At 43.0% G+C, this 72,089-nt stretch overlaps 1 long non-coding RNA gene across 1 annotated transcript; it reads right to left on the bottom strand.

The window, feature by feature from the left end:
- Nucleotides 1-12,105: 12,105 nt before the first annotated feature.
- On the bottom strand, nucleotides 12,106-60,426 carry LOC129547640 (uncharacterized). Its single transcript, XR_008684112.2, has 3 exons — nucleotides 60,362-60,426; nucleotides 14,000-14,069; nucleotides 12,106-12,214 (listed from the first exon to the last, which is right to left on the bottom strand). It is a non-coding gene; the product is annotated as an uncharacterized LOC129547640 (long non-coding RNA).
- Between the last annotated feature and the right edge of the window lie 11,663 nt (nucleotides 60,427-72,089).

The raw sequence follows: 72,089 nt of genomic DNA, 5'->3' as shown, positions 1-72,089 counted from the left end.
AAAAATTTCTTGTAATGTTGAAAAAATAATGAAGAGATGATTCCAAAATGAATTTAACAGTGCAGCTGTGTGCTGTTCTGTGTGCATCTAAGGGGTGCTCTGACTCAGCTGTTGTTTGACATGCTCTTCTTCCAAACACCGTGGCAAGCCCCTGGTAACCATGTCTCCATCAAGGAGGGTGTGTGCACTGTGACAGAAGCTGAATCAGAAGTACTGGGTGACAATTTGCAACGTGTTTACAGCTTTTTCTAGAGACACAGATCCCTGGGATTGCTTCACATTACTTGAAAAGTCAATATTGAAAAGCTGTCCTTAAAAATGACTTGTACCTGTCATTCTTCTATGAAGGAGAGGGTAGGATGTATGGAGAGAGTAACATGGAAACATTGATTCCATATGTAAAGTAGATACCAATGAGAATTCACTGTAGGACTCAAGTAACTCAATCCAGGGCTCGGTAGCAAACTAGACAGAGGGGATGGAGAGGGAGGTGGGAGGGAAGTTCAAGAGGAGGGGACGTATGTATACCTGTGACTGATTCATGTTGATGTTTGGCAGAAACCAACACAATACTATAAAGCAATTACCCTTCAATTAAAAACACATAAATTTTTAAAAATGACTTGTACCTGTCATTCTTCCATTATCTAACTCTTGTATTAATATCCCACCTTATAAAGAAAGAGAAGATAATAACAGGGAATGCTGAACTTTATCGAGCATATTGTTGTTAAGTCGCTGAGTCATGTCTGACGCTTTGCAACCCCATGGACTCCACGGACCAACTATGATCCATCTACTTTGCTCAGTGTTTTCTGTCCGCTGAACTCTCCCAATAGTCCAATAAGACGAGTGTTACTGTCTCCCTGCTTTACAGATGAGGAAACTGAGGAGTAAAGCAGTGAAGCAGTTAGCTCAAGGATTCACGGCTAGAAGTGGGAAAGCCAGAACTCAAACCCAGGAAAATCTGACTTCAGAGCTGAAGCTTTCAAAGCACTCTGCCGTTTTTTTTTGTTTGTTTGTTTGTTTTTAAAGCTGTTTCAAAAGCACATAAATAGGAGCTTCCCTAGTGGTCCAGTGTTTAAGGCTTCACCTTCCAGTGCAGGGGGATTGGGTTCAATCCCTCGTTCATGACCTAAGATCCCACATACCTGGTGGCCAAAAACAAAACAAAAAACAGAAATAATATTATAACACATTCAATGAAGACTTTTTTAAAGTGCATAAATAAAATACTCCTTTCCAAAAACATCTAAATGATGATCATGATCACTCTTAACGAGTTTAAATAAATGGACAGGGTGTTTAAATCTGTAGATCAAGATGAAATTTCCGCTTGGGATACATGCATAGCAATCCAGGTAGTTCAGTTCAGTTCAGTTCAGTCGCTCAGTCGTGTCCGACTCTCTGCGACCCCATGAATCACAGCACGACAGGCTTCCCTGTCCATCACCAACTCCCGGAGCTCACTCAAACCCATGTCCACAGAGTCGGTGATGCCATCCAGCCATCTCATTCTCGGTCGTCCCCTTCTTCTCCCGCCCCCAACCTTTCCCAGCATCAGAGTCTTTTCCAGTGAGTCAACTCGTCGCATGAGGTGGCCAAAGTATTGCAGTTTCAGCTTCAGCATCAGTCCCTCCAATGAACACCAAGGATCGATCTCCCTTAGAATGGACTGGTTGGATCTCCTTGCGGTACAAGGGACTCTCAAGAGTCTTCTCCAACACCACAGTTCAAAAGCATCAATTCTTCGGCGATCAGCTTTCTTCACAGTCCAACTCTCACATCCATACATGACCACGGGAAAAACCATAGCCTTGACTAGACAGACCTTTGTTGGCAAAGTAATGTCTCTGCTTTTTAATATATTATCAAGGTTGGTCACAACTTTCCTTCCAAGGAGTAAGCGTCTTTTAATTTCATGGCTGCAATCAGCATCTGCAGTGATTTTGGAGCCCAAAAAAATAAAGTCTGACACTGTTTCCACTGTTTCCCCATCTATTTCCCATGAAGTGATGGGACCAGATGCCATGATCTTTGTTTTCTGAATGTTGAGCTTCAAGCCAACCTTTTCACTCTCCTCTTTCACGTTCATCAAGAGGCTTTTGAGTTCCTCTTCACTTTCTGCCATAAGGGTAGTGTCATCTGCATATCTGAGATTATTGATATTTCTCCCAGCAATCTTGATTCCAGCTTGTGCTTCTTCCAGCCCAGCGTTCCTCATGATGTACTCTGCATATAAGTTAAATAAGCAAGGTGACAATATATAACCTTGACGCACTCCTTTTCCTATTTGGAACCAGTGTGTTGTTCCATGTACAGTTCTGACTGTTGCTTCCTGACCTGCATACAGGTTTCTCAAGAGGAAGGTCAGGTGGTCTGGTATTCCCATCTCTTTCAGAATGTCCCACAGTTTATTGTGATCCACACAGTCAAAGGCTTTGGCATAGTCAATGAAACAGAAATAGATGCTCTTCTGGAACTCTTTTGCTTTCTCCATGACCCAGCGGATGTTGATAATTTGATCTCTGGTGCCTCTGTCTTTTCTAAAACCTGCTTGAACATCTGGGAGTTCACGGTTCACATATTGCTGAAGCCTGGCTTGGAGAATTTTGAGCATGACTTTACTAGCATGTGAGATGAGTGCAATTGTGCGGTAGTTTGAGCATTCTTTGGCATTCCCTTTCTTTGGGATTGGAATGAAGACTGACCTCTTCCAGCCCTGTGGCCACTGCTGAGTTTTCCAAATTTGCTGGCATATTGAGTGCAGCACTTTCACAGCATCATCTTTCAAGATTTGAAATAGCTCAACTGGAATTCCATCACCTCCACTAGCTTTGTTCCTAGTGATGCTTTCTAAGGCCCACTTGACTTCACATTCCAAGATGTCTGGCTCTAGGTCAGTGATCACGTTATCGTGACTATCTTGGTCGTGAAGGTCTTTTTTGTACAGTTCTTCTGTGTATTCTTGCCACCTCTTCTTAATATCTTCTGCTTCTGTTAGGGCCATACCACTTCTGTCCTTTATCGCGCCCATCTTTGCATGAAATGTTCCCTTGGAATCTCTAACTTTCTTGAAGACTAGATCGCTAGTCTTTCCCTTCTACTGCTTTCCTCTATTTCTCTGCACTGTTCACTTAAGGCTTTCTTATCTCTCCTTGCTTTTCTTTGGAACTCTGCATTCAGATGCTTATATCTTTCCTTTTCTCCTTTGCTTTTCGCTTCTCTTCTTTTTACAGCTATTTGTAAGGCCTCCTCAGACAGCCATTTTGCTTTTTTGCATTTCTTTTCCATGGGGATGGTCTTGGTCCCTGTCTCCTGTACAATGTCCCGAACCTCCGTCCAGAGTTCATCAGGCACTCTATCTATCAGATCTAGTCCCTTAAATCTATTCCTCACTTCCACTGTATAATCATAAGGGATTTGATTTAGGTCATATCTGAATGGTCTAGTGGTTTTCCCTACTTTCTTCAATTTAAGTCTGAATTTGGCTGTATATGAAAAATGGACTGTCCCTAAATAGTAAGAATTTGAAAAATAGATTCCAAGGAAAATATTGAGATGTACTAGAGAATCTGCAGACTCACACTTGTTACAAGTTGCTGTTGATAGAGAAATGTGAGTGTGTGTTGAGATGAAGAGGGGTGGTGAAAGGAGACAAAGGAAAAACTGGAAAGGCTGAAAGAAAATTCTCTAGTCCTGTGTTACTAGCATTTCCATGTCCCTCCTCCATTCCAATTGACAGCATGAAGGAATTCTTTTCATAGAAAGTTGGCATTATAAGAGGGTAGCAGCAACTAAAGCAGAAGCAGAAGAAAAGAAACTTGTAAATGTGGAAAGTGAGTCCATGGATCAGAAAGCATGAACTCAGCACAGACCTTTTCTATTTCTAGGAAACGTGACGTTCCCCATGTAGTGACATTTCACTTGGCACTCTTGAAAAATCCAGCCACATTTCATAGTCTTTAATGTGGACTTTCCTGAGTTTTACACATTCATAAGTGAATGGTCTGTATCTCGTGCCTTTGTTGGTTTTCTGTGAGCTGTAGTCTCTGGGAAATGAGCAGCTCTCATTCCTGTAACTCTTGTAACCCAGTCATTCGTGTGTCTCCTTCATGAGGATCCAGTGCGGCTGTGGTGCTGTTATCCCTCTGATAGGAACTCTAACTCAGTGGAAAGCCCCAAAGATCTGTTACTTATTTTTACTTTATATTGTACTATATTTTATTTACAGTGTTGTGTTTGTTTCAGGTGTACAGCAAAGTGATACAGTAATATATATATATATATATATATATATATATATATATATGAATTAGCAAAAGCAGTTCCCGTCTTTTGATGGGGAGCACGTGGTTTATAATATAAATGGCATTATTTTGAAATAAAAAAAAATTACTTTTCTTAGCTAAGAGATTCCCATTAACCGGTAAGAATGTCCCAAACTGAAATTTTCTCCCATTTGTTGATGATGAATTCTGGTCTCGTGTTCTGTAACTATTAAAGAAAAATTCACTTCTTTAAAAAAAAAAAAGAATACCGAGAGTGTAGTGTTCTTTAAACTTAAATGGATTTTTTTAAATCACAGCCTTAAAACAGAGGAGAATTGCATTGCCCTGCGTGCTGTGCTTCGTCACTCGGTTGTGTCCAACTGTTTGAGACCCCGTGGATGGTAGCCTGCCAGGCTCCTCTGTCCATGGGGATTCTCCAGGCAAGGATACTGGAGTGGACTGCTATGCCTTCCTCCAAACTGCCCTATAAATAAAGGGCAAAATAGAATCCAATTCTCTAGCTAAGAAATTTATTCCAAGTAAAATTTCAGATCTTATTCTTATCCTGAAAACGTCCCAAGAAGTCCTTTCTGTGAGCAAACATTTTTTTCCTAAGACTCCTCACTGATGCTTATTTATCCCCACTCCTCAGCTGTCTTGTTATTGGAAGTCACGGAGTCTAGTTGAAGTTGTGGTCTCTCGGGTAAGATACACGATTCTGTTCTCCGATAGATCCCTCACCTCTGATCCTCAGTTTCCACACCTATCAAGTCAGGTCATAATACTTACTTCTGAAGGTGGCAACGAGTTGAATAAGGAAGCATACGTAAAAGTTCAGCTTAATATTTTCCCTCTTCGTTCCTGATGTCCTTCTTTAGTTGGCAATATTTTCTCTAGTGTTTTTTTCCAATTTTATAGTTCTATGGAAGTTAATTACCTCTGTAAGAAATTTTTTTTTTGTACTCAGTTGACTTTCCTGTAAAATTTTAACTGGTAATCAGAGAGTGGAAGCAAACAGGAGAAATGGCATGGAGGAAATTTTGTGGCGTGGTTTCATGTGTACAGCTTGCACTGCTGCTTGTGGTCTGAATTAAGGAGAGTCACCCAATCGCCACTGGAACAGAAACTTGTAAAGTCTCTCAGCAAGGTCTGGCTGAACAGACACTGCTCCAGAACACCAGCTGGTGATGATTATAGAAGGCCCTGAGGGATACAGAAAAAAAAAGAAAAGCACAGCATTATAAAGAAGGAAAAAAAGATCATTGATTTAATGATTCTTTTTATTGGCAGGCACTTTACCAATATGCATTTCGTTGTGTGATCTTAGTAAAAACACAGTACAGAAACTTTTTAACCCCATTTGCAGATGAGAAAACATTCTCAGAGGCTAAGTTAATGTCCCTAAGTTCAATCAGGTAATAAGCACTTAGGTCAGAATTCTAACCCAGTCTAGGGGCTCCAAAGGCTGTCCGTGTTACCTGCTGATTCCCAATGATACGTGAGCCAGGATGTGTAATTGAAATTAGTTTAAGCAAAAATGTGCTGTGCTCAGTCGTGTCCAACTCTTTGTGGCCCCATTGGCTGCAGCCCGCCGGTCTCCTCTGTCCGTGGGATTTCCCAGGCAAGAATAATGGAGTGGGTTGCCATGCCCTCCTCCAGGGGATCTGCCCAACTCAGGGATCAGTCTTGGGTTTCCTGCATTGGCGGGCGGATTATTTACCACTAGTTCCACCTGGGAAGCAAGGGAATGTATTAATTCCCATAAGCAAGTCATAGGAAAGAGTAGGAAGAACTAGTCCCAGAAACAGCTAGTTCCAAGGAGACACACACACACACACAAATATATGGGTTGCCCATACTTCTTTTTTACCTCCGTGCTCCTAATATTTTATTTATTTATTTATTTGGCTGTGTCTGGTCTTAGTTACGGCACCAGGGCTCTTTCGTTGTGGGACATGGGCTCAGTTGCTCTGAGGCATGTGGGGTCTTATCTCCCCAGTCATGGATCGTACCCACGTACCGTGCATTAGAAGGAGGCTTCTTATCCACTGGACCACAAGGGAAGTCCCCATCCTCCTAATATTAATATAACTTTGATCTGTACCATTTTCCTTATTAAGGCTTATGATTTTAGAACTCACACCCCCTCCTCCAATACACACACACACACAGACTGGCCACTTTCCCCAGGCACTGTTTTCAAATGGATTATATGCGCCTGGAAAGGAGAAACAGTATTTTCTGCATCTTTCATGGTCTCAGGGCACCTAGCAAAGGGCTGGGCATTGCCCTGCATCAACGGTACTTATTTAAAAAGTATTTGTTAAAGAAAAATACATCAAAAGTACTTGTTAACATATATCATTGAAAGATTTACAGACTATTCACATTTGGAGTCCATATTCAGATTTGGCACTGCTTATGCAAGTGTTCTAAGTCCTGGGCAAATATGTATTTCTGAGAATAGGTATTCAGAATGCTAATATTCACTTTTATTTCAAATGTGCAAATGGTGACATTTTCTCCGTTTTTCAGTCTAAAGTTGCAAGGTTATATTAAATCATTTTCATATTTAATGATATTGTTGCCTTGAGAATGAGGGATATAATGGATGTTAAGCCCTTGAAACTTGTCCTGCATGGTGAGCTCCCATTATTTAATCCTATTCTTCTCATGATCATGTCTCATATATTTCCATGTATTAATTATGTTCACAGTGTTGTTTGAAATAACCTCAGCTGAGTTCATTATATATTTTGATGGAAAAGCACTTCAATCTAAATGCCAGCTTCCATTTCTCTTTCTAAAGTAGATTTGTAACGACTGTTGGAGATTTTTCCCTAAATAGAGTCTGATTTTGAAATTCTAATTGAATTTTATATTTTGTCCCACAAAAAAATAAACACATCATTATTCTGGCTGAAATTACTGGGCGTCTCACCCAATAACGCATGGCTTAATTCATGAGTAAGTATTTCTTGTCCTTTTGTTGGTGGCTTGAGAACTATCTTCTAGGAACGCCATGAATTGTGGGTGACTACTGAGGACAAGTAGGTGATTTAAGGCTACCCAGAAGGTCAAGGGCTGGTTGTGCTCAAACAGTCGTTGGGATGTCAGCATTTCTTTTGTGTGAAATGGGAGGTATGAATCTCCCGTCATGCATTGTGAGTCAGGCTCCAATTAGCTGGAGTCTCTTTTCTTCTGATTACTTTCAGTAAAGTTTTTCTAGGGCTTCTGGTTACTCTAGACTACAATTTAAACTGCTTCAGGTTGCCCTCAAGGACTTGCAGGTTCTAGCCCGTGCCTAACCCCAGGGACGCATCTGCACCCCTAGCCCCCACCCCTGCCATGCTGCAGCCACGCTGTCCTTCAGTTTCTCTAATGAAAGCACCCTGCTCCCCACTGCTCAGCACACCGTATGTTCCAGTCACTATCCTGCCTGTCTGGAATGCTTTCTCCTCTCCTCCTTCCCCTGGCTGACACCCCCCAGATCGTAAGTTTCTGCTGAAGTAACATTTCATCCTGACCTCCCAGACCACATGCATATTTTCAAAGGACCAGGTACTATATAGTTTCAATCTGAAAATCTAGTTAAGGTTTATGATTGTTCCCTGAGCCATGGGCAGTTCTGGGCCCAAGCTCATGGGAACCAAGAATAAAGAGCAGAAGAGCAGGAACATCTGGATTTAGATGACTTTTGTGTCCTTTTCCCAATTCTGGGTCCCCAGAGAACGAAGCTGAACAAAGGAGAACTGAAAGTGACAGAGCCTCCGAGGATGGAGTCAGTCACAGACGAGCCGGCAGATCGAACGATGTTCCTGGGCTGGTCTTGGGACTAAGATGAGGAAGGTGCTCTTCGTGAACCGCAGCAGGGAAGTGGGCCTCCTGCATCCAGGCATCACAGCTGGCCTCAGGGTCTCGCTGCTCGCCTCGGGGCCCTGGGTTCCTCCTGGGAGCAGTGACACCCTGGGTGCTTATGCTCAGCATTGTGAGCCAATGTCCTCCTGTCATTTCTTCAGTTTACAGAACTGATGAGTGTGTGTGCGTGTGTGTGTCTTCTCATGACTACAAACATACCGCAGCTTTCTAATTTTCATGCACAAGAATCCATACTCACAAATGACATTTTCATAGTTTCTGAAATCTAATGGGCAATACTCCAAACACCTGTGAGGAAGTCACACCTCAGCCTACAGTTTCCTGCCCATCACACATCTGGTACTTTCCTTAGTTGCAGCATCACCATCATTGATTATTTAGTTTTCTATTTATTTGTTCAAGGTCATTTTCTCCCAGTAGTCTGTATATTTCGTGCGGTTTGATTCTGTTTTGTATAAATGTGTGTGTGTATGTATATATGTATGCATATTCCTTTTCAGATTTTTTTCTTTTATAGGTTGTTACAAAATATTGAATAGTGCTCCCTGCGCTGTATGGTAGGTCTCTTAGTTACCTATCTATACAAGGTAGTGTGTATATGCTAATCCCAAACTCCTATTACCCCTCCCCTGCTTTCTGCTTTGGTAACCCTAGGCTTGTTTTCTACGTCTGTAAGTCTGCTTCTGTTGTGTAAACACGCTGCTTTGTTTCATTTCTTTAGATCCCACATGCAAGTGGTATCATATGATAGTCGTCTGCCTGGTTTACTTCACTTAGTACGACCATCTCTAGGTGCATCCATGTGGCCGCCAATGGCGTTATTTCATTCTTTTTATGGCTGGATATTATTCCGCTGTGTACAGGTACCACCTCTTCTTTATCTGTTCTTCTGTCCAGGGACATTCAGGTTGCTTCCATCTCTTGGCTGTTGTAAACAGCTCTGCAACGAACATTGGGGCGCATGTATCTTTTCGAGTTATGGTTTTGTCTGGATATAAGCCCAGGAGTGGGATCGTAGGACCACGTGGTAGTTCTATTTTTAGTTTTTTGAGGGAACCTCTGTACTGTTCTCTGTGGTGGCTGCACCGATTTGCATTCCCACCCACAGTGTAGGAGGGTTAAGTGTGTGTTAGTGTTAGTCGCTCAGTCGTGCCCGACTCTTTGCAACCCCATGTACTACAGCCCACCAGGCTCCTCTGTCCATGAGATTTTCCAGGCAAAGATACTGGAGTGGGTTGCCATTTCCTTCTTCAGGGGATCTTCCCAACCCAGATATCAAACCCCGGTCTTCTGCACTGCAGGCAGATTCTTTACGACTGAGCTACAAGGGAAGCAGGAGGGTTAACTAGGAGGCTTTTTAAAAGGAAGGATGATTACCTAGATCTGACTTAAAACCACACAGATCAAGCCATGCTGCACACAACTCTAATGTGGTGGCAATACATCAACTTTTCAAAAAATTAGGTTAAAACACTTTCTTGAATACTTAATTATGAACAAATAATTGTGACAATTCAATGAATGGCAGCTGTGTGCTGACCTTGGACAATACCAAAAGATATAACAAACCGTCCCTATTCATGAAGTGACCTGGACATCAACTGGTCATAAAAATTGCAAAATACACTCTACCTAGAAGGCAATATAGACCGTGCACACAGAAACGCCCACCTAACTTTTTACACTTCCACATATTATTACAACCGCTTTTATTTAAATTATATTTCATCATATATTCATCTTTTCCCATATATTTTCCATGTATTCATATCCAAAACATGAACACATGAAGAAGTTTGTTTCACACACACATACACAAATACACACACACACACACACACTGCTTGTGTGAAGTTATCAGAACACACAAAATACAAAGCTGGCAGGGTGTGTGGGGCTGGGATCTGATAGTTCAGCCCTAGTTTCACAAGACGTTATTTTGCAAATGGGTTTCAAAAAAATAATTACATTAATCAAAACTCTGTCTATTCTCCCACACTGGTACTGATTTCACCCACATTTATCAAACTCACGTTCTGCCTCTTGCCTGCCTCTTGCTGCCTCTCCCTTTGTTGGGCAAAGAGAACACACCTGACCGCATACTCAGGGCTCTGCTTTGAAATGAGAGGTCAGTGAGACGGAAACACGAAATACCAGGGGTCAGGCGCACGCTTTCCTGTACCTGTTCCTCATTAGACCTGCTCCTGGAATTCTGGGGTCTACCCCAGTTTTTAACTGATCTTCACTATATAAGCAAATAATGATTGCATTATATTTAGTTCTCTGAACATGGATAAATTACGCCATGAAAATTAAATAGTAACTACGATTTTTAGAAGCAACTTAAAAAGAAAATATTGATGTGCCCTAAGATATCAGTGAGTCTATAATTCAAGGAAACAGAGAAAATAAGTAACAAATGTGAAAAAGACTAACACTTGAGGAATCCCGAGTAAACAGTAATTCTTTGTATGATTATTGAAGTTTTGCTGTTGTTAGTCTGAAATGATTTTAAAATTAAAAAAGCCAGGTAAGAGTTTAAATGACAATGACTCCAGGCTATTTAAGATGGTGAATATGTGGTTTTTTGAGGAACAGGGTGATTAATGAGACCCTCGATTAATGAGACCTCCCACTAGACAACACCTCAGACCAAAATTCCGCCATCTTTAAAATGCATTCATATCTGCAGTAATCCTGCTTAAGATCCAGACAACTCCAAAATCCAATACCCGTCTTCCAAGTCACCACTGCTAAAAGAAAATAAAATAGGAAGACTTGCACGTGAATTTTGCTTTGAACACAGTTCCATACAATATCAAGTGTCCTTGCTTACCATTCAGTTCAGTTCAGTTCAGTCACTCAGTCGTGTCCAACTCTTTGCGACCCCATGAATCACAGCACGCCAGGCCTCCCTGTCCATCACCAACTCCCGGAGTTCAATCAAACTCATGTCCATCGAGTCGGTGATGCCATCCAGCCATCTCATTCCCTGTCGTCCCCTTCCCCTCCCGCCCCCAATCCTTCCCAGCATCAGAATCTTTTCCAGTGAGTCAACTTGTCGCATGAGGTGGCCAAAATATTGGAGTTTCAGCGTTACCATTACCAAAGACCATGTCAAAGAAAAGCAACCCAATACGCAAGCCACACATTGGCAGTCTCATCCATGTCATTACTTGTGATCAATGCTTTTTCCCTATATACTATGCATTTTCATCAGCTCATTTGTCTCTGGGGAAGCCATCAGGTACCAACCAACCGCCCACAGGACAACTGTCCACTCACAACTCTCCCTGGTCACCAGGGCCATTTGCAACTGTCAACACAACATCAGAAATTCCCTGGCGGTCCAGTGGGTTAGGACCCCCTGCTCTCACTGCTGAGGGCCCAGGTTCAATTTCTGGTCTGGGAACTAAGATCCCATGAACTATGCAAAGACACAGTGCCACACAGGGACGATGGGGCAATGAGTGTTCCCTCGACCACGTCTCTTGGCTCTTTACGTGTTTCCACATCGTGGCATTTTATGACTTCCCTGGAGAGAAGAGTCCAGTTAATCTCACAGTTTATCTAGGTTTCTGGAAAAGTCTGTTTGCAAGTTGCCCTCCTCCCCCACATCCCCCAGCAATGTGTTTACTGAGGAATACATTTTACCTTTACATTTTTATTTCTGAGGAGACTACTCACCAAACATTTGTTTTCCATGTAGTTCCCTGAGAGAGACGCACACAAACAGGAAGACTGTAAAATAGCAGAGGATAAATTGGGATCCTGAACCTATTTTTAAGAGCTCAGGAAAGAACAAATTCTGTTTCTCCTCCTAAGTAATTCCATGGGAATTCTCTTGGTGCAATGATAATGCTGAGCACAGAGCAGCTCTTTCTATTCCTGGAAGGGAAGTTCGGCTCTTTAAATTTCCAAAAGCAAAGATTAAAGTTGTTCTTTACCTCTCAAAAAATATTCTCTTCTGTTAGCTTAATATTGGCAGCAGCTGTCATACCTTGGACTGGAATACTATTGGTAGAATCGCTGTATTTCCAAGATTCCTTAATTTTCTGAAAGTTCTGAAAATAAAAAAGACAAGGTATATGACCTTTAAAACTCTCTCCTTTGTCTGATTGTATAGAAGGGACACCTTTTGAAGAGGCAAAGCAGGAATCATTTGGAATACAATGTTGATGTCATGAAAAGAATGGAATGCAGTTTATTCCTAAGAATGCATTTACCCAAAAGCCTATCAACTGCAGCCAATTCCAAATGATCCATGAACATCAGGGAGAGAGAGGACCCACCACAATGAGATCCCAAGGTTAATCTGAATCCTCCTTTTACGTCTTTCTTTCTTCTTGCTCCCCACATTCCTTTATGCCACAGGACCTTTGCATATGCTGTTCTCTGTTGCACACAATAATGCTTTATTCATCTTTTCCCCTTATTTCTTTCCTTGTACCTGTATTTAAGTCTTACCAATAACTCAAATACTTGAATCTACAGAAAGGGTATTTATTATTCAACAAGTCTTTATGTGTCCAATACCGAGCAGTATTTTGGTGGCATTTGGAAGATAGGAATTAGCAGGATACTGGCTTTGCAGGTAGCAAAGGAGATAGCCGCAGACCTGCACTGCATTCCAGCAGGGCCGGTGCTCTGGTGGAGGCAAGTTGCGGAATGGGAAGTTATAAGCAGTGTGTTCTGGAGCCACACTGCCTGGGTTTGGTCCTACTCTACCACTTACCAGCTGTGTGACCTTGGGCAAGTGACTTACCCTCTCTGGGCCTCAATTTCCTCATCTGGAAAATGAGGATGATGATTATATGATATCCACCTCAAAGGACGGCTTTGATGATTAAATGGGGTCATGCGTGTAAGGTGCTTAGAAGAGCATCTGCATCGAGTCAGGCTTGTTCTTACTATCAGTGCTCCACGAGTCAACAGGAGTACCAGACAAATTCTACTGGAGAATTCTCAGAAGACCGCGCACTAGGATTGCATGTTTTGAGGGCACAGCAGCACAGAAAACGTGGACTTCTCTTTCAGACGTCTTGACAACACCTGAAGATGTTTCCAGATTTCAAATTCCTACCTTATGGCAACTACACGGGTTCTAAGCTTCACCCCAATACTCTGCCCCAAGTTCCTCTTTTTCCTTACTCTTCTTTTTTTTGGCCACACCATGATGTGGTGTGTAGGATCTTAGTTCCTGGACCAGGAATTAATAAACCTGCACGCCCTGTAATGGAAGCATGGCATCTTAAGCACTGGACCACCAGGGAAGCTCCTTTCCTCTTACTCATTTCAGAAAGTATTTATTTCTTTGGCTGTGCTGGGTCTCGTTTGCAGCATGTGGGATCCTGAGTTGTGCATGTGGGATCCAGTTCCCTGACCAAGGGTCACACCCAGGCCCCCTGCTTTGGGAGCGCAGAGGCCTAGCCCCTGGGCCACCAGGCAAGTCCCTTTCCTCTTACTCTTTAAGGAAATCACTATTTCCTATTTTAAACAGATGCCATGGAAAACCACCTCAGAATTTCCTTAGGAAAAAGTCTAGTTTTGGAGAACATGTTCTCCAGCAACATGTTTGTTATTTCAGTGTAGAAACATCCAAACTGTATGTCCTGGACTCCACTGGGCTTCAGAATGCATGAAGGTGGGGCTCCAAGTGTGCCTGGAACACTCTGAGACACACCGCACCCTCACACTGGCTGAGGCGCTTGCTCAGAGTTAAGTGTTGGTTTCAGCTGGATTTATTTGCCCTGATTTATCACTCTCTGTTTACACAAGGATTTCAGATCATGAACAAATTACCATGAGTGATGTCTGGTCATCTCCAACCGACAAAACTTGTCCCTTACCTATCAAGAGGAAGGCAAATCTCAAGTTTGGTGAGTTCTCTTTTCCTGGACATTCCATGCTCTATGACACCTGAAAGAGAAAAAAAAGAGAGAAAGAGAGATTGTAGGACTTCTCTGATGGTCCAGTAGTTAAGATTCTGAGCTCCCAATGTAGGGTGCGAGGGTTTGATACTTGGTCTGGAAACTAAGATTCCCACATGCCCTGTGGCCAAAAAAAAAGAGAGATTGTACCGAAGACTGAAGCTACCTTATATTTCTGTAAATTGTAAACATAACAATAAAAAATGGGAATCCCACATATTTGAAACCTTAAAAATAAATAAATTAAATTAAAAAAAAAAAAAAAACCTTAAGTTTACGTTAGAATTTAAAGAAATTTTAACTACCTGCTATGGTAGGGGAGAAGGCAATGGCAAGCCACTCCAGTACTCTTGCCTGGAAAATCCCATGGATGGAGGAGCCTGGTAGGCTACAGTCCATGGGGTCGCTACGAGTCAGACATGACTGAGCAACTTCACTCTCACTTTTCACTTTCACACATTGGAGAAGGAAATGGCAACCCACTCCAGTGTTCTTGCCTGGAGAATCCCAGGGACGGGGGAGCCTGGTGGGCTGCCGTCTATGGGGTCACACAGAGTTGGACACGACTGAAGTGACTTAGCAGCAGCAGCAGCAGCAGCTATGGTAGGGCCTAAAAGGAAGACTTGTTAAGAGGAAATGGTATAAAGTGACCAGGTGGGGCAAATAGGATGAGCATGGATACAATATATTTCCCCGTAGAAATGTTGAAAATTGAAGCAGTACAATAACCTTTTATTTTTTAATAAGCTGATAGCCTTTAAAATTATTTCTAGACATTTATGAAGTCTGAAACATCACGTAAAATATTTTTTTTAATTAAAATGTGGCTTGGGGAGAAGAAGGCACAAGAGATGTGCATTCATTGTTTCATGATGAAGAAAAGGGAGTCTGAGTTTGTGTCCTGTGGACGAAGAGCTTGACCAGGGAGGGAGTGGTCATCCCAGGAGATCTAGTCATGATTTTTTTTCTCTCAATGAGAACACTTATTCAGGGCTCACTCTGTGGTAGGGCTTTATATACAAGGTGGATTTATTTCCATCCTCAGGGAGTGCGTCAGGAAACAGATGGCTAAATATTTGGAAATGACACAGAGCGGGAAACGCTGAGATGGAAATGGGTCTCAGGTGCTGGCGGACCTTAGAGAGCACTAACTCAGCTCACGAGGGGAGAAAAAGTGGTCAGGAAATCAGCCCTGGCTAAAGCAGTGCTAAGCTACGGCTCCTCTAGAAGGGAAATAGGACCAGCAGGTGGAGGGTGCTGGGAAGGTTTCCACTGATAAGGAGAGGTAGGATCCCAGCCCCAGAGCCGTGAATCCAGGATGCACTCAGGGAAGGAACACACCCCTGCTGGAAGCGCAGCTGTTGTTCAGTCGCTCAGTCATGACCATCTCTTTGCAACCCCATAGGCTGAAGCACTCCAGGTTTCCCTGTCCTTCACCATCTTCCAGAGTCTGATGCCATCCAGCCATCTCATCCTCCGTCATCCCTTTCTCCTCCTGCCCTCAAGCTTTCCCAGCATCAGGGTCTTTTCCAATGAGTCGGCTCTTCGCATCAGGTGGCTGAAGGATTGGAGCTTCAGCTTCAGCATCAGCCCTTCCTATGAACATTCAGGGTTGATTTCCTTTAGGATTGACAGATTTGATCTCCTTGCAGTCCAAGGGACTCTCAAGAGTCTCCTCCAGCACCACAGTTAGAAAGCATCAATTCTTCAGTGCTCAGTCTTCTTTATGGTCCAACTCTCACATTTGTACGTGACAACTGGAAAAACCGTAGCTTTGACTAGATGGCCCTTTGTCAGCAAAATGATGTCTCTGCTTTTGAATACGCAGTCTAGGTTTGTCATAGCTTTCCTTCCAAGGACCAAGCAGCAGTTTAGGGTTGTATTACGTATGTTGCTTGCTTGCAGGGTTCATTTCATGTTCATTGCAGGGTATAAGAAGATTCAAATGTCCAAGTATCCTGTCTATAATCTTCATTTTAAATTACCATCGTAAGCAATTAAATATACAAAACACACCTGAAGAATTCAGAAGGAAGGATGAAACAACTGTCTCCAGTATTTTGCTGACTCAACAGAAGGGCCATCTTAGCAGCAGATTTTATCATGTAATTAAAGAGGGATCCTTGATTAATTAAATTGAGAAGCAAATTTATTTAAACTGCTGATGTTAGAAAGAGATTGCAAGATTTTGCCTGAGCCAAAATAAAGCAAAATGGACAAACTCTCTCCACAAGTTGACTTTTTTGCTGACAAATTTTCAGTACTTAATGGGTTTTTTTTTCAGATCTATTAAAGGCCTTAAAGCAACCAGGAATTGGAATGAGTATTTGAACAGAGAGCTGGATGTTTCCCATGCTGAGCGAACCATTGGAATCAGAGCTGGGGCATCAACTGTGTTGACGTGGCTTCCCTTCGTCCAGGGGCCACTCAGTTAACACTTGACCATAGGACCCAGCCGTGGTAAACCCTTCATTGAGTGAGCTCTGTTTTCATTTCAAAGAGTTGCTTCCCATCCTGAAATGTAACAGGAGAAATGTTCATGAGACAAACAAATCAAATCTTTGTCCTAATAATCCGAGTTGTAACACCATCTTTGCTACTTCTGTGTAACCAGTCAACCTGGCATGGCAGGTGGAGGGGTTAAGTCATGTAGATAGACTCTTGGTTTCAGCAGCCTTTCTACTAAGGGTCTCCAGAGAAGGGACTAAACCCTTTCCCTTCCCACAGCCAGGCCCCTTTCCTGCTCCTAACAAGCTGAAAGGTTTAGATGTGCTGCCCCTGGAGGGACAGGACCTAGAAGCTGCCCCCTTCTCTGGACAGAGCCAGCTCCACCCGGAATCACACTCCTCCCAGCATTCTGTTTCTAGATGTGGCCAACAATTTTTAACCTAAACTTTCATAACATCCTAAATGTCATTTCCTAAACTTCATAGATGGCCATTGAGATCTGTCTACCGTTTGCATTGCCTGTGCTTTGAGTTTCCAGTCCCAAGTCTTTTACTTGCCCTTGAAAAGGGACCCTTCTCTGCCTTGTTATATACAACCTAGGGGACTTCCCCAGAGAAGGCAATGGCAGCCCACTCCAGTACTCTTGCCTGGAAAATCCCGTGGATGGAAAAGCCTGGTATGCTGCAGTCCATGGGGTCGCGAAGAGTCGGACACGACTGAGCAACTTCACTTTCACTTTTCACTTTCATGCATTGGAGAAGGAAATGGCAACCCACTCCAGTGTTCTTGCCTGGAGACTCCCAGGGACGGGGGAGCCTGGTGGGCTGCCGTCTATGGGGTCGCACAGAGTCGGACACGACTGAAGTGAGTTAGTAGCAGCAGCAGCTGCAGCAGGGGACTTCCCTGGTGGTCCAGTGGTTAAGACTTTGCCTTTCAATGCAGGAGTTGCTGATTTGACCCCTGGTTAGGGAGCTAAGATCCTGCATGCTTCATGGCCAAAAAACCAGAACATAAACAACAAATGCAATATTGTAACAAATTCAATAAAGACTTTAAAAATGGTCAACATTAAAAAAAAATGTCCTACAGTACAATTGTGGGCAAGAAAATAAAGGTCTATAAAATAAGTCTTCAAGAGAGATGATGGAGAGAGGAAGGGACTGTTTGGCATTACAAGAAAAACCTGGGCATGTCCCTTCCGTATGTGTGACAAGAGGTTAGAGATAAGCGTGCTTTGGGCCTGGCTGGTGGAGGGTTGCAGTATTTCTCTTCATTTATAAGGACTGACATGTTTGTAATGAATTTTCCTAGCCCATATTTTGGTCCCTGTTTCCCGTTTCCTGAAATAACTCTTCCATTTTTTTCAGTTCCACTCCAGGGCCCTCTGGCCTTTTCGGTAGCTCCCACTGGTAGCTTATGAGGTGTTTAAAACCAAATTACCCTCCTTACATGTAGTAGTGCTGCTCTCTTTTTCTCTGCAATTTTTCCAACTTGCTATCAATCTTCATGTAAGGTTTCCAACCAAAGCGTGTAGATAAAAAATATCCCCTTTCTAAGTGGCTTTTTCTATTAACCTGGCTCATCTCACCTTGTCAAAACACTTAGTAACACCCTTAAAGTCCTGGCTCACATTTCAATTTACCAGTGACCTTGTGTGGATGAATCACTTTGGCACTGTGACAAAAAAGGCCCCTCAGGGAATATGGGGATATTCATTCTCTTTTCAGCTACAGAGTGAGAATTTGAGGATTTCTTAGTATTTGAACAGTGCCCTGTAGTTGAACAGAATGATCCAGTCTCTTCGGTGACCTTGATCAGTTAGAGACACAGGGAAGGCTAGTATCCAGTACCCCATCAGAGCTCAGAGCAGCCTCCAAAAGATCAGGACTCCATCATGGTTCCTCAACTGCCTCCTTGTTCCAAAGTCAGCAGCCCACCCGCTGTGGAAACATGTTTTTATGGTAATGACTTGTTTATTCAAATGACACCGTTGCCTGCTATAAAAATTTCCCAGGGTCCCTTCCTAATGAGCTAAAATTACTCTTGACCAGTGAGATATGTCTATTCCCATGTAGAATAACTAACTGGACAGGTCAATGCATACATGATCATCAGGGGTAGCTTTGTAAGGATGGAAGGATGAAGGCTGGCTGGATGCTGCTATCATTTCAGGGAGGTGATGGCATCAGGCCCACCATCTTCCTTGGTTACAACTTCACTCTTTCTCCAAGAAGTAGTCCTTCCCTGGAGCAGAAAGATAGAGTGATTTTTCTTTATTCTTATGTGATACATGTAAGAAATGCTTCCATGCTCAATAAACGAGTTGCTTTTCTTCTTCAGTAGATTCTGATCAATAAACCATGCTCTTGTCAAGCTGTCACCTGTTGTTAATTTGTTTTTTTTTATTTGCCAAGTTCAGTATTGAGGCTTTCTTTATTTCAAGCAGTTTTTGTTTTAATCATGCCATAGTTGCTATTCCATCTTGTTTGAGAAGTTTGTAAAAATGCAGACAAGAAGTTTCAACATTTCTAGTGTGTCATGGAGTTTTCTATGAAAATGAGGTTGTTCTAAAGAAAATGGGGAAAAATAGTGACTATCTTTCTTCTCACAGCCAATAAATCTGCTATATTTCCCATTGCTATAATTACTTTCCAAACAACACAGCTGAGGGTATGAAAAAATTGAAAACTTGTGATTCCCGAATCACTCAGAGCCCTCCTATTTTTCCGTTGACAATGACAATTGCCTACATTTTTTCTGATTTTCCATTCTATACTAAGTTGGGAAAGCTGACATTCTTCTTTTGACTCATATTCACAAAATGTGAAGAATTCCTTAATGGAGCTTTTTCCTGACAGATTTGTGGCTTCAGTGCAATTAAATAAGTGAAAATTAAGCATAAAAGCAATCTTGTTTTATGCTGGGAATACTAGTATGCCAAATAATCGTATAAGGATTAGAAGTGTGATATAATTTAAGCTCTATTTTTCTGCCTTGTATTATGATTTAACTTTTGTAAATATATGTTGATACAAGAATATTCTATGTTATTTCATGAACATATTCTCTCACAGTATTTTCCATCAATCACTTTCCCTTCATTTAATTATTTAAAGGTTCTTAACAATATTTGTTATATCATATTAACAGTTTCAAAATCATTATTAATTATTGTAGTATACACTTGAAATAATAAATATTCATTTGGATTCACAGGACTTTTATCTCAGTTTCCTTATCTATAGAAAGAGGAAATAATGTCTACTTCTCAGGGTTCTTGATAGAGCTCCATGTGATCATGATGGCAAAAGTCCATTGTCATGCTGTAATTCACTGCCATCATTTAAAATAATCATCACGACTACATGTATGTGTGCGTGTGTGTGTGTGTGTGTGTGTGTGTATGTGCGCGCGTACGCATGGAGAATCTTGTGCACTGGAAACCAGCATGCTGTGTCCTGCTGCCAGCTCTCCTCCTTGTAAGCAACTTGTAGTGGACACAAGTCCTTTTCCACCTGTGGATCTCAATTTCCTCATCTGTAATACAATATGTTTGGATAAGCCTAATATATAGTTCCTTCATGGCCTAAAAACCTTTTCTAAAGTTTTTTAGAAATTCAAGTGTTGATTTCTTCCCTGCTCTACCCTTCATCTCAAAATAAACAATGACATGTACACCTGAGTAAAATCTCTGCATCCTGGTTCTGTGGTCAAATACCATTAAAAAAATTTTATATATATATATATGTACGTACTTATATATACTTCCTCCTAAATGACCAGAAACAATCCAGAGTGAGTTACTCCAAAGTCTTAAGGTCTCGGCATGTTGCTAAGGTAGCAGACACTATATAAAGACTTTAAAGCAACTCAGTAGAGACAGATTTAACTAAGAAACACCATTGTCACTGGAGACATCTCATTACCAATTCAAGGAAGGGTCTCACCTAGACATAAACATATTCAGCATTAGCTGTAGCCGTATACTATTACGAATTTTAGGTCAGAAGATGTGCACTTATATGTGTATGCCCAAGGAAAGAAATAATTCATGGAATGCTAGACAGATGTTTATCATACATTTTTATTTCCTTTATTGTTTATGCTCTATTTTAAGTTCCTTGAGGGCCAGTGCCATGTTTGTCATATCTATTAAAAAGACCAAATTTATTTACTTCCTGCTAAGGATTTATATATATAGTAACGTACTTTATCTGTACGACACAAAGAAAAACACAAAGAAGGCAGTTAGGCTTGAGTGAAAGCTCTGCAGCAGCCAGGAATCTGGGATCATGATGTCTTTCTTCTTTACCATACCAGTTTGTGACTTCCATCAGATCACCTCATGGTTCTGGATGGTTCCTGGGGCTGAAGCTACCATGTTTATACTTGAGGCTGAAGGAGAATGGAAGAAAAGAAAGGGATACAACTCTAGACTGGGTCTGAAACTTCAATGATCCTTTCCAGAAGTTAGAGGGAACACTTAGGCTAACCTCTCATTGGTAAGAACTTAGTCACAAGAAGACTGAGAATCACAAATATTTATGGAAACAGTGTCCTCACCCAAAAATCGGGAGTCTGTTCTTTCTTTAAAGAACACTTAACATACAGCTGATACAGCTGTCATCTCCATGTTACAGAAGCAGACATTAAGGCTCACTGTGGTCAAATGATTGTGCACAATCAGAAAATATTATAGCCAGTCACCTGCCTCATCCCAAAGCATGGACTCTCCATGGTGTAGCTCTGCCAGCAGTGCTACCCTGCAGATGGCTGCCGTGTAACAGGCATCAATCCAGGGTCCTGCAGGCAGGCAGAGAACGGGCACCCTGGAGCAGCAGCAGTAAAATGGTGAAGAACGTGCTTCTCCAATTTTAACATGCTCGTGACTCCTCTGTGCATCGAGTTAAAGTGAAGATTCTGACTCAGTAGAAATGGGGTGGATCTGAGAACCTAAATTTCTAATAAGCTTGCAAGGAACAGCTACGCTGCTGGTCCATGGACCACTCTTTGTGAAGCGCGCCTTCCAATAAAATAGCCACTTCATCTGTGTAGCTACTGGGTAGCTTAAAATGTAGCTTTCTTGAACGGAGATGTGGTGTGCAGTAAGTATAAAACACATAGTGAATTTCAAAGATTTAATAAGAAGAAAAATAAAAAAGATCTCATTCATATAGCAACCCACTCCAGTATTCTTGCCTGGAAAATCCCATGGATGGAGGAGGCTACTGTGCACGGGGTCGCAAAGAGTCGGACACGACTGAGCTACTTCACTTCACTTTCATGTTGAAATTACAGTGTGTTTTGGTTATACTGGATTAAGTAAGATGTACTATGGTAAATTAAATTAATTTCACCTATTTATTTCTAATTTTAAAATAGAAAATGCAAGATTGCATATATGGCTCACTTTATATTCTTATTGAACAACGCTGGCCTAGATGCTTCATGTTCCTGCTAAGTTGCTTCAGGCCTGTCTGACTCTTTGCAGGACTATGGACTGTAACCCGCCAGGCTCTTCTGTCCATGGGATTCTCCAGGTAAGAATACTGGAGTGGCCACTTGCTGTGGCCTCCTCCAGGCTATCTTCCTGACACAGGGATTGAAGCTGTTTCTCTTAAATCTAGCTGCATTGGCAGGTGGGTTCTTTACCACTAGTTTACCTGGGAAGCCCTAGTTCAAGCCCTGAATCCTCACTTAGTAGCAGAAAGACTACAGGTAAATTAACTTGACTAAGTTCAGTTTCCCCTTGTAAAGTGAGGGTAATAAAAGTGTTCACTTCCTAGGGTTGCTGCGATGATTAAATAAGAGAAAGAAAATGAAGTGCTTAACACACGGCAACTCTGAAGCCAAGCTATGGTGTTGGGATTTCAACAGGGACCACTAGACAGAAACCATTTGATGTCTCATATTTTAAAAATATGCCAGGCATACTCATCAGGCACTTCAATAATTTTGTTGCCTACTGATTTAAAAGGGATGTTGGCCTTATGCGTCACATAAACCAGGTCCTTCTCATAATTTTCTAAATTCAATAAAACTGATTAAGTTCCCAGTGAACCCAAACACAGGAAGTCACATTCAGTCATTGGTGTAAGATAGAGTTACTGAACCTACACTTGCAGGTCGGCTGATTCATGTCAGCTCTGCTTGCACAGAACTACATTTTACTGCAGGTCCCCAAACAATTTATATACCAAAAAAAATCTCTCCTGAGCTCCATGCTTTCACTGGTCCACCTCTTCCCAGAACACGCCAGGTCAGGTAAGTTCTCCAGAAGTCCATTCATTCAGTGGGCAATTTGCCTAAAGCCAATTAGTGAAAAGGCCAATTCACCAAAAAACTGATTCATCACATTTGCTTATACCATTCAACTATTTCGTTGGGGTTCATGGGTTTGATCGTGTCCTCATTACAGTGTTCTAAGGAATATTTAATTTGTTCCTGCCACAGTCCCCACTCTCCAACAGAAGCCAAAGGACAAGAGAGGAAGAGGCTGAAGAAAGCAGAGAAAGGAAACTTGAAAGGGGGAAGCTGGCGGGGGGAGCAGCGGTGTGGAGGTGAGAGACTCCACAGAGGTGAGAAGTATGTGATGACAGAAGTATTTCATGATCTCAGATAGGGAGCAGTCTTATCAATGTATTTTTCAAGATAATTATCAGTCACACAAGTATCAATGGTAATAGTTCCTGATACTCAAGAAAGTGGGCTTCCCAGGTGGTTCTAGTGGTAAAGAACCTGCCTGTCAATGCAAGAAACATAAGAGATGCAGGTTTGATCCCTGGGTTGGGAAGATCCCCTGGAGGAGGGCATGGCAACCCACTCCAGTATTCTTACCTGGAGGGTCCCATGGACAGAGGAGCCTGGCGGGCTACAGTCCATAGCATCACAAAGAGTCAGACACAACTGAAATGACAGCCCTCACACGCTCATTCAAGAAGGTACTCCAGAACGTATATTTATTGACTATGTAAATGATGGACAGGGAGGCCTGGCGTGCTGTGATTCATGGGGTCGCAAAGAGTCAGACACAACTGAGCGACTGAACTGAACTGAACTGAAGGAATCCTTAACAGTAAAATCTCCTAACGCACAATAATGATCCTTTTTTAAAAAGAGTATAGTTGGTTTTCAATGTTGTGTTAGTTTCAGGGATATGTACACATAAATCCCCTCGTTTTTGGATTTCCTTCCCATGTAGGGCTCCACAGAGCACAGCAGAGGTCCCTGTGCTGAGCAGTGGGTTCTCTTTAGTTAGCTATTTGACGAGGTGAAAGTGAAAGTGTGAGTCACTCAGCCGTGTCCAGCTCTTTGCAACCCCATGGACTGTAGACCACCAGGCTCCTCTGTCCGCGGAATTCTCCAGGCAAGAATATGGGAGTGGGTCATCATTCCCTTCTCCAGGGATACTTCCTGACCCAGGGACCCAATAGTATCCATAGTGTACAGATGTCTATTCCGATCTCCCAGTTCACCCCACTCTTCTTTCCCCCTTGGTGTTCATACATTTGTTCTCTACATCTGTGTCTCTATTCCTGCGCTGCAAATAGGTTCATCTGTACCATTTTTCTACATTCCATATATATGTGTTAATATACGATATTTGTTTTCCTCTTTCTGACTTACTTCACTCTGTATGAGTCTCCAGGTTCATCCATGTGTCTGCAAATGACACAATTTTGTTCCTTTTTAAGGTAATAATACATTCTTATACTCAATTACTTATACTCACTTGCCTTTGGAAAAATGGTCATTCAGTAAATCAGCTTCTAGAATATATTTATTCTAGAAGTTATATATATATACAATTGAATCATTGTGCTATAGAACTGAAACTTACACAATATCGTAAATCAACTATATAATGTCATTAAAAACATTTTTAAAGAACTAATCTAAAAAAATCAATTAATTCATCAATCAGCTTCTAGGATCTGGCCTGCTTGTAGATATACAAAGAAAGCTGATGATGGTTGAGTTAAGAGGGAGGTGCAAAAAAGTGGAGAGGCTGCGTATTATGGTTTTCTAAGAAAAAGATTTAGACAAACAATGACCAAATTTATATACAACCTTTTACTTTACGAGCCCTGGCTATTGTGCAGGCTCTAAAGCAGTGTCAACAAATATCTGTGCCCAAGCCCTGGGCCCTCCTCACCTACCCCCACTTCTCAGCCATTTTGCTCCTCCCTGCTTAATATGTGAGTAGAGCCAGCTGAGACATTCTGAGGTCAGTGCACTTTTTGGTGTGTGAATAACAGGAAATCTAATTGCCAACCTGAGTCTCCCAACTGTATTATCACATATGAGTGAACACAGCTGTTCTTCCCCAAAAATAAATTGTAAAAGAAATATACCACCATCTCAATGAGAGGGCGTGATGCAAAGACCGGGAAGACATGCCTAGACACAGACTGAAGGTCTCAGACTAATTAAATACTGTGTCAGGGATGAAGGTTGCTGAGCGAGCGGAAAGGAATTATGACGCTCTCCTGAGATCGTGGGTGCCTTTCTCCCCTGACCCACCTGTGTGGTCCTGGAGTCAGCTACGTTCATCTCATGAGACAGGAACCTCAGATTGCCGTAACCTGACTCATTTAAGATTTCCATCCTACATTTGACCATTCTCCTTGTTATCTTGTGTGCACAACATAGTTTCTAAATATAATTTGACATGGAACAATGGCCTGGTTACAAATTGGGAAAGGAACTATATCAAGGCTGTATATTGTCACCCTGCTTATTTAACTTATATGCACAGTACATCATGTGAAATGCCAGGCTGGATGAAGCACAAGCTGGAATCAAGATTGTTGGGAGAAATATCAATAACCTCAGACACGCTGAAGACACAACCCTTCTGGAAGAAAGTGAAGAGGAACTGAAGAGCCTCTTGATGAAAGGGAAAAAGGAGAGTGAAAAAGCTGGCTTAAAATTCAGCATTCAAAAAACTAAAATCATGGCATCTGGTCCCATCATGTCATAGCAAATAGATGGGGAAACAATGGAAACAGTGACTATTTTCTTGGGCTCCAAAATCACTGCAGATGGTGGCTGCAGCCATGAAATTAAAACACACTCACTCCTTGGAAGAAAGGCTATGACAAACCTAGACAGCATATTGAAAAGCAGAAACATTACTTTGCTAACTAAAGGTCCATCTAGTCAAAGCTAAGTTTTTCCCAGCAATCATGTATGGATGTGAGAGTTGGACCACAAAAAAAAGCTGAGCACTGAAGAACTGATGCTTTTGAACTGTGGTGTTGGAAAAGACTCTTGAGAGTCCCTTGGACTCCAAGGAGATCAAACCAGTAAATCCTAAAGGAAATAAGTTCTGAATATTCACTGGAAGGACTGATGCTGAAGCTGAAGCTCCAATCATTTGGCCACCTGATGTGAAGAACTGACTCAATGGAAAAGACCCTGATGCTGGAGGGTTGAACGCTAAAAGAGTGAAGGCAGGAGGAGAAGGGGACGACAGAGGGTGAGATGGTTGGATGGCATCACTGACTCAATGGACACGAGTTTGAGCAAGCTCTGGGAGTTGGTGATGGAAGGGAAGCCTTGTGTGCTCCAGTCCATGGGGTCGCAAAGAGTCAGACACAACTGAGCAACTGAACTGATAATTTGACTTCTGTGCATTATGAGTATCTGAGTCTCTTGACATCTCTTTCTATAAGTTCTGCTTTGCAATCATTCTTAGGATAATCAGTTATCATTTCGCTCCATCTTGCCTGCTGTGTATGTATATATGCATACATCACACCCTTAGATCTTTACAATGATGTTATGAGCAAGATATTTGGATTCTCATTTCTAGAGGAAATAGTAAAAGTGTTAGTCTCTCACTCATGTCCGACTCTTTGAGATCTCATGGGCTGTAGCCTGCCAGGCTCCTCTGTCCATGGAATTCTCCAGGCATGAATACTGGAGTGGGTAACCATTCCCTTCTCCAGGGGACCTTCCCGAACCAGAGATCGAACCTGGGTTTCCTGCATTGCAGGCAGACTCTTTACCATCTGAGCCACCAGGGAAGCCCATAGAGGGAATGACCAGATCCCAAATATACGAGGAATATGCTCACCTCAGGAGACCTCGGTTGGACAAAACCTAAGAGTATCTTTGACTCCAGAATCTGTGGTGCTCAACCCTTGCGTGCTAGCATTTTCTGAGTTGAAGAGTCATGTCACTCTTGGGAAGTGATAAGACCAGGTGTCTGAACCAGATTCTGAATTATGGAAAATCCACACTCTTTCAGGCAGTCTTTCCTGGGCGTGATGGAATAATGTTCATATCTGCATCAGCTGTTTGCAACTTCCTATTTTTCTTATGATTTGAAAGTCAAATTATTGGGTAATAATAATACTACATGTGTGCATAATATTTTTCTCATATATATATGTGTGTATATATATTTAGATTACTGTAGTTGAAAAAGGGCATTGTTTTTTGTTCAAAGAATAGTAACATCTCACAGAGTAAGAACACTTTTATTTAAACACATGAGATATGCAAATAAAGTGACCTAGACTCAGGCTCCCCTGAGATGAATTCTTTGGGTTAGGAGCAGCTTTTGACTACGACAAGGCAGTACGCCCCGCTCACCACCAAAAATATAATAATGGCAGTGAGGCCAACCAAAACCTGGCTAACGTTGGAGTCTAGCCAGTAATAAAAACCAGACATTCTAGAGCTGCGGGACATCAAGATGAAAGTCAAAGGCAAAAACAAAACAATACTAAGGTCAATGCAGAAATAGTCCTGTGATGAACACACTGGAACAACTTGAAAAATTCTCATTCGTAAAAGCTTCCTTCTTTTCCTCTCTAATATAAATCTCCATCTCTCACAATCTGTGAAACATCAAGCCAATACTTGGATTCCTTGGATGAGAACAGTTTAGACAGTAGTGAGGGCAGATGAAGGGCTTTCCGCTTTCTCAGTGGAGAGAGAGTAGGAGGCTTGATGGCGGGAACCTTGATAGGTACATATGATAATTCTCAGAATATTGAGTTTATCAGAACATCCTGTTCTTTGGTAAAATAAGGCCTTCCTGACACTATTATTTCTGACCTTGGGAAAATATTTATGAGTGTGTGTACAAAAGGATGTGTTTTTGTGTTTGCATCTGTGAAACGAGAGCAGTGAATGATGCTCGGAAAGGGCTGGAACACAATTCACTGGTTGGGATGCTTCCAGGATTTTAAAAGGCTCAAGTCGGCATTCGAAGAGAACATGAGAATTTACCTTCACACCACTTAAGTCTTAACAAAAGAAGAATGACAATTAATATAGGGAAAAGGAGTTTTTTTCAGAACACAGGAAACTGCGTCAGAGAAAAATCCAGGCCTTGGATTCCAAGTTCCAATTTTGGCCTGAATGAGCTCAACAGGCAATAAGAATCTATGAGCAGCAAACCTTCATGAAGGGAAGGGAAGGATGGGATGAGCCAGAGCAGCACTGTGTAATTCAACCCACAACACCCCTGGTTCTTAAAGATTCAAAAAAAATGACATAGTAAAAATAGGAAAGCAAAATATCCACCAAGGTGGCGGTGTTAGTCGCTCAGCCATGTCCAACACTTTGCAACCCCACGGACTGTAGCCCACCAGGCTCATGGGATTCTCCAGGCAAGAATACTGGAGTGGGTTGCCATTCCCTTCTCCAGAGGATCTTCCCAACTCAGGGATAGAACCTGTGTCTCCTGCATTGTGGGCAGATTCTTTAAACCGTATGAGATACAGGGAAGTCCATATCCACCAAACAAACGAACACAAAACAAAACCCTGTAAGGGCACGGTTCTAAACACAGCAGGATCAAACGGCCTTCAAAACTGTTTTCAGGCAGGAAATGAAGACACAAGTCCACGAAGAGACCTACAAGTTCAGATCGGTAAGAGCATCAGTGAGATGTGATCCTCACTGGATTTACACTGTGACTCTAATGGGATTCCTTGGAATTGGAATGGGGAAGCTGAATTTTAGTGTACATCCAGTAGCATAAACCACAGACACCAGTTAAAAATAAAGACTCTCACCTCACGCCATTTGAAGATGCTCAAGTCAGTGGAAAAGTGGCACTGCTTTATCATTCTTCTTCACAGTTAAATTTCCTGAAATAGACTGTGTTTTGTGCTAAGTCAGCTGTGTCATTTATGACCATCCTACCCATTTGGTAAGTAGAGTAACTCCCATTTGTTGGTGGTTGTGAGGGTTTCTGGCTTCTCTTCCCTACTGTCATGACTAGGTTGCAATGAAAACCAGTCTACAACCAAGTGTTTTGGCACAAGCAAACATTTATTACCAAGCAGGTACGACAACTGTTTGTAAACTAGCCAGTCAACTCAAGAAGGGCCAGCTCTCAATGCTCTAACAGTAACTCCAGGAAAGGTCCACACAGGTCCACAAAGTCAAGAGGTTGTACTGGCAGCAATGAGGCTGCAAAGAACCCTAGGAATCTGTACCTGTACATGGACCATTGTATTTCCTGTTTGCTTTCTATTTACCTTTACCTATATAACAGCTGTCTATATGTATAAATAGAGATAGATGATAGACACGTGTGTGTGTGTGTGTGTGTGTGTGTGTGTATTTGCTATGATCTGAATATTTGTGTCCCTGCAAAACTCAGAACCCCCAAAGGTGGGTTTAGGTCACTTTAACAAAATAGAAAGTTATGACCAACCTTGATAGTATATTAAAAAGCAGAGACATTACTTTGCCAACCAAGGTCCGTCTAGTCAAGGCAATGGTTTTTCCTGTGGTCATGTATGGATGTGAGAGTTGGACTGTGAAGAAAGCTGATCGCCGAAGAATCGATGCTTTTGAACTGTAGTGTTGGAGAAGACTCTTGAGAGTCCCTTATACTGCAAGGAGATCCAACCAGGCCATTCTAAAGGAGATCAATCCTGGATGTTCATTGGAGGGACTGATGCTGAAGCTGAAACTGCAATACTTTGGCCACCTCATGCGACGAGTTGACTCACTGGAAAAGACTCTGATGCTGGGAAAGGTTGGGGGCGGGAGGAGAAGGGGACGACGGAGAATGAGATGGCTGGATGGCATCACCGACTCTGTGGACATGAGTTTGAGTTACTCCGGGAGTTGGTGATGGATAGGGAGGCCTGGCGTGCTGTGATTCATGGGGTCGCAGAGAGTCGGACACGACTGAGCGACTGAACTGAACTGAACTGACTGAGGCCGCTTATAAACAACAGAAATTTATTGTTCACAGTCCTGGAGGCCAGGAGTCTGAGAGCAGGGGGCCAGCTTGGTCAGGTGAGGGCCCTTTATCCAGGTCACAGACTGTCTGAATCCTCGATGGTGGGAAAGGTTAGGGTACCCTGTGAGGTCTCTTGAGCATTAATCCCATTCATAAAGGCTTCATCCTCATGACTTAATCATCTCTCAAAGGTCTCACCTACTGATACCATCACCTTTGGGAGGCAGGAATTTTGTGGGGACACAAATATTCAGATCATAGCAAATATATACATACACATCCACATAATGGGCTTCCCTGTGCCTCAGAAGGTAAGGAATCCACCTGTAATGCAGGAGACGTGGATTCAATCCCTGGGTTGGGAGGATCCTCTAGAGAAGGGAATGGCAACCCACTCCACTATTCTTGCCTGGAGAATCCCACGGACAGAGGAGCCTGGTGGGCTACAGTCCATGAGGTCGCAAAGAGTCAGACACGACTGAGTGACTAACACACACACACACGATATATCATACAATCAGAATGAAGACTTGAAGCTTTTAACTGTATATAATTACAACTGGATGAAAATTACAAACAACATAACATATCTAGTAAAGCCTCTGGAGAACTTAGAAGTTACCATTTTATTAAGGAAGAAAATGTACATTTGGTATCTTGAAAGTAATAGAGTAATTCCTCTCCGTTAATAAGCAGTTCCAAAGTGCCAGGCACTACGCTAGGGATTTGCTTTATTTTATGTAATCATTCAGTAATTCTCTCAACAACTTTTTGAAGCTGGAATGGTCATCATTCCCATTTTATCAGTGGTGAGACTGGTGCCAGAAGGGTGCACATTCTGCCCAATGTCAGCCTGGCTGCAATTTCTTAGATCTTTGGGCCATTATCAGAGTTCTGCATGACAACTGTCTTACCAAAAGCAAGAGGAGGGAACTGTTAGCTGAGGGAAGGTTATTAAAAAGTCAACCAAGAGAAGAAGAAAAGGGTGAAGACAGAAAAGAACGGTATTGATTTCCTTAGCAGGAGCCTTATAAAATGCTTTCTCCTCCACGAGAAAGAATTTAATTGCTGTCAAACCAAGCTAAAATTATGAAACAGACCTTTTTTTTTCTTGCATTCTAATAACTTCTCATGCCAATTTCAGATTGCTAGAGCATTTTTTAGAATTATTATTTACAAGGAAGTAAATTCTGATAGGAGATGAATTTCTATTCTTAAGTTTGTAGGTCACTTGTAATGTCTTCAGCTAATTAGGTCACCATTATTTCACTCTGCTCATTTAAAATTCAAGTTTTACTCTTTCCCAAGATGTTTTAACAACAACAACAAAAATCTAAAATCCCTAGTTAGTCTTATAATTCACTTCATAAAATTAAAATCAAGGGAGTTTCACATTTTTTTTCTCACAAAGTGGGACAATTTTTTTAAAGATAGAACACAGGAAGATATCCAAATAAAGGAAGAATCTCACCATTTTTTAAGACTCGTTTCATAATTACTAAACTGGCTTCATTTTGAATGACACAAGAAACTAAGCACTGTTTAGACCAGGCTTGGCATGTTCAGTGTTGTGTAAGCCGGTGGCGATACTAGCTATATAGCTTGGTCCCAGACTACTCCAGGAAGAAATTATAACTAGGATACTGTGTACGTGTGCTCAGTCTCTCAGTCACGTCCAATTATTTGTTACGGCACGGACTGTAACCCACCATCTCCTCTGTCTATGGGATTTTCCAGGCAAGAATACTGGAGTGGGTTGCCATGCCCTCATCCAAGGGATCTTCCTGACCCAGGAGTCGAACCCACGTCTCCGGCATTGGCAGGTGGATTCTTTATCACTGAGCCATCTGGGAAGCCCAGCTAGGATATTACAGTGGTGCACACATTTGCCATGGCTTTAAAGAGACATTTTCACAGGTTCTGAATGTTCCAGCAAGGCTGCAGTAAGGATGAGTGTCCTTCTCTGCCTTTCTCTGCCTCCCCAGCCCCGGTCGTGTACATACAAATCAAGTTTTCACACATCCCCCTAAACATAGGAACCGAACTGCATGTCCACAGGGACAGCTGAACAGTATAAGAAGCTCTGCCGGCCCCCTTTGTGCACTGTGCTGAACAGACAATATTCCTGCAGGTGGCTGCTTGTAAATGCAATTAGGCCCTGCTCTCCCTGGGAAGGATCAAGTACACCACATGAGCTGGTCCAAGATGGTATTAATACTAGTAATTTTCCACCTGCAAAAAAGCAGAAAGCTTATGCCAAAAGAAGTGAGATGTATGGCCAGGTGCCTAGGCCAAGCGGCTGATGCTATTTTGTGCAGAAAAATATTCAGGCCTCAGTCCATGATGTTTCGATGGAGGTGGATCATCCTGGGCCCGTTAACAAAGCTTTTTCTCAACAGCCAGAAAAACCCCTGTTCCTCCTTGCATGGTCCTGCCAAAGAAACGTGTTTGCAGTTTAGTGGAAGGAACGTGAGTTTCAGAGTAAGAGACCTGCACTCTCATCATAGCTGGCAGGCATCAGCCCACCAATGAGTAGCAAGTCAGGATGCAACATGGATTGCTTGAAGCCAGTCCCATCCGTTCTTTCTTTAAAGAAAAAAAAAAAAAAAAATATATATATATATATATATATATCCATATATATATATATATATATCCTTTTTGTCTTTCCTCCATTCTTTCAACTTTCTTGTTCCAGAATTTCTCTTAGGCATATTTTGGATCTTCCCAGTCCCCCCACCTTGTCTTCTTTAAATTTTTTTGGCTGTGCCGGGTCTTCATTGCGGTGCACAGGCTTTTCTAGTTGTGGCACGTGAGCTCAGTTGCCCCCATGGCATGGATGATCTTAGTTCCCCGACCAGGGTTTGAACCTGAGTCCCCTGCCTTGGAAGGTGGGTTCTAACCACTGAACTGCCAGGGAGGTCCCCATGCTTTCTATTTGAATGTTAACTCAGGATCCAGGACCCACAATGAGATGAGTGAACATCATATCCCAGGAAACTAATAATTGAGGCCTTGGCCAATTGCAATTAACCTTTTAGAAAATACAGGCTTAAAAAAGGCATGTTATGTTATTTTGAACTAACATCTTAGAAGACCTTTCTGGGATTAGGATGTACCCTGAGACTTCATTCTCAGGTGTCACATTATTCTCAGCTACCTAGAGACTTGTGACTTGTGAAAGCTCATGCTTTCACAAGACACAATTGGAAAATCAAAACTGGACTAAAAACCATTGAAAGATTAATCACAGATGATTCCTAATGTGAATCAACAAATAAAAAATCAGGTGGCTTTGAGCTATAACAGCTTATAGCATCATAGCCGGAGGGGAGGAAGGGGTGATGATGAGGAGCCCCAAAGGAGAACAGACAATAAAGGGAGTCACTTGAGTCCTCACCCAAGAAACACGACTGTCCTTGAAGACAAATGAGAAGTCTACAGATTGGCCAGAGCAAATTTCAGATATACCTACAGTAGAATAGGAGGCATCACATGCTTTGTTAAGGCAGGAAAGGAGCATATTTAAGAGTTCAGTCTCCTACAGTGATGCTATTTACAGTAGCCAAGGCATGGAAGCCACCTACTAAACAGATGAATGAGTAAAGACGATGCGGTCCACATGTGCAATGAAATAGTACTCAGCCATAAAAAGGATGAGATCTTATGTTTGCAGGACCATGGGTGGAATTGGAGGGCATTATGCTAAGTGAGACAAGTCAGAGAAAGACAAATACTGTATGATATCATTTATAGGTAGGATCTAAAAACTACAAGGAACTAGTACATATAACAGAGAAGAAGCAGACTCACAGATTCAGAGAACAAACCAGTGGTTACTAGTGGGGAGAAGGAAGAGGGTGAGGAGCAAGATAGGAGCAGGCTCTGGGAGGCGCAAACACTTGGCTATAAGACAGACTTAAGGATGTATTTTACAACAAGGGAAATGTAGCCAACATTTTGTCATAACTGCAAATGGAAAGCAACCTTAAGAATTGTATAAAAATATTTTTTTAGAAAAGAGTTCAGTCTCCAGAATTAGCCAGCATTTTAATCTTTATTGCATCACCTACTGACCATGAGTTTTGCAAATTATCTGATCCCTTAAAGCTTCAAATGGACATATTAAAGGTATCTCCTTTGCAGGTTGGTTGTGAAGGTTAAATGGGAAAATCTATGCAAAGCAGCTGGAAGATAGCAGGTGCTCACTTAGTTAGCTCTGCAGATTAGATCTGGGGCATCACTATCATCCATGCTCTGATCTGTATAACCTGGCGTATAAATACAGCCCCAAAGCAGTGTTCTAACCTGTTCCAATACAAGAAAAAGATGATGAAACATCTATAAAAAGGGAAACGAGAGCTCTTAGCCCAGGCAATGCCAGTACGTGCTTCTCTAAACAAGTTTATTCATCTCTTATCTTCTTTCTACTTATCCTCAAGGTTGATCTCAACTCCACTTGACCTCAATAAAGTTCCAATTCCCCAAATCAGAGAATTAATTCCTCCTTGTTTTAAATTCCCAAAATTCATTGTATGACTCACTGCTGCCATTTAGTTCTTTCTGTTTGGTACCCTGGTTAATTGCATGACCCTCTCACCAGCTAACTTAGCAAACTCTTGAGGACTCATTGCTGATTCCAAACAGAGCTTCTTGCTTTCAGCTTAGCAAACAATTGTATTACTGCCTATTTAATTAACATTGAGAGCAGAAAATATTTTCATGGACAATAAGACACTGAACACACAAACTAATTGTGGTTCACCAATTTTGTCTCAAAAGTAAAAATGTACACATAGGGACTTCCCTGGCAGTCCACTGGTTAAGATTTTGCCTTTTAATGCAGGGGGCGCAGGTTTGGTTCCTGGTCAGAGAGCTAAGATACCACATGCCTCGCAGCCAGAAAACCAAAACATAAAACAGAAGGAATATGGTAACAAATTCAATGAAGACTTTAAAAATGGTCCCCTTAAAAAGAAATCTTTTAAAAAAATGTACACATAGCCTCACTATACAGTGGAATTTTTGGAAAGAAACAATACATGATTCTAATCAGTGAAAGACCCAGAGCCACCCCCACCCTCTCCACCATTTGGCAGCCTTCATGAGCCTCACAGAAAAGATCAAGGAAGGAAGAGAGACCAACAGTCCTGCATATACAGCTGTATTATTGAGAGGAAACACCTACAACTCTTTGTTATAATGAAAGGGAAAATGGGAAGCCACCTAAAAGCCCGAGAAAGATGGCTGAAACAGAGTTCAAGACAAATTTCCTTACTATATATATATAACTTCTTTCTCATAAATGTCATTGCCACAAACCAGTGGACTTGAGCCTAGAATACCTTCATACAAGTAATTCCTGCGCAGAGATAATTTTTAATTAAACTGCATTTAACTGCCCATTAAAGTTTATCATCAAAACCCTGCACACCTCAACCAATACCAACACATTCCCAGGCTATTTAAAACAATTGGTCTCTAGTATTGCAGGCAGATTCTTTACCATTTGAGCCACCTGGGAAGCCCCCAATGAAGAGGAAGTTCTTGGAAAGTTGTTCAAATTCTGTCTCTCTCTTTCACTCACTCACACACACACACACACGCATACACACATATATACACTATTTTGAGTGCACAGAGTGATTAAAAATGTACCACCCATTTTGAATGAAAATAGCCCTTTTTCCTGCTATGTAAGAGGAATTTAGACATTTTTTAAAGTCAGGGTTTGGGTCCAGAAAGGCTTTCCTTTTTAGTCTCAAGAAACACAATAATCCATTCCTATAAGAGAGAAAAAGTGTTTTCCCCAAATAGGTTGCACAGAAAAGATAAGACGACTTCTCCCCAGAGGGATGGGAAGAACAAACAGTGCTGTCAGCACGGGAAGGGCTGCTGCAGAGGTGGCCACATCCCCACCTCTGATTAGAGAAAGCCAGGAAGCAGGCTGTTTACTTGGGAGCCACCATGAGAACCACCACGCTGTAGTCCTAACCCGAGGGGGCGGGGGAGAAACGACCTCATCTGGCATCTGGGATTCCAGCACGGCATGCTTCTCCATCTCCTGAAGCATGGCCTGCTCTTGAGTCTGAGCCTGCAATGCCAAGGTATCAGCCATCACGTCTGTCCTGGCCAGGACACAATGGCGACGTGGGCCAGAGGTAACTGACAAGGATCTAGGACAGGAAGGAAAATCACAGAACCCTTAATTCAGATGGATGCTGCTGTTCAGTGGATAAGTTGTATATGACTCTTTGTGACCCCGTGGACTGCCCCACACCAGGCTTCCCTGTCCTTCACCATCTCCCAGAGCTTGGTCAAACTCATGTCCATTGAATCAGTGATGCCTTCCAACCATCTCATCCTCTGTTGCTTCCTTCCCCTCCTGCCCTCAAACTTTCCCAGCATCAGGGTCTTTTCCAATGAGTTAGCTCTTCACATCAGGGGGCCAAAGGATTGGAGCTCCAGCACCAGTCCTTCCAGTGACTATTTCGGGTTGATGTCCTTTAGGATTGACTCGTTTGATCTCCTTGCAGTCCAAGGGAGTGTCAGACTGTATCTCAGGAAAACGATGTTGAATTGATTATCTGTGTGGCAGGTTGGAGCCATGTCAATTTAGCTGAGCAGGAACTGTGTTTATCAGGATTCCCTCCATTGAATAATTCCAGCTTAGCCTGGGTCACAAGAAACATAAACAGTGGGATATGGAAGTCAGGCATAAATCATATTCTTCTCAAACACTGAAGGTCAGTGTGGGCACCCGGGCAGGCACCACACCCCATCGTTGCTCACCTGTGATGGCTGCTCTGGCCTCACCTGGAGGATGTGGGTGGAGCCAGGTACTCTGCTCCTTCTCTCCCCTAGGTGCCTCCCTTCAGGTCCCAGCTCCCAGGCCAGGTGCAGGCTCAGTGACCCCATGAAGCAGCGCTTTCTCCTGCAGACCACTCACATCGCTGAAGCAGAAAGCTTCCAGCCCCTGATCTGCTTGTCTCTTTTCTCTCCCACCTCACACTTATCTTTCTTTGATTGCCTGCCCTGCTGCTGACTTCAGATTCAGTACCAGAGTTAGAAACAACATTCATACGTAAACTTCTTAACCGCCTCCCTTCGTTGTGAATGGTCAAATTTCAGTGAAAAAAAAGCAATATATTCTATACCACTCTTGGACTTTCCTGGTGGCTCAGCGGTAAAGAATCAGCCTCGAATACAGGAGATGTGGGTACGGTCCCTGGATTGGGAAGATCCCCTGGAGAAGGGAATGGCAACCCACTCTGGTATTCTTGCCTGGAGAATCCCTTGGACAGAGGTACCTGATGCACTAATACAGTCCATGGGGTTGCAAAAGAGTCGGACTTGACTTAGCAACTAAAAAAACAATAAATACCACTCCTAGTGGTTCTGTTTCATTGGTCAAACCTCGCCTGATCCCATCTAAATTCCAGAAGACAGTCTGTCCATGTCTTTGGTGCTGGGTTGACCTGGTTATTAACCAGATGATTTGATACAGGCAAGTCAGGGCTCTTGAGATTTCTGATAAAAGTAAGTCATGAAAATATAACTGAAGAATTGAAAAATGAGACAGAACAGATGGCAATGAACAATACCCATTCTAAAGCAATGAAAATGACAGATAAGAATTCTGAATTAGAGGCCATTTCAAGGAATGTATGCTCATTTTATATGTGCAGAGCCATATATAAATATATATACATATATAAGTGTGCATATACATACAGATAAATATAAAAGTATAAATATATACATACAGAGAGAGAGAGTTAAGACAAACAACATATTACCCAGCAGACATCTCCATGGGACTCATTTCTGTAAGCAACTATGAATCAATAAGCTGCCAAAGGAATGTGAATCCTTAATCCAGGCTGGTTTGGAGAAAATAACATTGCCTTGTAAGTCTGAGAAATAAAAATGATTGGTTATGGAGTCTTCTGTATTACTTCTTCGTACTCTATCTCATTTCCAAAAGTATTTGATACAGCTTCTGATACATGTACACCAAAAAAATAAGTTGATGAAAATGGAGCAAAGGAAAACTATAAATATAAAACAGAGCAGGTTTGAAATGAATTCAGAAACATATACAAGTTCAAAAGAATGCATACAACTAATTCCTGTGCAGCTGAGTGTAGGATGTATCCACAGCGTGGCCCAGAGTCCTGAAAAGCTAAGGCAGTATTGGACTAAATGAATCAAGATTTAATATCCTGTGTATGGAAACTGATAATTTAATTTTGCTTTATACTAATCAGGTCTTTCCTACAAGGTTTATTCAATTTATGGGTCCAGGGCCTAAAAGATTTAGAGAACAGGCTCAGTTAAGACTAAGAAATAGGGGGGTAGGGGGGAATCTTGGAAATAATGCCTTGGGAAGAACAGTTAAAGGAGCTGAATGGTTTTAACCTAAAAGAAAGAAGACTTTATGAGACAGAATAATTATGCTCAGTGTAGAGGACTCCTCAGTGGAATAGGGCAAAGCTGAATGTATTACCTGGGGATAAACATCAGGTCAGAGAAAGGCTAAAGAAGATAAATGTAAGCTGAATGCAGGATTCACATTGACACAAACACAAACATGAGATCAAAGTCCTTAAGCAAGTAAGATTCTTCCTTGCTGGGATGCCAGAGGAGAGGCAAACCCCAAGTGTGAGCCTGAAAAAAGATATCAGCTGTCGCTTCCGGTCTGAATCCACATTGTAAATGCCACTCCAGCACTGGGGTACACGCTTTTTCCAGAAGCCATGGGCCAAGTGCTTGTGGTCTGAGAGACAGAGCAGAGCCCGGGTGGGCTTCCCTGCTGGTTCAGGGGCTGAGACTCTGCGCTCCCACTGCAGGCGGACTGGGTTCAACTCCTGGTCAGGGAATGAGATCCCACGTGCCACAACTAAGAGCCTGTGTGCTGCAAGGAAGCCCCGCATGCCACAGCTAACAGCCGGCACAGCCACATACATAAGTAAACATAAATATTTTTTAAAAAGCATTGGCCATAGTTTGAGTGGCCTTCTCAAACTTAAAAAAAAAAAAACACCAAAAACGGAACCCTAATTGTGAACAGCTGAGAGCTTTGTTCTTTTTCCTGGGGCACTGGCAAGAGAAAAATGGCTACACCTGAGATATACCTGTTAGTGACACCCTCCCCAGTTCTCCTTGGTCATTTCTCACACATTTTCGAATGCTTCCAATGCGTGCTCCCTATGGCAGACGACAGGCCAGGGGTTGGATGGCCCGTGGTTCCAGCACACAGGCTCAACCCTATGTGACATTTAAAGTTTTAAAATTAGTTCCCAACATGTAAGATGAAGGAAAACTCATACGGAATTTGAGATTGGCATTCAGGAGTCTAGAAATGTTGCAGAACACGGCTGTGATTTATCAACAGGGTGAATCTGTCTTGTGAAGCACTGTTGTTACAATACTGCTCCAAGTATTTAGGTGTGCTCGTGTTCATTGTAGCACTGTTTACAACAGACAAGGCATGGAAGCAACTCAAACGTCCACCAACAGAGGAGTGGATAAAGAAGATGAGGTACATGTGTACAGTGAAATACTGCTCAGCCATTAAAAAGAATGAAATAATGCCATTTGCAGCAACACGGATGGACCTAAAGATTTTCATAGTGAAGTAAGTCAGACAGAGAGAAATATCATGTCATATCCCTTATATTCAGAATCTAACAAGAAATGATACAAATAAACTTATTTACAAACAGACTCACAGACTTCGAGAGACAACTTATGGTTGCCAGGGGATGGGGTGAAGAACACGGGGAAGGGATAGTTAGGGAGTTTTGGATGGACGTGTACATGCTGCTACATTTAAAATGGATAACCTCCAAGGACCTACTGAATAGCACAGAGAACTCTGCTGGATGTTATGTGGCAGCCTGGATGGGAGGGGAGTTTAGGAGAGAATGGATACATGTATATGGATGGCTGAGTCCCTTCGCTGTGCATCTGAAACTATCTCAACATTGCTAATCGGCTATACTTCAATATAAAATTTAAAAAAAAATTTTTTTAAAGAATAGAAAGATCTGGGACTCCTGAGCCCACTTTCCTGCTTGGCACTGTCAGTCCTGAAGCTGGATTCAATCTCCCTTCTTTAGATGCAGCTTGGCCCCAGTTGGCACCTTTCCTCTCTGGTTCTTGTATTTATGTGGCCTGACTGGCCCCAGTTGAATATAGAATCGCTGCCATGTATTTTGAGCACACCGAATCGCAGACTTATTTACTTTTATTTTGTTGGACTGGTAAATTTTTAGTGTTTGTGTATCTTCTTAAGAATGTCTTAGCAGGGTTCGCAGAGAATTAAGTGCTTTGTTTGGGAAGTCCAAACCTAGCGCAAGAAGAGTATAGAAAAAAGGAAAGTGAGACAGGAAATCATAGGAAGCAACTCTTGGGAGCTGGATAACATTTCTGGGCATTGCAAACCACTTAACAGGTGCAAACACTCAGCCAGGTGGGATGCAGCAGATGAGTTTGTACCTGAAACTGTTACCATGGTAACTGTGCTACCTCCCTTCTACCTTTCCCCATTGGTCCAAGTCTGCATCATTGGAAACTGAGCTCTCTACGCTTCTGGACTGCATGACTTTTTCTTGGCGGCCTTTATAAAGCCAGACTCCTGCTCCAAGGTATGATGTGAAGTGAAAGTCACTCGGTCATAGCCAACTCTTTGTGACCCCCTGGACTGTAGCTTGCCAGACTCCTCTGTCCATGGAGTTCTCCAGGCCAGAATACTGGAGTGGGTAGCCATTCCCTTCTCCAGGGGATCTTCACAACCCAGGGATTGAACCTAGGTCTCCTGCATTGAAGACAGATTTTTTTACCAGCTGAGCTATAGTTCTATCCAATTCTAAAAACTAGAGGAGGAGACAGAAACTTCAGGTGTGTGACTGCTGGGGCAGGCTGTGTGGTGGCAGCCAAGGGCAGAGGGAGAGGTGCTTGGCCCCAGGTGGTGGGACCCTGGTCTGAATGGAATTCCAGCCATTGACAAAATGCAAGTGAATGAGGACTTCCCTGGTGGTCCTGTGGTTAAAAATCTGCCATGAAATGCAGGGGACACGGGTTCAATCCCTGGTTAGGAACTATATCCCATATGCCACTGGGCAACAGGGCCTGCACACCACAATTAAAGTCTATGAGCCTCAAGGAAAGACCTTACAGGCTGCAACAAAGATCCTGTGTGCTGCGACTGAGGCCCTATGCAGCCAAATTAATTAATTAAAATGTTAAAAGCAAGTGAATGTTATTAGTATGAGGTTGAGAAGGGTCTCGTACCACCTGCTTTTTATAGAGCTATAAGCTATAAATGATTTTACATTTTTAAATGGTTGAAAAAAATCAAAGGAAGACTCACTTCATGATGCATACAAATTATCTGAAATTCCCATATCAGGTCCATAAATAAAGTTTTATGGGGACACAGCCATGCTCCTTCATTTACATATCACAGCCATGTAGACAGCAGACACCACACGGCCTGCAAAGCATAAAATACCTACCATCAGGCCCTTCACAGAGAATGTTGGTCAACCTCTGGTCTAAGAGGTGTCTTTGAGTCAAGAAGCAGAATCAAACATTCTCACCAAAATGCACTGGGACTATAATGACTCAAAACTGATGCTAAATGTGACTACAACTGACACAGCCCGCTTCTGCCCTCATCATTGTAAATATAACTGTGCTCTGCGAGCAGTCGAAAGAGGCTTCATGCTTAATGCCCTGTGCTCTACTTATGGAATTACCTACAAAATGACAAAATACCTATTATGGCTTTACCCCCAATAGCAATATAGTAATTCTTTTCTCAGATGAAAATGATCCCAGAGCATTATCCTTATACACGCAACAGGGCCAGAAAGAGAACTGATATTATTTATCTATTATGTTTCTAATTCAAGCCACATTGGTTTTGAATTTTAAAATGCTACATGGAAAAAAATTTTAAAAACGTGTGTGCACAGAGAAACCCCAGCCCTGAGCAACCTTCTGCGTGCCCCTGTGATATGTTTACCGTGGGTATCATTTGACCAGAGTTGAAGGCTCTCAAAATGGGCTTCCCAGGTGGCGCTAGTGGTAAAGAATCTGCCTGCCAACGCAGAAGAAGTAAGAGACATGGCTTCTATCCCTGAGTTAGAAAGATCCCCTGAAGGAGGGCATAACAACCCGTTCTAGTATTCTTGCCTGGAGAATCCCATGGACAGAGGAGCCTGGCAGGCTATGGTCCATAGGGTTGCAAAGAGTTGGACACGACTAAAGAGACAGCATGCACCTTCTCCACATAAACGCTTGCAGCGGGCCAGGTAAAACCGTACACGCTCACACTAACAATAGGCCTGATTTTGCTGACAGCTGGAGCCGAGAAGCAATCTGTGGGACTGCCTATATTAAGAACTCTGTACAAAGAAAGATTCTGAGCATTTCGAGGAGATCTTTTATTTGGACATGAAGTTCTGTTTATTCACTTGCTCAGAAGGCATTCTCTGAGAGTCTAACAGTACTAGGTGCAAGGTGAGATACGCAGGACACAGGTCCTGCCCTGATAGTCGGGATCCCATCAGCCGACACCCCAGCCCCTGTGGCCTGGCTGCTTTCCACTCTGCATTCCCTCCCAGAATAGCCTTCTCTGGAGACCTGGGCTCCCAGGGGAACAGCATCCAACTGTTCTTGGCTCCACTTCCCAGGGCCAGCCTGGCTTTTCACGGCAGCTAGAGAGCATGCCAGCCTCTCCCGGCATGCGTGCCTCTGAGCCAAGCGTGGGCAGTGCCTGCTTTTCCAGGAGAGGACCCAGCTCGGGGCCAGGACAGCAGGACCCCACCCTGCACAGCGATGGTGGTGCCTCTCTGCTTCTCCGCTGCTGATCTGCTCTGTGAGAACCAAGCACTCCCCTGATCCGTCTCAAAGTGGATCTTCCTTTTTTGTCTTACAAGACCTCAGGATCCGAAGCTGGAATTTGAGTCCTTTCTGATATGACCGTCTAGGCATGGGAAGGGGTCTCTGAAACATCCAAGTGATAACACTCTGTGTATATGATAAATGGTCTCAACAGTGCCTCCTAAGAACTGTGTGTTAGCTGCTCAGTTGTGTCCAATTCTTTGCAAGCCCATGGACTGTAGCCCTCCAGGCTCCTCTGTCCATGAGATTCTCCAAGCAAAAATATTGGTGTGGGTAGCCATTCCCTTCTCCAGGGGATCTTTCCAACCTAGAGTTCAAACCCAGGTCTCCTGCATTGCTGGCAGATTCTTTACCAATAGTGCTTTTTTTTTTTTAATTTAAAAATATTTTTTAAGTGGTTTTCTATGGGCCAGCACACTGCAGTAGAACTCATAAAATTGTTCTTAGATTACTTCCCATCTTGTGGCCATTAAACCTGAATCCTTATTGTCACAGCTCTGCTCCAAAGAGACAGGAAAGCTGTATTCCTGGGCGATCTGGGGTAAGAATTCTGTCACTTGAATATCACTCAAAATTCTGAATTCTTACCTTCTTTTAAGAATTTAGAAAAGGATATGGTCATAACATTTTAGAATGCTATGGAGACAATAAAAAGATCAGTGGTTGCCAGGGGTTAGGGAGGAGGGAAGGATGCAGAGGTAGAGCACAGAGGCGTTTTAGGGCAGGGAAGAAGTCTGCACGATACCATCACGGTAGAGGTGTCATCTACATTTGTTCAGAAACACAGACTGTTAAGCCCCAAGAGGGGATGTGACAGGGCAGGGACCCTGAGAGGGGACAGAACCTTCGCTGTACCAAGAGCAGAGGAGAGGAGGTCTCAGGCAGGAGCCAGTCAGTGATGGGACCTAGGCTCCGGCTTCAAGGCAGCACAGGGTGCCCTCCAGAAGGCCTGGAACTGCCCACTAGAAGCTGTGACGCCAAGACCGGGTGAAATAGGAGGGCTCCTGACCCCACAGGACAGACGGGCAGGCTGCTGTGGGCCCGGAGAGCATCCTTAAGTGAATTAGCACCAGGCACCCCCTTGGCAGACAGCCCTGCATCAGGGGCCGCGACTTGGCACCAGCTGGTGGATTGGATTTCTGCCCCGCCCGCTCTGCCAGCCCGGCACCTTTGTATAGGACTCAAATTCTAAGCTCACACATGACCCCGAGGATGAGAGCTGCACCCGAGGGAGAGTGATGGCCAAGGTCTGCCTTAATCCTCCCACCCTGTGAAACTGAGTTGGCCCTGGGAGCGGGGGCCGTCTCAGCAGGTGGGGTCTGCAGAACTTGGAGGCAGGCAGCCAGGGCTCTCATTACGTGTGCTGGGCTCTAGAACAATCCTTTAATCCCACCAACAATCCCTGCAAAGAGAAACACTGATTCTCCTTTTATTTAATTAGAGGACTGTTGTCTCAGGAGCAGGCTGCCTGATTTATGAATACCTATTGTTCAAAATGTAATTGCATATTCAGCCCTGTTCAATGGGAATGGGACCATGTGGGCTTGTAGTGCTTGCTTTACATTTTTAAAATCCTTTGCTTAAGTGTATAGAATTCATTTCATTCTGATGCATACAATCAAGGCATTCCAGGAGGCACTGTGTGATTATGTGTTATTTTGGATCGTCATTAAGACTCACGGAGAAGACTGTGCCAAGCCAGCCAGGACGCGGCCAGGCTAACTGTAAAGCCTTGGCATTTGGAATAATAACCAGGTTAAGACTGAATCGCAGAGGTGCCCATAACCCCAGTGAAAAGAGATCCATTTTAAATGAATGAAAGACCGAATCATACTGTCAAGCATGTAGGACCACACAACAGCAATCAGATATTTTTTCCCCAGGATACCGTGATGTTCTCTAGATACTCAGAAACATTTTGGAGAAAATTTTGCAGGTTTGGGGAAAACTATACAGACATTGCCATGGGGCTAGATCATTTCATGGGCCTTCACTGGGGCCTCAGGGGGTGCAGCTATGAAAGGCAGGCCTGGGAAGCGGAGATGGAAGCCAGAGTCATGGTTGATGTTCCATGCCGCCCATCACTCTCCCCCCAACTCTGATTTCTACCCTCCTTCATCATTAACCCCACTCCCCCACCCTTCAGCACCTTACTCACTCTTCTCCGCACGTTCCCAGGCTGTCCCACTTCCTCGCCTTTGCCCGTATTAATTTTTTCTGCCTCATCTCAGTTCCCAAGGAAACTAAGAGTAACAAAAATACCAAATAGCGTGAAACTTATTTACAAGTGTAACGCTGCATTTAATAGACAGGAAGTAAGAATGCTGGCCACATCCTGATAAGATCATCTTCTCAGAGAACCAAGCATTTCTCCCTGACAGTCATCAGCAGATACCTACACAGCATCTGTTAAGTAGCAGGCATTGTTCTAAGCACTTGAGACAGGGCAGTAAACCAAAACTAAAACTCTTTCATTTAAGAAGGATCTTGGACAGGGAGGCCTGGCGTGCTGTGATTCAAGGGGTCGCAAAGAGTCGGACACGACTGAGCGACTGAACTGAACTGAAACACATTTACTGATTTATTCTGAGAAATTAATTCGGTTTCCATCATAACACTAAAAATATATGAAATTACACAATTGCACAATTAACCTGAAATCACTCAATTAGTAGGTGGAAACCATTAGCAGTTGGCATTCTGTCTTTTTTTTCTTTTTTTAGAGAAGAGTTTGTAGGACATTCCTCACAGTTCTAGTGGAAGGGGTAACTTTGTTTCCCATTGTCTCTAGGATCAGTTCAGTTCAGCCGCTCAGTCGTGTCCGACTCTTTGGGACCCCATGAACTACAGCATGCCAGGCTTCGCTGTCCATCACCAACTCCTGGAGCCTGCTACTTTTAATTTAAAAAACTGAGTTTTAGAATATTTTTGACCACTCAGTTTTTAAAAGTTTCCTTGTTAGTCTTTCAACAAAGCACACACACAGAAAAGTACACAAAACATAGCTGTACATTTCAATGAATGGCACAGTGAATTCCTCAAAGCAAACATTTGTGTTACTGAAATCCCAGGGCTGGGAGGTGTTGGGGTTGGGGCAGTGACCTGTGGGTTCCTGGGATCGGAACCTTTTTTTTTTTTTCCTGTTTCTTGTAGGGAAGATTTCAGTCTCAGTGACCTTCCTTGAGTTCCAAAGGGCAGATTCAAACAACTGCTCATCAAGGGAGGAGCAACCAAGAAACCACCTGAGGCAAGACTCAGTTCAGTCGCTCAGTCGTGTCCGACTCTTTGTGAGCCCATGAATCGCAGCACGCCAGGCCTCCCTGTCCATCACCAACTCCCGGAGTTCACTCAAACTCATGTCCACAGAGTCAGTGATGCCATCCAGCCATCTCATTCTCTGTCGTCCCCTTCTCCTCCCACCCCCAATCCCTCCCAGCATCAAAGTCTTTTCCAGTGAGTCAACTCTTCGCATGAGGTGGCCAAAGTATTGGAGTTTCAGCTTTAGCATCAGCCCTTCCAATGAACACCCAGGACTGATCTCCTTTAGAATGGACTGACTGGATCTCCTTGCAGTCCAAGGGACTCTCAAGAGTCTTCTCCAACACTACAGTTCAAAAGCATCAATTCTTCGGCACTCAGCTTTCTTCACAGTCCAACTCTCACATCCATACATGACTACTGGGAAAACCATAGCCTTGACTAGACAGACCTTTGTTGGCAAAAGTAATGTCTCTGTTTTTTAATATGCTACCTAGGTTTGTCATATCTTTCCTTCGAGGAGTAAGCGTCATTTAATTTCGTGGCTGCAATCACCATCTGCAGTGATTTTGGAGCGCCCAAAAATAAAGTCTGACACTGTTTCCACTGTTTCCCCATCTATTTCCCATGAAGTGATGGGACCAGATGCCATGATCTTAGTTTTCTGAATGTTGAGCTTTAAGCCAACTTTTTCACTCTCCTCTTTCATCAAGAGGTTTTTTAGTTCCTCTTCACTTTCTGCCAGAAGGGTGGTGTCATCTGCATATCTGAGGTTATTGATAGTTCTCCCGGCAATCTTGATTCCAGCTTGTGCTTCTTCCAGCCCAGCATTTCTCATGATGTACTCTGCACATAAGTTAAATAAGCAGGGTGACAATATACAGCCTTGACGTACTCCTTTTCCTATTTGGAACCAGTCTGTTGTTCCATGTCCAGTTCTAACTGTTGCTTCCTGACCTGCATATAGGTTTCTCAAGAGGCAGATCAAGTGGTCTGGTATTCCCATCTCTTTCAGAATTTTCCACAGTTGGACTGTGTGACCCACACAAAGACTTTTTCATAGTCAATAAATCAGAAATAGATGTTTTTCTGGAACTCTCTTGCTTTTACCATGATCCAACGGATGTTGCCAATTTGATCTCTGGTTCCTCTGCCTTTTCTAAAACCAGCTTGAACACATATAGACAAAGCCTAGTTTGGAGAATTTTGAGCATTACTTTACTAGTGTGTGACATGAGTGCAATTGTGCGGTAGTTTGAGCATTCTTAGGCATTGGCTTCCCCTGTAGCTCAGTCGGTAAAGGGACAGAGAAGCTGATAAATGTTAGGAGAGACCGCCTGAGACACGACACACCCTCATCTCGTCAGCAACCTCACCCCTGAAAGGCTGCTATAAAACTCCTCAGCAGGTCCAGCTGGGTTGGGATACACAGTTGTTGGAGGTAGGAGCTGCTTGCCTGGCAAAACAGTAAAGCTATCCTTTTCTATTTCACCCAAAATTCTGTTTCTGAGATTCGATCTGGCACCGGTACAGAGAAGCTAAGTTTTCAGTAACATTAACAGCAGCCAGATCTAGAAAGACACTATGACACCCCCCTTCAATGCACTGCTCATGCATTCATCAGCCAACACGCCTGCCCTTCTCCCCGCAGATAGCCATGATCCTAACTTCCAGTACCCTCGTTCAGCTCTACTTACTCTTTGAACTTCATATAAATGGAATTAAAAAATCTGTATTCTTTCATATCTGGCTTTCTTTCACCAAACTTGGTATTTGAGATATTCATACATGGCTGTACAGTATGAATATACTGCAACTGACTTACCTCTTTTACACTTAGTAAAGTCTTCATCGTCACCTCAACACTGATCATACAGAATTAATTCCTCCAAACTCACTATCTACTTGAAGACAAAGTTTCATTATTTTCCCCATATTCTGGTCTCCTGATTATATCAATCAAAGAGGGAGCCTCTGGACTCTACAGCATGTCAATTACGTCTCTGTGCTTAGTCTGAATTCATGAAAGTGTGGTCTGTTTGTGTGTCCGTGGTTTGCTTTTTTAAGATTTTTTTTTAATGTGGACCATTTTTAAAGTCTTTATTGAATTTGTTACAATACTACTTCTGTTTTATGTTTTGGATTTTTGACTGAGAGGCCTGTGGGGTCTCAGCTTCCCTACCAGGGCCTGTGCCCACAAACCCTACGTTGGAAGGTGAAGTCTTCACCACTGAGCCACTGGGGAAGTTCCTGGGTGTCTGTGTTTTAACTGTCCCATATGAGAAACTTACCAATTCATTTCCCTATAAAAGTAAACTCCCTTCACCACCTCACCCCACACTTCTCAACAGCCGCTTCCTGTGCCACAGGGAATAGTTCAGGTTGATCTGAAATATGCTTCCAGCAGAAAAGGTGTCTCCTTTGTGGTTTGCAAATTGCACTCCCTCTCTGCCCACGTTGAGTGGCTGATCACTACAGCGGGCTCCATCGTGAAATGACAGCACAAAAGAGGAAAGGAGACGCCGTATGCTTTGTCAATCTCACCACGGTCTTCTGAGTTTAAAAGATGTTCATTGTTTCCTAAATTTATCACAATCTTTCAAGTTTTTAAATTCAAATTTTCCCTTTTGGGGGAATGACTTGAATAACTTAGGAAAGAGATGACTGAGAATCATTTTCCCTAGAAACATTTTAATGCTTCTGCCTATCATTCCATATTACTGTCTGATACAGAAAGATCTCCAAGACACTCTATTTAAAAAGAAAAAACTAGGATCCTATATATTAGCTGCCTTGAATAAACATAAAGGATCTCTAGAAAGATATACAAGTAATAGTGGTTACTTCATTGGAGGGTGGTAAATGGGGATAAATAGCCAACACATAAGGGAAAGATTTCACTGAATTCCTTTTAAAATGTATTGGATTTTGACACAGATTAACATGTCACAGGGCTTCCCTTGTGGCTCAGCTAGTAAGGAATCTGCGTGCAATGCGGGAGACCTGGGTTTGATCCCTGGGTTGGGAAGATCCCATGAATAAGGGAACAGCTACCCCTCCAGTATTCTGGTCTAGAAAATTCCATGGACTGTATAGTCCATGGGGTCGCAAAAAGTGGGACACAACTGAGCGACTTTCACTTTCACAACATGCTACAAATTCCAAAACTTAAATAAACAAGCAAAACAATCACATGTGAAATAGTCCTCAAGGGACTTCCCCGGCAGTACAGTGGTTAAGATGTTAAACTTTCACTGCAGGAGGCACTTCAATTCCTGGTCCAGGAACTAAGATCCCACATTGTCATGTGGCAGGGCAAAAAAAAAAAAATCCTCAGAATGAAAGAACCTTTACTCCAATAAAGCAAAAACAATTACCATAAAATGGTGAATTTTTACATAGTCACTCTAATGAGAGTTGAGAAATAAACCAGGTACCATTATGTCAACATGCCAAAAATCTAAAAATAGATTATTTTTAATAATATGTTAAGTAGATTAGTATAAAAAACAATCTAATAAATTATTTTACTATGATCTTCAAAATGAAGGGACAAAATTTTTCTGTTGACCATGATGGAGTAAGTGGGGTTAGACTTGTCTGCTTACCATAAACACTAGGAAACTGAAAAATATACATGATTCATCTTTCAAACCCTGGACAACGAAAAAGAACAGGTCATGATTTTTGAGATAAGGGAACTAATGAAGGAGGCCCAAAAATCACTCCACTCTCTGCCTGAAAGCACACTCCAGACTGCAGGGCAGAGAGGGAAATACAAGCGTTTCACGGCACGGAGGCTGAGCTAAGGAATCAGAGTTCAGAGTTCAAGGAGCCAAGGCAGCTGAAATTTGGGAGCAGAATTCTAGAAAGGAGGAGGCTATGCAGAGAAATCGCTCCAGAGTGATATCAGGGTCAGGAGTCTGTTGGAAATTCTAAGCCATATATGTGTAGCCTGAAATCCACGAGGCCAGGCAGAAATGGTTGGAGGTCTACCAGCTGACCCATTTCCAAAGATTTCACAGAGCTGGGACAGTTCTGGGAGAGAGTCTAAGTGAGTGCAGGGCATCCAGTAGATTCACAAGGGTGAGGGTAAGGGTGTAGTAAGGGTCCTAATCTAGTCCTAGAGGAGAGGCTACTTTAGTCAGCCGTGTCCAACAGAACTCGTTGCATTATGGAAATGCCTGGCATATGCATTGTGCAAAGGAGTAGCCACAAGAAACATCAGGTTTGTGAATTCTTAGAGTATGGCCAGTGTGCCAGAAGATGTTAATGTTCATTGAACTTAATGTTAACAAACTTAAATTGATATGGCCACATGTTAACTTCAGACTCATCAGAGCAGCTTTAAAAAACCTGAAAACAGGGCTTTCCTGGTGGTCCAGTGGTTAAGAACCTGCCTGCCAAAGCAGGGGACATGGATTCAATCCCTGTTCTGGAAAGATCCCACATGCCATGGGGCAAATAAACCAGTGGACCTCAACTACTGAGCCCACTGGCCCTAGAGCCTGGGCTCCGGGACAAGAGCAGCCAGCAAAATGAGGAGCCTGTGCACCGCAATGAGGGAGGAGCCCTGCTCCTGCAACCAGAGAAAGCCTGAGCAGCAACAAAGACACAGCACGGCCAAAAAAAATGAATGCTTTCAGTTCAGTTCAGTTCAGTCGCTCAGCCATGTTCGAATCCTCGCAACCCCATGGACCACAGCACGCCAGGCCTCCCTGTCCATCACCAACTCCCGGAGTTCACTCAGACTCATGTGCATCGAGTCGGTGATGCCATCCAGCCATCTCATTCTCTGTCGTCCCTGTCTTCACCCACCCCCAATCCCCTCCCAGCATCAGAGTCTTTTCCAGTGAGTCAACTCGTCGCATCAGGTGGCCAAAGTATTGGAGTTTCAGCTTCAGCATCAGTCCTTCCAATGAACACCTAGGATTGATCTCCTTTAGAATGGACTGGTTGGATCTCCTTGCAGTCCAAGGGACTCTCAAGAGTCTTCTCCAACACCACAGATCAAACGCATCAATTCTTCGGAGATCAGCTTTCTTCACAGTCCAACTCTCACATCCATGACCACTGGAAAAACCATAGCTTTGACTAGATAGACCTTTGTTGGCAAACTAATGTCTTTGCCTTTTAATATGCTGTCTAGGTTGGTCATAACTTTAGTTCCAAAGAGCAAGCGTTTTTTAATTTCATGGCTGCAGTCACCACCTGCAGTGATCTTGGAGCCCAAAAATATAAAGTCAGCCACTGTTTCCCCTTTTTCCCCATCTATTTGCCATGAAGTCATGGGACCAGATGCCATGATTTTAGTTTTCTGAATGTTGAGCTTTAAGCCAACTTTTTCACTCTCCTCTTTCACTTTCATCAAGAGGCTCTTTAGTTCCTCTTCACTTTCTGCCATAAGGGTGGTGTCATCTGCATATCTGAGGTTTCTCCTGGCAATCTTGATTCCAGCTTGTGCTTCTTCCAGCCCAGCGTTCCTCATGATGTACTCTGCATATAAGTTAAATAAGCAGGATGACAATATGCAGCCTTGACATACTCCTTTTCCTATTTGGAACCAGTCTGTTGTTCCATGTCCTATTCTAGCTGTTGCTCCCTGACCTGCATAGAGATTTCTCAAGAGGCAGGTCAGGTGGTCTGGTATTCCCATCTCTTTCAGAATTTTCCACAGTTCATTGTGATCCACACAGTCAAAGACATTTTCATAGTCAATAAAGCAGAAACAGATGGTTTTCTGGAACTCTCTTGCTTTCTCCATGATCCAGCGGATGTTGGAAATTTGATCTCTGGTTCCTCTGCCTTTTCTAAAACCAGCTTGACCCTCTGAAAGTTCATGGTTCACGTATTGCTGAAGCCTGGCTTGGAGAATTTTGAGCATTACTAGCGTGTGAGATGAGTGCAATTGTGCGGTAGTTTGAGCATTCTTTGGCATTGCCTTTCTTTGGGATTGGTATGAAAACTGACCTTTTCCTGTCCTGTGGCCACTGCTGAGTTTTCCAAATTTCTTGGCATATTGAGTGCAGCACTTTCACAGCATCATCTTTCAGGATTTGAAATAGCTCAACTGGAATTCCATTACCTCCACTGGCTTGGTTCGTAGTGATGCTTCCTAAGGCCCACTTGACTTCATATTCCAGGATGTCTGGCTCTAGGTGAATGATCATACCATCATCATTATCTGGGTTGTGAAGATCTTTTTTGTCAGTTCTTCTATGTATTCTTGCCACCTCTTCTTAATAACTTCTGCCTCTGTTAGGGCCATACCATTTCTGTCCTTTATTGTGGCCATCTTTCCATGAAATGTTCCCTTGGTATCTCTTACTTTTCTTGAGGAGATCTCTAGTCTTTCCCATTCTATTGTTTTCCTCTATTTCTTTGCATTGATACTGAGGAAGGCTTTCTTATCTTTCCTTGCTATTCTTTGAAACTGCACTCAAATGGGTATATCTTTCCTTTGCTCCTTTGCTTTTCTCTTCCCTTCTTTTCACATCTATTTGTGAAGCCTCCTCAGACAGCCATTTTGCTTTTTTGCATTTCTTCTTCTTAAGGATGGTCTTGGTCCCTGTCTCCTGTACAATGTCATGAACCTCCATCCATAGTTCCTAAGACACTCTGTCTATCAGATCTAGTCCCTTAAATCTATTTCTCACTTCCACTGTATAATCATAAAGGATTTGATTTATGTCATAACTGAATGGTCTAGTGGTTTCCCCTACTTTCTTCCATTTAAGTCTGAATTTAGCAATAAGGAGTTCATGATCTGAGCCACAGTCAGCTTCCAGTCTTGTTTTTGCCAACTGTATAGAGCTTCTCCATCTTTGGCTTCAAAGAATATAATCAATCTGATTTCGGTGTTGACCATCTGGTGATGTCCATGTGTAGAGTCTTCTCTTGTGTTGTTGGAAGAGGGTGTTTGCTATGACCAGTGCATTCTCTTGGCAAAACTCTACTAGCCTTTGCCCTGCTTCATTCTGTACTGAAGGCCAAATTTGCCTGTTACTCCAGGTGTTTCTTGACTTCCTACTTTTGCATTCCAGTCCCCTATAATGAAAAGGACATCTTTTTTGGGTGTTAGTTCTAGAAGGTCTTGTAGGTCTTCATAGAACCGTTCAGATTCAGTGTCTTATACTTTACAAAACTTGAAAACGAACTTCAAAAGGCTCAAGCTGATTCTAAACTAACTCAACTACCTTGAGAATTAAAAGTCTAATACCCCTTAAAGAGGGTTTCCCAGGTGGTGCAGTGGTAACGAATCTGCCTGCCAATGCAGGAGATCCAAGAGTCTCAGGTCCGATCCTTGGGTCAGGAAGTAGGAGTATTACTCCTACCCTGGAGTAGGAAATGGCAACCCACTCCAGTATTCTTGCCTGGATAATCCCGTAGACAGAGGAGCCTGGTGGGCTACAGACCATGGGGTGGCAAAGAGTTAGACATGACGAAGCGACTAAGCATACACACTCATTAAAAAAAGACAACAAACTACGGAATTGAAGTTTCCGTGTCTGACTGACAGCAGACTGTGCCTGTGAGTGTCTGACCTGTATGACTGGACCAAAAAGGCACTGGAGCTGCCACCTTAGTCCCTCAACCTTCTCTGCAGGCATGCTCAGTCACTTCAGCAGTGTCCAACTCTTTGTGACCCCAGTCTCCTCTGTCCATAGGATTCTCCAGGCAAGAATACTAGAGTGCATTGCCATGCCCTCCTCCAGAGGATCTTTCCCAATCCAGGGATCAAACTCGGGTCTCCTGCATTGCAGGTGGATTCTTTACCACTGTGTTACCAGGGAAGCCCCAAACTTCTATAAAAGAGGGGTCAAATGCAAGACTGGGGAAACTCTCAAGTGGCCCTGAAAAGAGGCTGAGCTGGGAAGTAATTGAGGCCTCCCACCAGACACCGCCATGAAATTAAAAGAAGCTTACTCCTTGGAAGGAAAGTTATGACCAACCTAGATAGCATATTAAAAAGCAGAGACATTACTTTGCCAACCAAGGTCTGTCTAGTCAAGGCTAACAGTTTTTCTAGTGGTCATGTATGGATGTGAGAGTTGGACTATGAAGAAAGCTGAAGAATTGATGCTTTTGAACTGTGGTGCTGGAGAAGACTCTTGAGAGTCCCTTGGACTGCAAGGAGATCCAACCAGTCCATTCTAAAGGAGATCAATCCTGGGTGTTCATTGGAAGGACTGATGCTAAAGCTGAAACTCCAATACTTCGACCACCTCATGCAACGAGTTGACTCACTGGAAAAGACTCTGATGCTGGGAGGGATTGGGGGCAGGAGGAGAAGGGGATGACAGAGAATGAGATGGCTGGATGGCATCACTGACTCGATGGACATGAGTTTGAGTGAACTCTGAAAGTTGGTAATGGACAGGGAGGCCTGGCATGCTGTGATTCAGGGGGTCGCAAAGAGTCGGACACGACTGAGCGACTGAACTGAATTGAACCAGACACCAGTCCCACCCAGTGAGCCCTGAGGGTGAGCTTCTTGGAAACAAACCCTCTAACTGACCCCCCGCCCGCATGCTGCCATGTGACTGCAGCACCAGACACATAAACCACAATTTGGTAAAGCCCGGAGCCAGAACCAGTCACACCACTTCTTAGAATTCCTGGACCACAGAACCCAGGAGAAGTGTAAATGAAACATATTGCTGTTTTTAAGCCACTGTTTTGTGGTAATATTTAAAGACAGTGTTGTTGGTCACTCAGTTGCGTCCACCTCTTTGGGACCCCATGGACCATAGCCCACCAGGCTCCTCTGTCCATGGGATTCTCAAGGCAAGAATACTGGATTGGGCTGCCATTCCCTTCTCCAGGGGATCTTCCCGACCCAGGGATTGGACTCAGGTCTCCTGCATTGCAGGCAGATTCTTTACCATCTAAGCCACCGGGTAAGCCCTATTCAATAACTAATACAATTAGGAATTATTTTATGACAAAGAATTTGACAACCTAAATCTAAAAATAGAAATTCCATTAAAAATACAAACAACCACATCTGATGTAAGAAAGTTTGGATACCTAACAACCTGCAATTTATTAAAGACATTAAATGTGTATTAAAATGTTCTCACAAAGAAACTTCAGACTCTGATGACTTTACACTGATGAAGTCTTTCAAAGTTTTACAAATGATACCCATTCCACACATACTCTTTCAGAAAAAGAGGAGGAAAAAACACTTTGAGACTCACTTGACACGGACAGTATAACTCAGATACCATATCCAGGAAAGACAGTAAAAGAAAAGTAAGTCATAGACTAATATCCCTCATGAATGGAAATTAAAATATTATTAAGAAAACATTAATATATTGAATCAGGTTATAAATATAATAATGAGTCATACAAATGGAATTTTTCTCAGGAATGCAAAGTTGAATTAACGTTCCAAAATTGATTAATAGAAAATGTTCTGGAATTAGATTTTGCACCATGAAATGAATAGACTAAAAACTACTGAATAGTATACCTGAAAATGTTGAACTTTAATGGTATGTAAATTATTTCTCAGTAATGCTACTATAAAAAGTTCAATAGTGTAAACACCAAATTAGCTGAAAAGGGAAAGAAAATTCATGTGATTATCATAAAAGATGAATAAAAATTATTATTCAGTAAAAGTAATCTCATGAAAAAAATCTCAGAAAACTACAATTAGAAGTTCAACTTGATAAAGAAAATCTATGAAAAGAAACTACAGGTAACATTGTTCAGTTCAGTTCAGTTCAGTCGCTCAGTCGTGTCTGACTCTTTGTGACCCCATGAATCACAGCACACCAGGCCTCCCTGTCCATCACCAACTCCCGGAGTTCACTCAAACTCATGTCCACAGAGTCGGTGATGCCATCCAGCCGTCTCATTCTCTGTCGTCCCCTTCTCCTCCCGCCCCCAACCTTGATGGTAAATGCGTAACGCTTTTTTTCTAAGAGCAAGAACAAGGCAAGAGTATCTACTCTCATCATATCTATTCATCATTGGACTAGAGACCATAGATAAGACAAGAAAAGTGAAAAAAAAAAAAAAGGAAGAAGGAACATTGTCTTTATTCAGAGTCAACATACGGTCAGTAGAGAAAGCCCCTAAAAATCTACCCAAAAAAATCTACTACAATCAATGAGTTCAGCAATTTTTCAAAATAAAATGTTAATTCACAAATTAATATATTTTATATATTTATGTACTTATGTATATTAGAAAAAAACACTGGGAATTGACATTGAAGTACAAGAGAAACACATTTCTAATAGCAGAGGCATTCATTTTCAGCCAAGATGGAATAACAGGAACCAGATTTGACCTTCTGCCTGAAAATTTTTTTTTAAAGGACAAAATATGAAACAAAAGTTTTCAAGATGTTAGACATCAGATAAAGAAGGACGAGTATTCCTGAGAGATGGAACAAAGGAGACGACAGTACAGTGGCTCCGTCCTACTACCAAGAGAGACTCTGCAGACTGTGGGGAGGAAGAGGGAGAATACAGAGATAGATGCAGAGCCAGTGACTCCCTGAGTTACGAGTATCGAGAAAAGCATCTGGGAAAAGCAAGGCAGCCAGACTCTGCAGGGCTGTGTGCTGGAGAGGAGGAGATCGCAGACTGAGCATGGGATTTCTGCAGAGGGCTTCCCTGGACACACAGTAGACTCGTGGGCAGTGCATGCATGTGAGGAAACCACCAGAACCCAGGAGAGAACCACAGGAAGGATTAGAGGCAGCAGTTCCCCGCCCTCACCCAGGCCTAGGAGGTGCCAGTCCCTGCCCAGCAGAGTGGAGAACCTCATGATTCCCTGAGCTTTGTGTAGATGCCCTGGGTCCTGGACACAGCTACACCTTTAGTCTCCCTGTCCAACAAACTTGAAGTCAAGACTCCAACGGATCAAACTGTTTCCAAGTCATTTAATTGCCTCTCACTACAAAGTTTAAGAATGTTTCAGTTCAGTCGGTTCAGTCACTCAGTCGTGTCCGACTCTTTGAGACCCCGTGAATCACAGCACGCCAGGTCTCCCTGTCCATCACCAACTCCCGGAGTTCACTCAAACTCATGTCCACAGAGTCGGCGATGCCATCCAGCCATCTCATCCTCTGTCGTCCCCTTCTCCTCCTGCCCCCATTTCCAATGTTTAGAGAGATGCAAAAATATCCATGTAAATTTCACAGCACTTAAAAGTTAAAAAAAAATTACCAGGCAGGCTGTAATGGACTACTATGGGGCTGTGACAAAGACGTAAGGTGAGGAAGATCTCATTGAGATAGTGTGGGATGATTTCCAGGATATACTCAAGGGTAAAATGCAAAGCCTGAAAAAATTGTCTCTCGTGTGTTAACATTTTATAGAAGAAAGGAGAAGAACACAATATACTGGTATCTGATCATTTGTCTAATAATGACTCTCTGTTTTGCTTTGTTCCTAAAGAAGGCATTCAGGAGAGAGAAACTAGAAACTAAAGAGGTTGGTTACCTCCAGGGGTCTTAGGGAAAGGATTGGGAAAAAAGGCATGAGGGAATAAGGCAGCAGGCATGAAAAGTTGGGGTGGGGGTGGGGTGGGCACGCACTTCCTTGAATGTAACTTTCCATGCAACTGACTCTTAGAACCACACTACTATCCATATATCTTTCCCAAACCCTCAAGTTTAAATTCTTTATTTAAAGCACACAGAACATGAGGGTAACTCAAAATGGAATACAAGCACTAGCAAAGGAACCTAACAGGATGACAAATAAATAATGACCACACTAAAAGGTATGGAGGGAGAAGAGCCATCCAAGGAGCCCTGGAAAACTGTACCTTCCTTGACTGGATATTGTAAGACTAAGGACAAAAAGAACTGTAAAAATTGTGAAAATTTCACCCAGTTAGTGAAAGTTTTTGGTTTTGTCTTTCAGTTCAGTTCAGTTCAGTCGCTCAGTCGTGTCCGACTCTCCACGACCCCATGAATCACAGCACGCCAGGCCTCCCTGTCCATCACCAACTCCCGGAGTTCACTCAAACTCATGTCCACAGAGTCGGTGATGCCATCCAGCCATCTCATTCTCTGTCGTCCCCTTCTCCTCCCGCCCCCAACCTTTCCCAGCATCAGAGTCTTTTCCAGTGAGTCAACTTGTCGCATGAGGTGGCCAAAGTATTGCAGTTTCAGCTTTAGCATCAGTCCTTCTAATGAACATCCAGGATTGATCTCCTTTAGAATGGACTGGTTGGATCTCCTTGCAGTATAAGGGACTCTCAAGAGTCTTCTCCAACACCACAGTTCAAAAGCATCGATTCTTCGGCGATCAGCTTTCTTCACAGTCCAACTCTCACATCCATACATGACCACGGGAAAAACCATTGCCTTGACTAGACGGACCTTGGTTGGCAAAGTAATGTCTCTGCTTTTTAATATACTATCAAGGTTGGTCATAACTTTCCTTCCAAGGAGCAAGCGTCTTTTGATTTCATGACTGCAATCAGTATCTGCAGTGATTTTGGAGCCCAAAAAAATAAAGTCTGACACTGTTTCCACTGCTTTTCCATCTATTTCCCATGAAGTGATGGGACCAGATGCCATGATCTTTGTTTTCTGAATGTTGAGCTTCAAGCCAACCTTTTCACTCTCCTCTTTCACTTTCATCAAGAGGCTTTTGAGTTCCTCTTCACTTTCTGCCATAAGGGTAGTGTCATCTGCATATCTGAGGTTATTGATATTTCTCCCAGCAATCTTTATTCCAGCTTGTGTTTCTTCCAGCCCAGCGTTCCTCATGATGTACTCTGCATATAAGTTAAATAAGCAAGGTGACAATATACAACCTTGACGTACACCTTTTCCTATTTGGAACCAGTCTGTTGTTCCATGTCCAGTTCTAATTGTTGCTTCCTGTGACCAGTGATAGAAGCAAGGTCCGGTGCTGTAAAGAGGGTTTTGTCTTTACATGGGGATAAAATCTTTATCTTTCTTTAAAGTCTAGCAATTCTGAAACTACTTTCTGTTAATATTGAATTTGAACAAAAAGTGAATGGACTGTAGACAATGGGAGGTAGGGTTTCTCAGTGTTAGAAAAAGAATTTATAAATTAGGAAAAAGGAAAGACTCAAACAAGCACCATGGTATCATATTAGAACCAGAGAGGGCAGGAATGAATTCAAGAGTTTTCATCTTATCTATGTAGACACGTGTTTAAGTGTGGATTAGTACAGGCTTCCCAGGTGGCGCTAGTGGTAGAGAATCCACCTGCCAGTGAAGGAGACAAAGAGACACAGGTTTGCTCCCTGGGTTGGGAAGACCCCTTGGAGAAGGAAATGGTAGCCCACTCCAGTGTTCTTGCTTGGAGAATTCCATGGAGATAGGAGCCTGGTGGGTCACAGTCCATGTGGTTGCAAAGAGTCGGACACAACTGAGCATGCACGCATGCACACATGTGGATTAACACACATGCATGAAGTAAGCAGCTCTGCCGGAGGGGAGAGCAGAGCAACGGTGCCCCAGTAACAGTGAGGACAGCTCACACTCAGATACTGCCTCTAAGTGCTGTATTAAAAGGAAAGGAAGCAGGGCTCCTCAGAAAAGTGATTCATTTCACAGCTGGGCCATCACAAATATAAAATGAGCCGCAAACATCACGTGGTGCCAGAAGGAAAGGGGACGCTCAAAAAGTCAAGGGAATCTTGGCAACAGAACACACCAGTCCACCCAATGGAGCACTTCATGGCCCAGCTGGAAAAGTGTTAGCACCAGAACTGTAGCAACAAGACTGGACTTTAATTCCAGAATAACCCCCCATGAGTCCAAACTGATGTAGATAAATAGTGGAATAAATATATACGTACAGGAGAAGAGAGAGTTCTTCTGTACAGCAATATTTAAATTAATATATGTAGAAGAGAAGAATCATCTTTAGGGAAATACCACAGAAATAAAGCATGCAGAAAGATCTTGTAAATATTAGCAGCTACAAGTCTCGGTGTAGTTTGCATACAATAAAATGCCTTGGGACTTCCCTGGTGGTCCAGCAATGAAGACTGAACCCTTCCACTGCAGGGGGCATGGGTTCTATCCCTGGTTGGGGATCTAAGATCCTACATGCTATACAGAGTGGCCAAAAAAATAAACTATCTTAAAAAAATAATAAATAGCAAAATGCCCTATTTGCATGTAAACAATTCAGTGGCTTTTGACAAATATATATTCATATTTAGCCATCATGAGAATCGTGATTTGGAATATTTCTATCACATGATAAAGCTTCTGCCTACCGCTCTGTAGTTAACCTCTCCCATCCATGGCCCAAGACATCCACCATTTGCTTTCTTTCACCGTACATCAGTGCTGCTGTTTCTAGGATTTTATATCATATTATCCTAAAAGCTTTCTGACCGACACTGTAAAGTCAACCAACACACTCCAAAGAAAAACCACGAACATATGAAATCATCACATATAATTTCTAGGTCTCTACCTGGGCTTCATGTGGAGCTAGATTCTCCCTGGATGAATCAAGGTCCAGGAAGAAAAATGTTCTCTGTGTCATGTTGTTCACCAGATGAAACTGAACATTATAAATATTAGCTTCTACTAGCCCTAGGGTGGGAAGGACAGCAGAGGCGAGGCCATAGCCAAGCTGGATTGAAACTGGATCCAGGGCTGGAGCTGCAGGAGAGGGTCAGGACCAGGCAGGAGCTGAGTGAGAGCCCAGAGCTGGACAACATTTTCCAGCTGCAACCTCTGTGCCTCCTGTGAGTTGATCACAGCCGGAAGCCAGAAGCAATGAGCCTGGAAAGGCAGCTGGGCAGGATCAGCCCTATGAGGAGGTGGAAGAAGGCCAGGAGGTAGACCTCAGGGCATACAGGCAAGTGACCAGCCCATTCCCAGTGGGACATGCTTCTTTGCCTTTGGTTGTGGGAAACTGAAGGGGAGATGGACTGGTGTGGAAGGAAGGAGGTTCTAAATTTTATACCTTGTAACAGGGAGGAGCCAGTTCTGACTCCATGATGGATCTGTTTCTTTGACTTTAAACTTTGTTTTTTATTGCTTTTGTAATTATAATCATACATAATGATCTGCCTAGGGTCCCTCCCCTCCCTCTGCTTGAAGAGATTAACATATCCCCTCCACGAGTCTGGCCATTCCAGGAGATATTCGCAAGATAATGGTCTTTACTTCCTCAACTCCTCCCCGACTCTGTCCTATAAAAAGAACCTGGCATTCAGACCCCAACAAAATGGTTATTTTGAGATATTAGTCTGCCATCTTCTATGTCAGCCAGCTTTCTGAATAAAGTCATACTCCCTGCCTCAAAACCTCATCTCTCGGTTAATTGGCCTGTCGTGGCAAGCAGACTGAGCTTGGACATGGCAATATCCTGACCTTCCTGATCAAGGTAAATGGGGAAGGATCCTTTGGTTTCCAAATACCTCCCCCAGGGTGTTTCATAACACGATGCAAAGCTGCCAAGAACTTATCTCAGAATCTGTGCCAGGTGAATGTGAAGTAATTTCTGGGCTTCAGATCTTACCTTGGTGGGTCATTCCATTTTGAGTAGAAAATGAAGCCAATCGTTAAGTGAAAAAAGAACAAGTATATAAACATCTGAGCATTCCTCTTGGTAACATTAAATAGAGCAGGGAGATGGATAGAAGCCTGGCCAAGGCATTTATCTTTTAGAAATGCTGAACTATCACTAAGCAAATAATAAGCCAGAAAAAGCAAACATCCGTTTTCCTGCCATTTCTGGGTGTGATGCTAATCCCTTCAATTCAGCATATTTGTGAGCTGCCTTGCCCTCTCTCCTGCATTCTCCCAATTCCTGCGTCCTTGAGGGATGCAGTCCTTTCACATGTGTGTTTTTCATGCTTAATAAAGTCAGAGCTGACCCCGCTTGCGCTCTCCAGGGAGTAATCGCTTGGCTGTTGTTATTGATTGTGTTGCTAAGGTCCTAGAATTTGCTGATGCTCCCCTGTGGGAGTGGAGAAACATGTTCTTACAATTTTCCCATAAACCAGATGTTTTCTTTAACTCTTACATCTTTAAAATATTTTCTCTTGAGAAAAGAGAGGGGGAAAAAAAAAGGATTAGAACAAGTTTGGGATGCCAGTTCTTATTTTCTCAGCATACCACAAGCACACGCCCGGAAGAGCGGGCAGAGAATTCAGGCTGCAGGCACTCCAATGTGTGCTACGCCTCTGATAAAGGACACAGAATTGAAGGAAAGCGTGTTGCTTCAGTGGGCTTCCCAGTGGTGCTAGTGGGAAAGAACCCGCCTGCCAATGCAGGAGACATTAAGAGATGTGGGTTCAATCCCTGGGTCAGGAAGATAGATCCCCTGGAGAAGGTCAGGGCAACCCACTCCAGTATTTTTGCCTGGAGAATCCCCATGGACAGAGATCCTGGCAGGCTACAGTCCATAGGGCCGCAGAGTCGGACAAGCCTGCAGCAATTTAGCATGCAAGCACATGTTGCTTTAGTTAATCATATTTTTCCCACCTTTCAGTGATTCCGTCTCAATTACCATTGCTGTATTAACACACCATGCCAAACTTAGGTAAAACAACAATAATCTTATTTCACAGATTTGGAGACCAAGATTTTGGGTAAGGTTTAGCCAGGGCAGTCACCTGGGCTCAGCCAGGATTGTCTTGTATGATGCATACATGGAGTCTCTCCAGAGGGGCAGCTTCAGGGAAGCTGGATTTCCATCGTGGTGGCCTCCTCCCAGAATGAGTGTCCAAAAGAACCAGGAGAATTCTGAGCAACCTTTTATGATGGCCTGACTTCAGTAGTCTCGAAACCTCATTTCTGCCAGTGCAGTGATTCTCAAACCAGGGCCATGTTTGCCCCCAGTGAAAATTCAGCAGTGTCTGAATGTACTTTTGGCTTGCACGACTGGGGGGCTGCTGGCACTAGTGCCTCCAGCCCAAGAATGCTGCTAAATATTGGGCTGTGCTCAGGACAGTCCTCCACCCCACAGAAGAAAGACTCCTTGGTCCAAAGCATCAATGATGTTGAGGTTAAGAGACCCAGACAATGGTACAGATGGACTTACTTGCAAAGCAGAAACAGAGACACAGCCATGGAGACAAAGGTGGGGAAGAAGGGGCGGGGGGGAGGAATCGGGAGACTGGGACTGACATACACACACTATTGACACTATGCATAAAAGAGATAACTAATGAGGACCTACTGTATAGCACAGGGAACCCCACCTCAGGGCTCTGTGGCAACCTAAATGGGAAGGAAATCCAAAACAGAGGGGATATGTGTATACATACAACTGATTCACTTTGTTGTACAGCAGAAACTAACAGAACATTGTAAAGCAACCATCAGTTCAGCTCAGTTCAGTTCAGTCGCTCAGTCGTGTCCAACTCTTTGCAACCCCATGAATCACAGCACGCCAGGCCTCCCTGTCCATCACCAACTCCCGGAGTTCACTCAAACTCATGTCCATCGAGTTGGTGATGCCATCCAGCCATCTCATTCTCTGTCGTCCCCATCTCCTCCTGCCCACAATCCCTCCCAGCATCAGAGTCTTTTCCAGTGAGTCAACTCATTGCATGAGGTGGCCAAAGTATTGGAGTTTCAGTTTTAGCATCAGTCCTTTCAATGAACACCTAGGACTGATCTCCTCTAGAATGGACTGGTTGGATCTCCTTGCAGTCCAAGGGACTCTCAAGGGTCTTCTCCAGCACCACGGTTCAAAAGCACCAATTCTTCGGCACTCAGCTTTCTTCACAGTCCAACTCTCACATCCATACATGACCACGGGAAAAACCATAGCCTTGACTAGATGGACCTTGGTTGGCAAAGTAATGTCTCTGCTTTTTAATATACTATCTATATTGGTCATGACTTTCCTTCCAAGGAGTAAGCGTCTCTTAATTTCCTGGCTGCAATCAGCATCTGCAGTGATTTTAGAGCCCAAAAAAATAAAGTCTGACACTGTTTCCACTGTTTCCCCATCTATTTCCCATGAAGTGATGGGAGCAGATGCCATGATCTTTGTTTTCTGAATGTTGAGCTTCAAGCCAACCTTTTCACTCTCCTCTTTCACTTTCATCAAGAGGCTTTTTAGTTCCTCTTCACTTTCTGCCATAAGGGTGGTGTCATCTGCATATCTGAGGTTATTGATATTTCTCCCAGCAATCTTGATTCCAGCTTGCATACTCCCATAAAAAATAATTAAACAAAAAGATCCAGCCATAGCTGCCAGATTTAAGAAAGGGAACACGGATCCTGATCCTTGATGAGAAAAGAGTGAAAAAAAAAATTGTGGACAATTTATCAAAAACTACCACAAAGTTGTTCATTTACATTTTTTTTTAAATCAAATACCAAGTCTCCTGGTAATTCAATTCACTGGCAGTAAATTAGAGAAAATAAAAGCTGTAACAGTTCCAAAGCCATGTTAAACATAAATGTAAATCCCTGGATCCAGTCACACAGTCAAGCAGGACAGCCAGGCCCAAATATCAGATGTACAATGTGACGTCCCCAAGCCATCGTGTGCTGTTAATTCTCATGTCTCCACTTCATTTCAGGTATTCCAAGGTTGTCCCACTTTAGATGTATTATTTTTAGATGTTACTGTGGTTATATCTAAACTATTTTCAAATTGACCTGTCTGAAATCTACATCTGGAAGCTCCAGGGAGGAAAACAGCACCCCTGGGAGACAGAAGGATGCTCTGTGCCCAAAGGGGGCTTTGCCAGCCGGACCTCAGCAAGCCCAGGTGCTGTGGACGGTTTCCGCAGTCCCTCCACAATGACCAACAGCTGCAGTGAAGACAGAGTGTCCAGATGGTCCCCTGGCCCAGGGTGACGTGTGTGGCAGCGGCCACTGGAGGCAGCAGTGTCAACAAGAGAGCTGGTGGATTTCATACAGGGAAAGCGCTAATTGCTCCAACACGATCTCTTTTTTGCCGGTTTCCTTTCACTCTTTTCTTTAACTTTTCTTTTAAATGTTCCTTTATCTGCTCCACATCTTTCCTATTGTCCTCAGCACTTGCTTTCTTATTGCCTCTTATTTAGTTGATAAGAGGGTAACGATCTGCTTTCATTCCCACACTCATCAGATGTTTCTGGAGCAGCTCTGATATTCCAGCTTCTGCACCGCATGTTAAAGAGTGTAGTAGCGACAGACAGACCTGCACGCACTGTAGAAGCCCCTGGGGTCACTGGCTCCACGGGGCCTAGTGGGAGACAAGGCCAACTGATGTTTTTATTACATATTCATACACATTATTCATATCCATAAGTATATAATGACATGGGTTACAAACAACAGAACAACCATCAACATGTTGAGTATGGAATCCTTCCTGGAGGAAGAGACATTGAAATAGAAAGTGAGCACCCAATAAACACGTTTGGAGTGAAGCAAAGAGGAGGGTTTTCCAAGCCAAGAAAGCAGAGTGGATGGAGTCCCTTTTTCAGGGTCAACATTATTGTTGTTCTTTCTGTTTGTTACTGGATTCTCTGCCTGCTTGTGTACAGGTTTAAGATGTAGAGATAAATTCTGAAATTGTTGCACAAAAGCAGCAAATAATTTGGAATGAGCTGCTGGGTGTTAGCTCTATGATGCTGTTCAGTCGCTAAGTTGTGTCCGACTGTTTGACCCCATGGACTGCAGCATGCCAGGCTTCCCTGTCCTTCACTATCTCCCAGAGTTTGCTCAAACTCATGCCCGTTGAGTAGGTGATGCCATCCAACCATCTCAGCCTCTGTTGCCCCTTCTCCTCCTGCCCTCAGCATCAGGGCCTTAGCTCTATAAATCTCTTTATCAGGGTCTTAGCTCTATAAATCTCTGTTTTTCTGCATGTGCTGTGCTGTGCTTAGTTGCTCAGTTGTATCGTACTTTTTACAACCCCATGGGCTGTAGCCTGCCAGGCTCCTCTGTCCATGGGGATTTTCCAAGCAAGAATACTGGAACAGGTTGCCATTTCCTCCTCCAGGGGGTCTTCGCAACCCAGGATCGAACCCAGGTCTCCCGCACTGCAGGCAGATGCTTTACCATCTGAGCCACCAGAGATATATGTTATTTCCATGTTATATCCTTTTCACTTGTTCTGCACTGTTTCTATAACCCAGGAAAAATTCATTTCATCCGTCTTTGTATTCAGTGATGTTTTTGATCCGTGATCTGCCTGACGCTTGCTCACCGGCGATCTAAGATGTGCCTTTGGCCACACCTGCCGAGGCAGATCCCAGGCCCTGAGCTCTCTGAGTTATCCATCACGTCTAACCACTTCATATGCATATGCAGCAAAGTAGCCATGGAGCTGTTCTGTTGTTCCTCTCTGGCTAATCTACTGAATAACACGTTTGTTGGTAATGTGAACAATGGCGTCTTAGCTGTCTTCACTTTTCAAAAGCTGCCTTTGTGAACAGCGCTTTGTTTCACTCACTTCTGCGCAGAATAATGGACTTGCTCTTTGCCTCACTTAACAAAATCCTCCAGACTGGTTTGTTTCTACTTCCAGTTATATGGAGACAACCCTCCAAACTGCAGGACATTCATGCTCTAGGGATCATGATAAAAGAAAGAAGGTTTAAAGTGAGAGGGAAAGATACAGTTTGACAAAAATCTAGGTTTCCAGAAAAGAGCCTTCTTTTTTAATAACCTGAGCAAGTACAGTGAGAACCAGTAAATGCCCAGGTAGAACCATGCTCTTTCTGCACCAGCTCAAGGCTTTTCAGCAGTTCTGTGGGCCCCCTGGCCCAGCCCTGGGCTCTTCCCTGCCACTCCCTTTCACACTTTCTCTCCATCACAGCCCCTGAGCTGAGCCCTGGCTCCCACCCACCCTTCACATCTCACTTCCACCCTCACGGCTATTTTTATCCTCTGACTTCTGCTCTTGTCTTTGCTCCTCTTTCTGTCCTTACCTCAGGCTTTCAACTTGATATATTATAACGACATCACAACTATAGGTTTGACTTAATCACTATCAAATATGGCACTCTCGATTCCAAAGCATCTGTTCTCAGACTACTTCAGGTCCTCATTATTGGACCCCCAGGACTCCCATTCCTAAAACTGTCTCCTGTCAAGGTTAGAGACCTAATACGTGTCATGCAGACACCAAAGTGGGAATTTATCTGGAAACAATACAAGGCACTGGTTAAGACTGTGACACTTTGGATTTAAATATCAGCTCCCTGAATTACCAGTTATGTGACATTTACAAGTTTAGTTAAAATCCTTTACATTTAATTTCCTCATAAAATGTTGATACCGACAGTATATACCTCCTGGCTTTACCAGAACTAAAGATAGAAGATGATTAGTCTATAGGGTTATCGTTGTTCAGTCATTAAGTCATGTCCAAATTTTTGAGACCCCATGGACTGCAGCAAACCAGGCTTCCCTGTCCTTCACTATCTCTGCTGCTGCTAAGTCACTTCAGTCGTGTCCGACTCTGTGCAACTCTGCCATAGATGGCAGCCCACCAGGCTCCGCCATCCCTGGGATTCTCCAGGCAAGAACACTGGAGTAGGTTGCCATTTCCTTCTCCAATGCATGAAAGTGGAAAGTGAAAGTGAAGGTGCTCAGTTGCAACCCCATGGACTGCAGCCCACCAGACTCCTCCACCCATGGGATTTTCCAGCAAGAGGACTGGAATGGGACGCCATCACTATCTCTAAGTTTGCTCAAATTCATGTCCATTGAGTCAGTGATACTATCCAACCATCTCAGCCTCTGCAAGATCAAACCAGTCAACCCTAAAGGAAATCAACAATGAATATTCATTGGAAGGACTGATGATGAAGCTGAAGCTCTAATACTTTGGCCACCTGACGTAAACCACTGACTCACTGGAAAACAGCTTGATGCTGTGAAAAGATTAAGGGCAGGAGGAGGAGGGGGCAACAGAGGATGGGTCTATAGGGAAACAGAAATCCTTATTAATGGTACTATTATCATTATTGGAAATGATCAAACAGGAGATGGCAAGAGTGAGCGTCAACATTTTAGGAATCGGTGAACCAAAATGGACTGGAATGGGTGGATTTAATTCAGATGACCATTATATCTATTACTGTGAGCAAGAATCCCTCAGAAGAAATGGAATAGCCATCATAGTCAACAAAAGAGTCCAAAATGCAGTACTTGGCTGCAGTCTCAAAACGACAGAATACTCTCTGTTCTTCTCCAAGGCAAACCATTAAGTATCACAGTAATCCAAGTCTATGCCCCAACCAGTAATGCTGCAGAAGCTGAAGTTAAATGGTTCTATGAAGACCTATAAGACCTTTTAGAACTAGCACCCAAAAAATATATCTTTTTCATTACAGGGGGCTGGAATGCAAAAGTAGGAAGTCAAGAAACACCTGGAATAACAGGAAAAATTTGGCCTTGGAATAAAGAATGAAGCAGGTCAGAGGCTAATAGAGTTTTGCCAAGAGAATGCACTGGTCATAGCAAACACCCTCTTCCAACAACACAAGAGAAGACTCTACACATGGACATCACCAGATGGTCAACACCGAAATCAAATTGATTACATTCTTTGCAACCAAATATGGAGAAGCTCTATACAGTCAGCAAAAACAAGACCAGGAGCTGACTGTGGCTCAGATCATGAACTCCTTATTGCCAAATTCAGACTTAAATTGAAGAAAGTGGGGGAAACCACTAGACCATTCAGATATGACCTAAATCAAATCCCTAACAATTATACAGCAGAAGCGAGAAATAGATTTAAGGGACTAGATCTGATAGATAGAGTGCCTGATGAACTATGGACGGAGGTTCGTGACATTGTACAGGAGACAGGGACCAAGACCATCCCCATGGAAAAGAAATGCAAAAAAGCAAAATGGCTGTCTGAGGAGGCCTTACAAATAGCTGTGAAAAGAAGAGAAGTGAAAAGTAAAGGAGAAAAGGAAAGACATACCCATCTGAATGCAGAGTTCCAAAGAATAGCAAGGAGAGATAAGAAAGCCTTCCTCAGTGATCAGTGCAAAGAAATAGAGGAAAACAATAGAATGGGAAAGACTAGAGATCTCTTCAAGAAAATTAGAGATACCAAGGGAACATTTCATGCAAAGATGGGCACAATAAAGGACAGAAATGGTATGGCCCTAACAGAAGCAGAAGACATTAAGAAGAGGTGGCAAGAATACACAGAAGAACTGTACAAAAAAGGTCTTCATGATCTAGAGCCAGACATCCTGGAATGTGAACTCAAGTGGGCCTTAGGAAGCATCACTACAAACAAAGCTAGTGAAGATGATAGATTCCAGTTGAGCTATTTCAAATCCTGAAAGATGATGCTATGAAGGTGCTGCACTCAATATGCCAGCAAATTTGGAAAACTCAGCAGTGGCCACAGGACTGGAGAAGATCAGTTTTCATCCCAATCCCAAAGAAGGGCAATGCCAAAGAATGCTCAGACTACCACACATTTGCATTCATCTCACACGCTACAAAGTAATGCTCAAAATTCTCCAAGCCAGGCTTCAACAATACATAAACCGTGAACTTCCAGATGTTCAGGCTGGTTTTAGAAAAGGCAGAGGAACCAGAGATCAAATTGGCAACATCTGCTGGATCATGGAGAAAGCAAGAGAGTTCCAGAAAAACATCTATTTCTGCTTTATTGACTATGCCAAAGTCTTTGACTGTGTGGATCACAATAAACTGGAAAATTCTGAAAGAGATGGGAATACCAGACCACCTGACCTGCCTCTTGAGAAACGTGTATGCAGGTCAGGAAGCAACAGTTAGGGCTGGACATGGAACAACAGACTGTTCCAAAGAGGAAAAGGAGTATGTCAAGGCTGTATATTGTCACCCTGCTGATTTAACTTCTAAACAAAGTACATCATGAGAAACGCTGGGCAGGAGGAAGCACAAGCTGGAATCAAGATTGCCAGGAGAAATATCAATAACCCCAGATATGCAGATGACACCACCCTTATGGCAGAAAGTGAAGAACTAAAGAGCCTCTTGATGAAAGTGAAAGAGGAGAGTGAAAAAGTTGGCTTAAAGCTCAACATTCAGAAAACTAAGATCATGGCATCCGGTCCCATCACTTCATGGTGAATAGATGGGGAAACAGTGAAAAAGTGGCTGTCTTTATTTTTCTGGCCTCAAAATCACTGCAGATGGTTACTGCAACCATGATTAAGATGCTTACTCTTTGGAAAAAAAAGTTATGACCAACCTAGACAGTATATTAAAAAGCAGAGTTATTACTTTGCCAACAAAGTTCTGCCTAGTCAAGGCTATGGTTTTTCCAGTAGTCATGTATGGATGTGAGAGTTGGACTATAAAGAAAGCTGATTGCTGAAGAATTGATGCTTTTGAACTGTGGTGTTGGAGAAGACTCTTGAAGAGTCCCTTGGACTGCAAAGAGATCCAACCAGTCCATCCTAGAGGAAATTAGTCCTGAATATTCATTGGAAGGACTGATGTTGAAGCTGAAACTCCAATCTTTTGGCCACCTGATGCGAAGAGCTGACTCATTTGAAAAGACTCTGATGCTCAGAAAGACTGAAGGCAGGAGGAGAAGGGGATGACAGATGACAATATGGTTGATGGCATCACAGGGTCAATGGACATGAGTTAGAGTAAACTCTAGGAGTTTGTGATGGAGGGTGGCCTGGCATGCTGTAGTCTATGGGGTCACAAAGAGTTGGACATGACTGAGCGACTGAACTGAACTGATTATCATTATTGGTAGTACTGTATAAACAATAATTTATTATAATAAAGTGCTTTTTAAATTATCTTATGTTTCTTTAAAATTCCCATAGTGGTTATTATCACGTACCATCTACAGCGTGTACTGTACAAGTACTTGACTTCGTTTGTTCACAGAGTCAGTGAGTGCATTTCAAAGAGACAACAATCTGTGATGCTGATACAATTGTTGCCATCCAAGATTTCACCTCAAGTGGAAACTATATCATTATTTAACAACTGTCTTTTATGTAGGCATTTCACAAATATTTCATTGAAATGACAAATGAGGGAATCATTATTTAGTAAAAAATTAAAATTCAGTTGTCCGTGTTCATAACTGTAGTTCAGTTCAGTTCAGTTCAGTCGCTCAGTCGTGTCTGACTCTTTGCAACCCCATGAATCACAGCACGCCAGGCCTCCCTGTCCATCACCAACTCCCAGAGTTCACTCAAACTCATGTCCATCGAGTCGGTGATGCCATCCAGCCATCTCATTCTCTGTCGTCCCGGTCTCCTCCCACCCCCAATCCCTCCTAGCATCAGACTCTTTTCCAGTGAGTCAACTCGTCATATGAGGTGGCCAAAGTATTGGAGTTTCAGCTTTAGCATCAGTCCTTCCAATGAACACCCAGGATTGATCTCCTTTAGAATGGACTGGTTGGATCTCCTTGCAGTCCAAGGGACTCTCAAGAGTCTTCTCCAACACCACAGTTCAAAAGCGTCAATTCTTTGGCGATCAGCTTTCTTCATAGTCCAACTCTCACATCCATACATGACCACGGGAAAAACCATAGCCTTGACGATACGGACCTTGGTTGGCAAAGTAATGTCTCTGCTTTTTAATATGCTATCTAGGTTGGTCATAACTTTCCTTCCAAGGAATAAGCGTCTTTTAATTACCTGGCTGCAATCAGCATCTGCAGTGATTTTGGAGCCCAAAAAATAAAGTCTGACACTGTTTCCACTGTTTCCCCATCTATTTCCCATGAAGTGATGGGACCAGGTGCCATGATCTTTGTTTTCTGAATGTTGAGCTTCAAGCCAAACTTTTCACTCTCCTCTTTCACGTTCATCAAGAGGCTTTTGAGTTCCTCTTCACTTTCTGCCATAAGGGTGGTGTCATCTGCATATCTGAGGTTATTGATATTTCTCTGCTAGCAATCTTGATTCCAGCTTGTGCTTCTTCCAGCCCAGCATTCCTCATGATGTACTCTGCATATAAGTTAAATAAGCAGGGTGACAATATACAACCTTGATGTTCTCCTTTTCCTATTTGGAACCAGTCTGTTGTTCCATGTCCAGTTCTAACTGTTGCCTCCTGACCTGCATACAGGTTTCTCAAGAGGCAGGTCAGGTGGTCTGGTATTCCCGTCTCTTTCAGAATGTTCCACAGTTTATTGTGATCCACACAGTCAAAGGCTTCCCCTAAACCAGTGAGTCTCAAGCTTCAGTTCGCATCAGGGTAAACTAAGGGTGGCAGAACCTGCCCCCTATAGGTGTGTC

The sequence above is a fragment of the Moschus berezovskii genome, chromosome 24, assembly GCF_049115385.1.
Source record: "Moschus berezovskii isolate FMDL1 chromosome 24, NW_MosBer_1.0, whole genome shotgun sequence".
Lineage (NCBI taxonomy): Eukaryota > Metazoa > Chordata > Mammalia > Artiodactyla > Moschidae > Moschus > Moschus berezovskii.
This window is presented reverse-complemented; position numbering and strand designations above follow the sequence as displayed.